General features: G+C 44.3%; 2 protein-coding genes and 1 pseudogene across 6 annotated transcripts; all 3 read right to left on the reverse strand.

Moving 5' to 3' along the window:
* Positions 1–12,825: 12,825 nt before the first annotated feature.
* LOC116271691 lies at positions 12,826–13,831 on the reverse strand (annotated as a pseudogene).
* A 134-nt stretch (positions 13,832–13,965) lies between these two features.
* Positions 13,966–36,909, reverse strand: LOC101021960 (zinc finger protein 700). 5 transcript variants are annotated; one of them, XM_031659867.1, is made up of 5 exons: positions 36,681–36,892; positions 31,849–32,039; positions 16,589–16,715; positions 16,323–16,383; positions 13,966–15,329 (listed from the first exon to the last, which is right to left on the reverse strand). In XM_031659867.1, exons 2-5 carry the CDS (start codon positions 31,972–31,974, stop codon positions 14,057–14,059), a joined length of 1,587 nt encoding a protein of 528 aa, XP_031515727.1. In that variant the 5' UTR covers positions 31,975–32,039; positions 36,681–36,892; the 3' UTR covers positions 13,966–14,056. The 5 variants fall into 5 exon arrangements, with proteins under 5 accessions (XP_031515727.1, XP_017807708.2, XP_009191826.2 ...); XM_017952219.3 differs by having other exon boundaries at positions 16,589–16,724; XM_009193562.2 differs by lacking the exon at positions 31,849–32,039 and having other exon boundaries at positions 36,681–36,909.
* A 26,017-nt stretch (positions 36,910–62,926) lies between these two features.
* LOC101020324 (zinc finger protein 69) lies at positions 62,927–66,473 on the reverse strand. Its single transcript, XM_031659871.1, has 3 exons — positions 66,352–66,473; positions 66,085–66,145; positions 62,927–65,389 (listed from the first exon to the last, which is right to left on the reverse strand). Exons 1-3 carry the CDS (start codon positions 66,383–66,385, stop codon positions 63,940–63,942), a joined length of 1,545 nt encoding a protein of 514 aa, XP_031515731.1. The 5' UTR covers positions 66,386–66,473; the 3' UTR covers positions 62,927–63,939.
* Between the last annotated feature and the right edge of the window lie 5,050 nt (positions 66,474–71,523).

Genomic DNA, 71,523 nt, shown 5'->3' on the forward strand with positions numbered 1-71,523 from the left:
CAACTTCGAAAACAGGACACTAGGCCAGGCATGGTGGTTCCTGCCTGTAATCCCAGCACTTTGGAAGGCCGAGGCAGGCGGATCACCTGAGGTCAGGAGTTCGAGACCAGCCTGACCAATATGGAGAAACCCCAACTCCACTAAAAATGCAAAATTAGCCAGGTGTGGTGGCGCATGCCTGTAATCCCAGCTACACCGGAGGCTGAGGCAGGAGAATTGCTTGAACCTGGGAGGTGGAGGTTGTGGTGAGCCGAGATCGTGCCATTGCACCCCAGCCTGGGCAACAGGAGTGAAACTCCGTCTCAAAAAAAAAGAAAACAGGATATTAAAACGAAGAGGGATGCTTCTATCCCTCATGTCAGTTAAATCTGGCTCTTTTTACACTAAATTCTTGAACCTAGTAAGAAATCAACCTTTTACTGCAGCAGAACATTTCACTGGAAATAAATTTGATCCACAAAAAGGAAAGCGGGTATGGTGGAAGGATGCAAAAACTGACAAATGGGAATTAGGCACCATGGTAACATGGGGGAGGGGTTTCGCTTATGTTTCCCCAGAAGAAGGACAACAACCTGTGTGGGTTCCCTCCCAGCAACTGAAATTACATTATAACTCCAAAGATGAAAAGCTCTCAGAAACAAAAGGCGAACAACCGTCAGAAATCGAAGGGCAAGGTTTGCCGCCTGACACATAAACTTCATGACCTCAACATTAGGACAAAATCTTGCCATGTGACCCACAATACCATTCTACTCCACCAACATGGGGTCAGATAAAGGTCTTATCACATCAAACAGAAAAATTACTACAAGAAAAAGGAATTCCAAAAATGACGGGTAATATAATTCTGCCTGCCTTTATGGTAGTCAGCGCGGTGGTGAGCACACCAGGGGTTGGGGCAACTGAAAATTATACCTACTGGGCATATGTTCCTTTTCTCCCTTTAATTCTGTCTCCTGGATGGACTCCTCAGTGAAAGCTTACACTAATAATAATGCATTCATGCCAGTCGCTAATGATGACAGGTTTCCAGCTCAATCAGAAGAAGGTATGCACTTTCTTTCTTTTTTTTTTTTTTGAGATGGAGTCAGGCTCTGTGGCCCAGGCTAGAGTGCAGTGGAGCGATCTTGGCTCACTGCAAGCTCCACCTCCTGGGTTCATGTCATTCTCCTGACTTAGCCTCCCAAGTTGCTGGGACTACAGGTGCCCACCACCACGTCTGGCTAATTTCTCTATTTTTAGTAGAGACGGGGTTTCACCGTGTTAGCCAGGATGATCTTGATCTCCTGACCTTGTGATCCGCCCACCTCGGACTTCCGAAGTGCTGGGATTACAGGCATGAGCCACCGTGCCTGGCCAAGGTATGCACTTTCATTTGTCAGTCGGCTACAAATATCCACCACTGTGCATTGGAACGTCGCCTGGCTGCTTAGCTTATTCTTATCAGAATTGGATGTGGACTGTACTGTCCTCTAGTAATGATTCTTATCAAGTACCTAATGTGTTCAGTAGCAATTATTTTCAACTTATGACTGTTAAAACCTAATCCACATGAGGAATGGAGGGTTCCTGTTACCACAAATAATAAAACAATAGGACTGCTAGACTGCTCCAAGGAACCTACAAAGGGACCTTTTTTAGTAAATTCAATTGCATGGAATGATTGTAATGCTTCAAAGTCCATAGTGTTCCAAAGTCTAGCTACAGGTGTTATTGACTGGGCTCCAAGAGGAATACAGTATTGTTGAATTGCTCTGTGAAATACGAGAAATACTAGATTGTTTAGTTTTTGTTAGATTTTGTAGAGGACAGATGCTTGAGTCCCTGCAGGTTGAGGGAATAGGTGTCTCCTTACCCATTTAAGTGGATAGACACAGGCACAGTTTTTCCGAGATCAAAAATGATACACCCAATGGTTAACCCAGAACATCCTGAATCATGGAAATTAGCTGTAGCCATGACAGGAATAAGGCTATGGAACGCTATCTATCAACTGTCTCCTACTAATACCAAGCCACCCATATTCAACATCGCCTTGATGTCAGAACAGGTGATACCTATCAAGAGCTGTGTCCACCCCCCCTTATATGCTGTTATGGAAATGTAATTATCACTCCCAGTACACGAACTATAGAATGTGATAACTGTAAGCTGTTCATGTGTATCAATGCTACTTTTAATCCCAGAACAAGTATTCTCTTGGTAAGGGCTAGGGAGGGGCTATGGATACCAGTTTCTTTACATCGCCCATGGGAGTCTTCCTCCTCTATACACATAGTCAATGAAGTTCTTAGTATCCTCAAAAGAACCAACAGATTCATTTTTACTCTTACTGCAGTCATTGCAGGACTAACTGTGGTTACTGCAACAGCAGCGACCGCTGGAGTTGCTATCCGTAACTCTGTTCAAACCACTCAGTATGTTGAATCATGGCAGAAAAACCACCAGACTCTGGGATTCTCAGGCTCAAGTTGATCAAAAATTGGCTAATCAAATCTCCACCAGAGTGTAATCTGGCTGGGAGATAGAGTTAGGAATTTGGAACGTTGTATGAAATTACAGTGTGATTGGAATACTTCTGATTATTGTACAATGCCTTACGCTTATAATAAAGATCAACATAGCTGGGAAAAAGTCTCAAAATGTTTAAAAGCCTGGGATGATACTTTAACCTTAGATATTTCAAAACTTGAACAAATGTTTGAGGCCTCACAGGTTCATTTAACTACTGTTCGTGGCTCAGACATTTTTGAAGGAATAACTAAAGGATTATCTGATCTTAATCCCTTTAAATGGATCAAACCCCTTGAAGGATCATTGTTGTCACTGGCATTGTTAATATTGGTATGTTTATGTTGTCTGCTTCTAGTCTGCAGATATCTCCAAGGAGTCGGAGGACAAGTCCAAAGTCAATGACAAGCAATGATGGCGATGACGATTCTAGTCAATAAAAATGGGGGAGATGTGGGCGGCAAACTACTCAGATGTTGAGGCAAGAGACCAAGGGAACAAGCTGTTCCAGTATAATAAAGAAAATATATAGAATAAGAATAATTATACTAGAAATAGATGATAGATATGATTATATATGAATATCATTAATCATTAGTTTGTAGCATTACTCTTTATTCTAATATTATAATAAGCTTTGTTCTACAACTATAACCTAGGAAAAACTAGTCCATAAACAGAGATAGGAGCTGAAGGGACACGGTGAGAATTGACCAGAAGTGTGAGCCCTCTGTTATCCCAGGACAGGGCCACTAGAGGGCTCCCTGGTCTAGCAGTAACACCAGCACCCAGGGAGGCACCGTTACTTAGGGGACCTTGGTCTAGCGGTAGCATCAGTGCCTGGGGCAGGTACCCCTTACTTAGCAGACCAGGAAAGGGAGTCTCCCTTTCCTGGGGGGAGTTAGAGAAGGTTCTGTCCACCACCTCTTGTGGAAGGCCTGACAGCCAGGCCCACGCGCAGCCATCAGGAGGCCGGATCTCTCCCTGTGATGCTGTGCTTCAGTGGTCACACTCCTGGTCTGCTTTCATGTTCCACCCTGTACACCCGGCTCTGCCTTCTACATAGCAGTAGCAGAATTAGTGAAAATACTAAAGTCTTTGAAATGCATAGAAGAAATAACGACATAAGGTGTCCTCTCTCTCTCTCCCCGCCTCTGCTACCAAAGAGGGGAGGGCCCCCTGTCCGGTGGACACGTGACTCGTGTGACCTTACCTATCATTGGAGATGGCTCACACTCCTTACCCTGCCCCCTTGTCCTATATCCAATAAATAACAGCACAACCAATAAATAACAGCGCAGCCAGGCACTCAGGGCCACTACCGACCGGTCTCCGCATCTAGGTGGTAGTGGTCCCCTGGGCCCAGCTGTCTTTTCTTCTTTCTCTTGGTCTTGTGTCTTTATTTCTACGAGATCGTCTCCGCATACGAGGCGAAAAACCCACAGGCCCAGCAGGGCTGGACCCTACACAGGGTTTCACCATGTTGGCCAGGCTGGTCTCGAACTCTCGACCTCAGGTGACCCACCCACCTCGGCCTCCCAAAGTGCTAGGATTACAGGAGTGAGCCACCACGCCCAGCCAAAATAAAACTTCTTTAAGTTATTTTACAGTTTGGCTTTTTTCCGTTAACAAGTCATGACCCGGTGTTTCTCCTTCATGATTAGCTGTTTGCCCCAAATACTCTTCACTTGTTAACAGTGTCTCAGTTTGATTTTTAACAGAAGTGTGACTGGGAACCCCACACAAGAGGCGGGATTCCCCCCATGACTTCCGCACAATTTGGGGAGACGTGAGGCTGCGGGCGCAGAGCTGCCCAGAGAGAGCTTCGGGGCAAGGGCCCCAGTCGCCGCGCAGGGACGGAACAGGACGCCCGGGATCCCGGTCCCGACAGCCGGCCTAGACCCATACTGAGGCCAAAGGGACCGAGGTCTGAGCTGCGCCAGGGGTATTTGGGCCTCACACCCCCCGAGTCGCAACCGGGAGGTCCGCGTTCCCCGGATTCCGCGATTCTGACCAGACCGTCCCCTAACCCTCAAACCCCACTTCGGGGCTTCCGGCTCTGCGTACTCACCATTTTTCAGCTTCCAGATATTCCAGCGTCTCCTGCAGGACTCCCGTGAGCAGTCCAGGACACGGCGCAGGCAACAGAAAGACAAAAGCTACGGAGGAGGGACCTGGTCTGTCTCAGAGCAGGAAAGAAAGAATCCTGACCTCAGGTCGCCGTTAGCAGCCAAAGAACGACGAAAGCCGCAACTTGGTGCCCGCCTTCCGGCGGATAACAGCGGGCAGGGCCCCGCCCCAGCACCCCGATTGGATAGAGCATCCTGCCCCGCCCCCTCAGCCCTGAGTGACAGCAGAAGCCCTGGGTAACAGGGCCCTGCAAAGAAGGTGGGTCCTCTTCCAGTCGCAGGTTCTCTAAAATGAGCTCAGTTTCAGCTCCCTGCCCTTCGGATATTGGCATTTCAGCCAAACTTGCTCCTAATTTCTACAAGGGACACTGTTGTCTTTTTCCCTCAATGGGCTCCTTCGCCCTGCAAAGGGTCACAAATGTGTGTAGGGAATTCCAGCCTCAAGAGTCCAATAGAGGTGAAGGAAATTAAATTTTTTTTACCCCAAAATATATTTCTTTGACTTTTTTTTTTCTTTTTTTGAGACTGGGTCTCACTTTGTCATCCACGCTGGAGTGCCGTGGCGCTGTCCTGGCTCACGGCAATCTCCATCTCCTGGGTTCAAGCGATTTTACTGTCTCAATCTCCCTAGTAGCTGGGACTACAGGCGTGCTCCACCAACCCTGCTAATTTTTGTATTTTTAGTAGAGATGGGGTTTCAGCCAGGCTGGTCTCGAACTCATGAGCTCAAGCGATCCGCCCCGGCCTCCCATAGTGCTAGGATTACAGGCGTGAGCCACCGCGCCCGGTCACTCCTTTGACATATTTTGAAATCGTGGCCGCTTGGCCAACAGAGTGGTCTTGCAAAGGTGCTTCTGGGAGGAAAATGTGCATCTGCGAGAATATCCGTTAACGAAGCCATGGCCCCCTTCCTGCTTATTTCCCTTCACCGGAACTAGTAGAGATGCAGGGTCTGATATCTTTAAAACCTGAACACAGGCAGGAAGCCGTGACTCACGGCTCCAATCCCAGCAATTTCGGAGGCCGAGGTTGGAGGATCTCTTAAAGCAAGCTTGTCCAACCTATGGCATGCGGGCCAAGGACGGCTTTGAATAGAGCCCAACACAAATTAGTAAACTTTCTTAAAATATTAGATTTCTTTTTGCGATTTTCTGCCATGCACCTTGGCTCACTCCTGTAATCTCAGCACTTTGGGAGGCCGAGGCGGGCAGATTACAAGGTCAGGAGTTCGAGACCAGCCTGGCCAATATGGTGAAACCCCGTCTCTACTAAAAATACAAAAATTAGCCAGGTGTGGTGGCAGGCGTCTGCAGTTCCAGGTACTCAGGAAGCTGAGACAGGAGAATCGCTGGGACCCGGAAGCAGAGGCTGCAGTGAGCCAAGATCACACCACTGCACTCCAGCATGGGCGACAGTGAGATACCGGATTTAAAAAAAAAAAAGATTTTTTTGCGATTTTTTTCTTTTCTTTTCTTTTCTTTTTTTTTTTTTTTGCTCATCAGCTGTCATTAGTGTTAGTGTGTTTTATGTGTGGCCCAAGACAATTCTTCTTCCAATGTGGCCCAGGGAAGGCAAAAGATTGGACAACCCTGCCTTAAAGCAAGGAGTTGAAGGCCTGGTCAACACAGGGAGACGCCCATCTTTATTATTTAAGTACCCAAATAAAAAGAAAAATGTTAAAAAGTTGGAAAAGAAGCATTTCTCTTTTCTTTGTGAGAGGCTTCATTTATACAACAGTCCATCTTTGCTAGTCAAGCCCCTTTCTTTCCCTCTGTCAGAAGATATCTTGCCACTAAATCCGATTTGCCAACATAACCTGGGATTTTTGGGCCATGCTGAGTCCGCATTCTTTGCTGTCCTCAGGATGGTATATAAGCTTTTCCGTGTTATTGTTGGGGGGGTTTCATTCTGAAGGTTCCTGCATGTACACTCTAAATAAATTTGTATGCCTTTTCAGAGTTAATCCAACTGCCTCATGTCAATGAGTTTTCAGCAAACCTTTAGGGCAGAAACCAGGAGCTTACTGCCCCCATAAAGCCACCCCTTTTGGCTCAGAGCAGGAGGGGAACCCAGACCAGGCCGAGAATGACTGCACCAGGAGGGAGAAGCAGATGTCCTCCAGGGAGCCAGAAATGGAGATGAGGCAAGGCCAAGGCTTCCTCATCTTCGCTCTCCCCGCTGCCCACCCCCACCCCCTCACAGTATAGAAATGCCCTCTCCTTCCAGATCTTCATTTTCCTCAGCAGGAAACTCTCACCTGGTGACAATTTAATCTTCTGACCTACATAAACTGTCAACTTCATAGGCCCTTTGTTATAAGACAAACCAAACAAGTCTCACTGAGGTTGACCTTCACAGATTTTCTTCATATGTAACAATGACAGTCTGACCCCAGCCACTCTATGCATGTCAAAACCAAAACACTTCCCAGGAAACGGCCCCAGGCTTCAGAGGGGCAACCTCAGAAAGGATGGAACCCCCAAGCACACCTGCATGTAGGTCTCCTGCTTTCCAGGGCCCTGCAGCTTCTCAGAATCCACTCTCTGCAGCTGTTCTGGGCAGCTGGAGGCCACCTGCAGGGGAAGGCAGGGTGCCCCGGAAACCCCAAGGAGCTTCCTTTCCCTTCCTTTGCAGGCTCCACACTGGCCTCGGGCTCTGCTGCCCCCTGCAGGTTATTCAGCTGCTTCCCACTCCATTGATTAGTTTCATGAGACAAACACCCTCAATCCCACTATGTGAATAATACACCAATAGAGTCCCTGCTCTCCTCATGATTGTGTGTATAAAATGGGGAAGACACATTCTAAGATATTTAAATGCATTAAAAGACTTCTAAATCGCGACGTTGGTGGTGGCAGCTGAGGGCCCTGCAGCAGCAGCTGCTCTAAAGCTCAAGCCAGGCGGTGGGATTGGGGTCCTGGGATATGGTGCCCGAGGTGGAGAGAGGCAGCAGCACCCACAGAGCTCGGGCATGGAGGATCTGATGCCCGCCAAAATGGTGGTACCCAAAGTAGAAAGTTCACGTTTTTGGCCAGACGCGGTGGCTCACGTCTGTAATCCCAGCACTCTGGGAGGCCTAGGTAGGTGGATAACCTGAGGTCAGGAGTTCCAGACCATCCTGGCCAACATGGCGAAACCCTATCTCTACCAAAAGTACAAAAATTAGCCAGGCATGGTGGCATGCGCCTGTAGTCCCAGCTACTCAGGAGGCTGAGGCAGGAGAATTGCTTGAACGTGGGAGGCAGAAGTTGCAGTGAGCCAAGATTGCGCCACTGCCTTCCAGCCTGGGCAACAAGAGCAAAACTTTATCTCAAAAAAAGAAAAAAATAAGAATTTTGAAACTAACGCTATGTAAGACAAAAGATTTTTTCCTGAAATCTGTCTTTATCTGGGCTTTTCTGTGCAAAATTTTCTTATCTTTCCAATTGTAATGAAAACACAATTTACAATTCATTTAAAAAATCTGAAGCTGCAATAGATGAACACTTTTTTTTGTTTTTTAACAAAGGCTCTCACTCAATTGTTCAGGCAGGAGTACAGTGGCGCAATCACAGCTCACTGCAGCATCAACCTCCCAGGCTTCGGTTATCCTTCTGCCTCAGCCTCCTGGATAGCTGGGAGTACAGGTACGTGCCACCATAACCAGCTAATTTTTTGTATTTTGTGTATAGAGAGGGAATCGTCATGTTGCTGCGGCTGGTCTTGAGCTCCTGGGCTCAAGTGATCCTCCTGCCTTGGCCTCCCAAATTGTTGAGATTACGGATGTGAGCCACTGTGCTCAGCAATGAATAATTCTTTATAAGGGGACAAACCCTGTCTGAGCATGATGGCTCATGCCTGGAATCCCAGCACTTTGGGAGAATTGCTTCAGACAAAGAATTAGAGAGCAGCTGGGGCAACATAGCATAATCCTGTGTCTATTACTTAAAATTCTAAATGAAAGTCTGAAAAGCAGAATTTCCCACCTATTCTCTCTCGAGGGAGCCTTCATCTACACAACAAGGTCTGCTTTGCTAGCCAAGCTTTCTTCTTTTCCTCTTGCAGAATCTGTCTTGCTATTAAATCTGACTTACCCATCAAACCTGGGATTTTTTTGGCCATGCCACATCTGCATTCGTTCCTATCCTGGAATGGTATACAAGTTTTTGTCTTATTGATGGGTGGGTCTTCATTCTGAAGGCTCCCATATATACATGTTAAATTTGTATAACTTTTCTCCTATTAATCTGCTTAACTTCCTTGATCTGAAATTTTTTTCCTGTTTTTCCACCTTGTTTTATTAAAAAAAGCACAAAAGTAAAACATGCATATCTAAAAACGAGCATTTTCGTATCTCATGAATCAAGGTATTTTCCATATATAACCAGAAAATGTTGTTCATATTTAATAATTCCTTAACATCAACACAGAGTAATATTAAAACCTTATTAATTGTATAATGTGGAATTCTGAAAGCTTAGTTTGAATTCGTTTCATTTTCTCTGTTATACATTGAAGAGAGTGTGGTGTTATGGTATGTATTTGTTCTCATCCAGGGTAATGTTGGGTGTGTTAGGCCTCTGGGGAAGGCCCCTGACCTTCTGCTGCCCTCTTTCCACTCTAATGTTTCCCCACTTTTTTGATTGTGGTCTTAAAACCCTCCCATGAGAGGCTCCCACTGACTTCACGAAGAGTTTTAGTCTTGGAAATACTCATGATATTCCCTATCTGTAGCTGTGTGTCTCAAGTTAGTTCAGAATAAATGACGTGTGTGGACTGCTAAAATAACTTATTTCTAAATGCTGAAAGTCAAAAATTGCAGATTTCCTTGTCTAACCAGATGCAGAAAAGCATATGTTATGAAGGATCAGGACTCCAACAGGCACTAACATCACTGCCTTCCAAAATCAGTGGCCTTCCTGGCATATGAACACCCTTTGGGACTGTGCTCCCATGTCTCTCTGGGTTGCTACTTGGCTCTTTGTGAAAGATCAAGACACTCCCATAGTCTAGACCAATGTCAGGCTCTCCAGTGTGTCCTGTTCATCACCCTCACCCTGCACTTCTATTGTTACTGTCATTGGCCATTCCAACACTGTGCTTGCATCCTGTGGAAAGTCACATTTGGGGTCAAGTGGATGGTGGTGTTTCTACTCTTCGGTGAAAAGTATCAGGGTGCATTTGGCCTTCAAGGCAGAAGGATGAGACGGGGGTTAGATCCAGGTGCACCCACCTGTTTTTTTGTTGTTGTTGTTGTTTTTTTTTTTTTTTTTTTTGAGACGGAGTCTCGCTCTGTCACCCAGGCTGGAGTGCAGTGGCGCCATCTCAGCTCACTGCAAGCTCCGCCTCCTGGGTTCACGCCATTCTCCTGCCTCAGCCTCCCGAGTAGCTGGGACTACAGGCGCCCGCCACCTCGCCTGGCTAGTTTTTTGTATTTTTCAGTAGAGACGGGGTCTCACCGTGTTAGCCAGGATGGTCTTGATCTCCTGACCTCGTGATCCGCCCGTCTCGGCCTCCCAAAGTGCTGGGATTACAGGCTTGAGCCACCGCGCCCGGCCACCCACCTGTTTTTTAAATTTATTTTTATTTTTTTGTGATGGAGTCTCACTCTGCTCATCAGGCTGGAGAGTGCAATGGCCTATTCTCCGTTCAGTGTAACATCCCGCCTCCCAGGCTCAAACAATTCTCCTGTCTCAACCTCCTGAGTAGCTGGAATTACAGGCACACACCATGATGCCCATCTAATTTCTGTATTTTTAGTAGAGATGGGGTTTCACCATGTTGGCCAGGCTGGTCTTGAACTCCTGATCTCAAGTGATCCACCCGCCGCAGCCTCCCAAAGTGCTGGGATTACAGGTGTGAGCCACTGCACCTGGTCAGGTGCCACCATCTCTGCCACTGCCCTGTCTTCCCTGCTGTGAGTCACTTTGTGTGATCTGACAATCAATGATTCCACCCTTCACTGATGTGGATACATTATCTGGGACTGGGTATGTCATCTCCAAACACAAATAGGGTTTGGTCAGCGATTGATGCTGAACCCTTTGGTGCCTGATTTTGACCTTAGGGTTTTTTTAAAATAAGGGTTTCTGAAGAGAAGCTTCATTGGTACCTTAAGAGAAGTGATTGAATTGTTCTACACCATTGAATAATATATAAAAGTCACTTTTCCATGTTGCTGTTAACTTTACACTGCTGAGATAAGCAGGCTGTTGACAAGTTAGCATCAACAGCACATTATCAGAGAAAGAAAGGCTTGTATTTAGAATATTTACACAAATTTATTACCCTCCTATGTCTCAGTAAAGCAATTTGAAAAAATATAGCTTTATAAGGCATAAATGAACGTGTACGTTTTAACTAAGGTACTTTCTAGTAAACAATGCCAATACATTTCAGGAAATATTTTAGTCTTTAGAGAATAAGTAAGGCAAAAACAGGACCAGGAGTCTAGAGCTGACCTCCCCTCACCACAAGGCCAAGTCTTTTTTCTTGAGACGGAGTTCCACTCTTTTTACCCACGCAGTAGTGCAATGGTGCCATCTTGGCCCACTGCAACCTCTGCCCTCCCCCTGGATTCAAGTGATTCTCCTGTCTCAGCCTCCTGACTAGCTAGGATTACAGAAGCATGCCACCACGCCCGGCTAATTTTTGTATTTTTAGTAGAGATGGGGTTTCATCACATTGGTCAGGCTGGTCTCAAACCACTGACCTCAGGTGATCCACCTGCCTCAGCCTCCCAGTGTGCTGGGATTACAGGCGTGAGCCACTGTGTCCAGCCAAGGCCAAGTCTTTTACCACTGGAGAGACAGAAGTCACACACCGGGCATATGAGACAACGCTCCTCAGTGACCATGATGGATCAGGACAAAAAAAGAGAACATTTTCTAACTACATTTCTAAATGTGATAAAAGAAAACATATTTCAAATTATAACCATGACCAAAATTTTTCTCTTCTTACTAATGTGACTTGTAATTCTCATACATCCCACAGTCATTTATGACTTGTGGTCATATTTACCACTACGCTATATTACACCCTTGCTGACAGCAGGTATGGCATTGGTGGTTTTGGGGAAGAAGGCACTCAGAGGTATATGAGATAACTTTTGGTATTATGAGTGAATGAAAAATTAGGGTTGAGGCTGGGCCCAGTGGTTCATGTCTGGAATCCTAGCACTTTAGGAAGCCAAGGTGGGCGGATCACGAGGTCTGGAGTTTGAGACTAGCCTGGCTAATATGGTAAAATTCCATCTCTACTAAAAAATACAAATATTAGCTGGTGGGGCACGCCTGTAGTCCCAGCTACTCACGGGGGTGAAGCAGGAGAATCGCTTGAACCTAGGAGGTGGAGGTGGCAGTAAGCTGTGATGCACCACTGCACTCTATCCTGGGCGACAGAATGCGACTGTTTAAAACACACACACACACACACACACACACTCAGCAAAATTAGGGTCGAAATAAAAAATAAGTACATAAGCATGAAAAATAAAATTTCTTATTTTTTTTTGAGACGGAGTCTCGCTCTGTCACCCAGGCTAGAGTGCAGTGGCGCGATCTCAGCTCACTGCAAGCTCCACCTCCCAGGTTCACACCATTCTCCTGCCTCAGCCTCCCGAGTAGCTGGGACTACAGGCGTCAGCCACCACGCCTGGCTAATTTTTTTTTTTTTTGTATATTTAGTAGAGATGGGGTTTCACTGTGTTAGCCAGGATGGTCTCTATCTCCTGATCTCGTGATCTGCCCTCCTCAGTCTCCCAAAGTGCTGGGATTACACGCGTGAGAGACTGCGCCTGGCAGTTTTCTTTTGAGATGGAGTCTTGCTCTGTTGCTAGGCTGGAATGCAGTGGTGTGATCTCTGCTCACTGCAACTGCCGCCTCCCAGGTTCAAGTGATTCTCCTGCCTCAGCCTCCCGAGTAGCTGGGACTACAGGTGTGTGCCACCACACCCAGCTAATTTTGTATTTTTAGTAGAGACAGGGTTTCACCATGTTGGTCAGAATGGTCTCGATCTCTTGACCTCATGATCTGCCTGCCTCGGCCTCCCAAAGTGCTGGGATTACAGGCATGAGCCACTGGCCACTGTGCCTGGTGCAAAAAGTACAATTTCCATGAGGAAAAAGATGTCTGACATTTTATCCACATGGTAATACTGACTCACAATGTCCAAGTAATAACAATGTAACATTATAAGCTTGATCTAATACATAAAACCAACAGGGTATTTTATTATAGCTTAATTATTTAAAAATAACATGTTAGTATACAGTTATGATAAAGTTAATTGTTTACATTCATTATCTGTATTCAAAGAATCTTGGCAGATCTGAAGGCTTTCCCACACTGCTTACATTCATAGGGTTTCTCCCAAGTGTGAATGCTTCCATGCCATTGAAGGTGCGAGGCTGATCTGAAGGCTTTCCCACACTGCTTACATTCATAGGGCTTCACTCCAGTGTAAGTCATTTCATGATATTGAAGGGAACTAGAAGAAATGCTTTTCCACATCGCATACACTCATAGGGTTTCTCTCCCATGTGAGTCCTTTCATGACGTTGAAAAGAAGTAAAAGAAATGAAGGCTTTCCCACACTGCTTACATTGATAGGGTTTCTCCCCAGTGTGAGTCATTTCATGGTATTGAAAAGAACTGGAACATGTGAAAGCTTTGCCACATTGCTTGCATTCATAGTGTTTCCTTCCAGTGTGAGTCTATTCATGTCCATAAAAGGAACCAGGCTAGCTGAATGCTTTCCCACAACCCTTACATTCATATGGCTTCTCTCCCATATGAGTCCTTGCATGTATATGCAAGGAAGAAAAATAATTGAATGCTTTTCCACATTCCTTACATTCATAGTGTTTCTCTCCAATGTGTGTTCTTGCATGTACTTGAAGGATCTTGGCAGATGTGAATCCATTCCCACAATGCTTACATTCATAGGGCTTTTCTCCTCTGTGCTTCCTTTCATGTTTTTGAAAAGAAGAGAATTTACAGAATGCTTTTTCACATTCCTTACATTCATAGGGTTTCTCTCCAGTGTGAGTTCTTTCATGCATCTGAAGGTTTGAGGCAGATCTGAAGGCTTTCCCACATTGCTTACACTCATAGGGTTTCTCTCCAGTGTGAGTCCTACTATGCTTTCGAAGGTTTGAGGCACAACTGAAGGCTTTCCCACATTGCTTACACTCATAGGGTTTCTACCAGTGTGAGATTACCATGCATTAGAGAGGTGTGAGGCAGATCTGAAGGCTTTTACTGCTTACATTCATGGGGTTTTCTCGGTATGAGTCCTTTCATGATGTCGAAGGGAATTGCAACATCAGAGAGGCTTTACCACATTGCTTGCATTGTAGGGTTTCTCTCCATGTGAGTTTTTCATGTGTTTGAAATGACTTGGCAGAATAAAAGCTTTTCTCACATATCTTACATTTATAAGGTCTTTTCTCCAGAGGGCATTCTTATGTGTTTTTCTGTCCTTTCATGAATTTGAAGGTACTTCACATATCTGAAGGCTTTCCCACATTCCTTACATTCATAGGGTTTCTCTCCAGTATGAGTCCTACCATGCACTCGAAGGTGTGAGGTAGATCTGAAGGCTTTCCCACATTCCTTACATTCATAGGGTTTCTCTCCAGTGTGAGTCCCACCGTGCACTCGAAGCTGTGAGGCAGATCTGAAGGCTTTCCCACACTCCTTACACTCATAGGGTTTCTCTCCAGTGTGAATCCTTTCATGATATCGAAAGGAACTGGAAAGATTGAAAGCTTTACCACATTGGTTGCATTTATAGCGTTTCTCTCCAGTGTGAGTTTTTTCATGTCTTTGAAATGACTTGGCAGAATAAAAGCCTTTCTCACATATCTTACATTTATAAGGTCTTTCTCCAGAGTTCATTCTGTGTGTTTGAAAACTTGTAAGATAGGATAAGGCTTCCCCATATTGCTTACATTCATACGTCTTTTTCCCAGAGTGGGTCTTTTCATGTCTACGAACAGAACTGGTATACGCGAATGCTTTTCCACATTCTTTGCATTGATAAGGCTTCTCCCCTATGTGACTCCTTTCATGTCTATGATAGGAACTGGAACTATGAAATGCTTTATCACATTTGCTACATTCATAGGGCTTCTCCCCAGTGTGAGTTCTTTCATGTATTTGAAGGGTAGCAGAATAACTAAAGGATTTACCACATTGTTTACATTCATATGGTTTCTCTCCAGCATGTGTTCTTTCATGGATAAGACATAAACTGAAACAATGGAAGGCTTTCCCACAAAATTTACATTTATAAGGTCCATCCCCTTTGTGCATTACCATGTGTCTTCGAATGCTTGAATGGAAAATAAAGGTTTTTCCACATTCTTTACAAGCATAGGGTTTCTCTCCAGTGCGATCCCTTTCTTGTGTTCTAATGTAGGGTCGATACCTGAAGGTTTTCTTATTCTTAGGTTGTTGACACTTATATGGCTTTGGTCCATATTCCTGATACTCATATGCCTTGTGTCCAATGTCACCTCTGATGTTCATATTAAAAGATGAGTTACCTATGCCAACTTCACCACACACAAAGCTGTCACATGATTTTACTTCAGGAGAAGTTTGTTTCTCCTGGAAGTTCAGCCTGTCATCTGGAACCTGGGTAAAAGTTTCTCCACAATGACTGTCTTCTTTAATTTCATTGACTTTCTCTTCTATGAGACTCCTGTAAAACATGAGAAGCACATTATGAAGGGTTTGTTTATAAGCAATTTTATATTCATCGACAAGTATTGCACTTGCATTTTTAACACTGTCCATCAAAGTGTAGGCTTTCGGCCCTGGCTGAATTATTTGAAGATGACTGGACATGTTCTACAAGATGACCCAGCCATACCTATTGTTTAAAAAAATGTTCGCCGGGCGCGGTGGCTCAAGCCTGTAATCCCAGCACTTTGGGAGGCCGAGATGGGTGGATCATGAGGTCAGGAGATCGAGACCATCCTGGCTAACATGGTGAAACCCCGTCTCTACTAAAAAAATAACAAAAAACTAGCCGGGTGATGTGGCAGACGCCTGTAGTCCCAGCTACTCGGGAGGCTGAGGCAGGAGAATGGCGTGAACCCGGGAGGCGGAGCTTGCAGTGAGCTGAGATCCGGCCACTGCACTCCAGCCTGGGCGACAGAGCAAGACTCCGTCTCAAAAAAAAAAAAAAAAAATGTTCATAAGGGGCTTAATACTATTCCCATGTAAACTATTTTACAATTACTAAATACTCTATATCATTTTTCTTTTGAGTCTGGTACTTGTCCTGTTGCCCATGCTGGAGTGCTATGATATCATCATAGCTTACTGTAGCCTTTACTGGCTCAAGTGATCCTCCTGCCTCAGCCTCCTGAGTAGCTGGGACTACTGATGAATACCACAATGCCCAGCTAATTTTTGGCCGTTGTTGATATGTGGTCTCGCTATATTGCACAGGCTGTTCTTGAACTGCTGGCCTCAAGCTATCTTCCTATCTCCACTTCTCAAAGGACTGGGATTACAGGAGTGAGCCCTCAGCCTCAGTCACATTTAAATATATGTGTTTTGAGAAAATATTCTAAGAAGAAATGAATTTGATGCTGGATTTAGTTCTTTGTTTCACTTCTCTTCAACATATTCTCATATTCTAAGATTGTGTAGAGAGACAGTGCTTTCTCTTGTAAGTGCAAATTACCTGAAGCTTCTTCTGGGGATTTTGTACTCATATTCAATGTTCTGGTCTTTCCACTTTTTTCCTAAAATACAGACATAGAAAAATAGTCCTGAAGCGTATAAAATTGTGAAAAAATTATTAGATTCTATGCCCATGATTTACTGCAGCCATACCTTATTTATTCATCAAAGTATTTCCTGTCTGTGTTCAAAATCACTCAGCAACATTGATGAGCTAGAAACACTGGTTCACTAATGCACTGAGGAAAGGAAAACTGTCATCCTTACCTATAGAGGTCAGGTTCCTGAAAGTTTCCAGCATCACTTCCCTGAAGAGATTCTTCTGGGAAATATCCAGCAAAGTCCACTCTTCCTGGGTGAAGTTCACAGCCACATCCTCAAAGGCCACTGGGTCCTGAAACATCTCACATGTGTAGAGGAGGATGGGTAAGTGTGACAGCACTGGGGGCCTAGACTCTATTCCCAAGAAGTTCTCAGGATGCCGTGGACTCCAAATACTTATTCCCTGCTTTGGTCATCAGATCCCTTTCTCTCCTTCTATACTTACTTTCTTCCATAAAGCAACTTTTATTTTTTTATTTTTTTGAGACAGAGTTTCGCTCTTGTTGCCCAGGCTGGAGTGCAATGGCGTGATATTGGCTCACAACCGGGGTTCAAGTGATTCTCCTGCCTCAGCCTTCCGAGTAGCTGGGATTATAGGCATGAGCCACCACGCCCAGCTAATTTTGTATTTTTAGTAGAGATGGGGTTTCTCCATGTTGGTCAGGCTGGTTTCAAACTCCCAACCTCAGGTGATACACCTGCCTCGACCTCCCAAAGTGCTGGGATTACAGGCGTGAGCCACTGTGTCCAGCCAGCAATTTTTTTTTTTTTTTTCTTAACAGAGTCTCTCTCTGTTGCCCAGGCTGGAGTTGAATGGCACAATCTTGGTTCACTACGACCTCTGCCACCTGGGTTCACGTGATTCTCATGCCTCAGTCTCCTTGGTAGTTGAAACCACAGGCATGTGCCACCGTGCCCAGCTAGTTCATAAAGCAATTGTGATGTTAGAACTGAACAAGTGGTAGGCAACAGCAGGATACGAAAATGTGTGTTTTCACTGAAACTAAGGAAGGAGACCACCTCTCTTATTGTCTCATATTTAAGAAAACGAAAGAGGAAGCAAAAGTTAGAGGAAGGCAGAAACGAGATCAATAGTCAGACAGTCTGGTGCCACACCCCAGGCCTGGTAGTTAAAAATCAACTCCTGACCTAACCACTTGTATTAGCTATAGATGCCAGATATTGTATGAGAAAGCATTCTGAAACTCTGTGTTCTGTTCTGCTCTGTCCTGTTAATGATGCATGCAGCCCCAGTTATGCACCCCATGCTGGCTCAATCAATCACGATCCTTTCACGTGGACTCCCGTAGAGTTGTAAGTCTTTAAAAGGGGCAGGAATTTCTCTCTCTCAGGGAGCTTGGTTTTTAAGATGCAAGTCTGCCAACACTCCCAGCCAAATAAAGCCACTTCCTTCTCTAACCCAGTGTCTGAGAGGTTTTGTCTGTGGCTCGTCCTGCTACATTTCTTGGTTCCCTGACCGGGAAGCAAGGTGACTAGCAGATGGCCGAGGCAACCCCTTAGGCGGCTTAAGCCTGCCCTGTGGAGCATCCCTGCAGGGGACACTGGCCAGCTTGAGTGATGCGGATCCTGAGAGTGCTCCCGGGTAGGCAATTGCACCAGTGGAACGCCTCACCAGAGCAGTGCATGGCAGGCCCTCATGGAGAATCAATACAGTGGCTGAACACTAGGAAGGAATTGGAACTTGGAGTCTGGACATCTGGAACACGGTAAGACCAGTCTTGGGAACTTGCCCACTCCATCTGAATGGAAGTGTGGCCTGATCACCCACGGTGTGCCTTTATCGGCACTTTGTCTTTGGTTTTGATTTTGACTTTGCTTGAAGTGCTTGACGAACAGGCGTGCCCTTATTGGCACTTCGGCTTTGGTTCTGATTTTGATTTAGTGTGAATTAGACGAGTGAGTGACCTTTACCCTTTCTGTCTTATAGTGTGAGTGTTGTCTTGTCTCAAGAGAAAAATGGGTCAGACACAAGGTAAGCCCACCCCACTAGGAACTATGTTAAAAAAATTTTCAAAAAGGGATTTAAGGGAGACTATGGAGTTACTGTAACACCAGGAAAACTTAGAACTTTGTGTGAGACAGACTGGCCAGCATTAGAGGTGGATTGGCCATCAGAAGGAAGCCTTGATAGGTCCCTTATTTCAAAGGTATGGCACAAGATTACCTGTAAGCCAGGGCATCTAGACCAGTTCCTGTACATAGACACTTGGTTACAGCTGGTTTTACACTGCCCCGCCAGTGGTTGAGAGGACAGGCAGCAGCACTGTTAGTGGCAAAGGGACAGATAGCCCACGAGGGATCTTGCTCCACCCGCCGAGGGAAGTCAGCTCCTAAAGTTCTATCTGACCCAATGTCAGAGGACTCATGGCAGGAAATGGCACCAGCAATGCCCCCCGCCCTTACCTGGAAGAGAGACTCCCCACTCCTGAGCCCACAGCACCTGTGCCTCCACCAGACACATACACCTCTAGACCAACCAGAGCAGACAAGAAAGAATGTGAAGCTGCAGGAGAAACCCCTCCCTTGGCAGCTCGTTTACAACCCAAGATTGGAAAGACAAGTGCCCCCAGTTAAAGAAGAAACAAAATGGCTCCAAGCCAGAGGTCTCAGGCAAGGACGAAAGGGCCTTGTTTAATCTGGCAGAAGGGTTACTGGACTAAGGGGGACCGGGCTCAGGTGCCCCCAATGAGCCCATGGTCAGGATGACAGTTGGGGACAAGGACATTGAGTTTCTTGTCAATACTAGTGCTGAACATTCAGTAGTAACCAGCCCGGTCGCCCCCTTATCCAAAAAGACTATTGATACAATCGAAGCCACAGGAGTCTCGGCAAAACAAGCTTTCTGCTTGCCCTGGACTTGTACTGTAGGGGGACACGAAGTAATTCACCAGTTCTTGTACATTCCCAACTGCTCCTTGCCCTTGCTGGGAAGGGACTTGCTTAGCAAGCTGAGCGCCACCATCTCTTTTTACAAAGCACAGCTCTTTTACAGCTAAAGTTACCTGGAAAGGGAGTCATCATGGCCCTTACGGTCCCCCGGGAGGAGGAATGAAGACTTTTCTTAACCAAGCCAGGCTAAGAGATAAGACCAGCTCTGGCTGAGTGGTGGTCAAAGGTGTGGGCGGAAGATAACCCTCCAGGGCTGGCAGTCAACCAAACCCCTGTACTTACAGAAGTTAAGCCTGGGGCCCAGCTGGTCAGGCAAAAACAGTACCCGGTACCCCAGAGAAGCTCTTGAAGGTATCCAGGTCCATCTCAAGCACCTGAGAGCCTTTGGAATTATAGTACCTTGTCAGTCTCCATGGAACACTCCCCTCCTGCCTTTTCCCAAGCCGGGGACCAAGGACCACAGGCCAGTACAGGACTTGCGCTTGGTCAATCAAGCTCAGAAAGAAAGCGGGTCATCTGCAGCCTACTGTAGCCTAAAACCAGAAGGCAGGTGAGAGAATTCTTAGGGTTCTGCAGACTGTGGATCCCAAACTTTGCAGTACTGGCCAAACCTCTATATGGGGTCACAAAGGCGGGTGCCGGGAACCTTTTGAACGGGAATCCCAACAACAGTGAGCCTTTCATGAGTTAAAAGAAAAACTTACGTCAGTCTCAGCCCTGGGGCTACCAGATCTGACAAAGCCTTTTACACCGTATGTGTCAGAAAAAGAAAAAAATGGCAGTTGGAGTTCTAACCCAGACTGTGGGGCCCTGGCCAAGGCCAGTGGCCTACCTTTTACCTACTTATTCTAAAGAAGAAAAGGACTTTCTCCAGGCAGAGGGAGGACAGGTGATGGAAGAAGGATGGATCCGGTTACTGGATGGGAGAGTAGCTGTGCCACAGCTGCTGGGAACTGCAGTCATACTGGCTGTGCATAAAACCACCCATCTAGGCCAGGAGTCACTTGAAAAGTTGTTAGGCCAGTACTTCTACATCTCATTTACCAGACCTTGCCAAAACAGTGGCACAGCGATGTATTATCTGCCAACACCACGATGCAAGGCAGGATCCAACCATCCCGCCCGGCATACAAGCTTATGGAGCAGCTTCCGCTGAAGATCTGTAAGTAGACTTCACAGAAGTGCCAAAATGTGAAGATAGCAAGTATTTATTAGTTCTTGTGGGTGGGTGGAGGCTTATCCAACGCGAACTGAGAAAGCTGTTGAAGTAACCCGTGTGCTTCTTCGAGATCTTATTCCTAGGTTTGAACTGCCCTTACGAATTGGCTCAAATAACGGGCTGGTGTTTGTGGCTGACTTGGTACAGAAAACAGCACGGGTATTGGGGATCACATGGATACTGCATGCTGCCTACCGACCTCAGAGTTCCGGAAAGGTGGAGCAGATGAGTCAGACTATCAAAAATAGTTTAGGGAAAGCATGTCAAGAAACAGGATTAAAATGGGTACAAGCTCTCCCTGTGGTATTATTTAAGATTAAATTTACCCCTTCTAGAAAAACAGGATATTCCTCTTATGAAATATTATATCATAGACCTCCTCCCAAACTATGGGGACTTCCAGGCACTCCCTGAGAGTTAGGTGAAATTAAGTTACAGCGACAGCTACAGGCCTTAGGAAAAATTACACAAACAATCTCAGCCTGGGTAAATGAGAAATGCCCCATTAGCTTATTCTCCCCAGTTCACCCTTTCTCCCCATGTGATCGAGTGTGGATCAAGGACTGGAACGTAGCCCCCTTGTGCCCATGGTGGAAGGGACACCAGACCACTCCCACTGCCATGAAGGTAGAGGGAATCCCAGCCTGGATCCACCATGGTTATGTAAAACCTTCAGTACCTAAGACCGGGGAGGCGAGACCAGGCCCAGATAACTCATGCAAAGTGACTCTGAAAAAGACGACGAGCCCTGCTCCGGTCACACCTGGAAGTTGACTGGTCTATGTGAGGCCGAAGCATGAGAAAACGTGTCATGGGACTCATTCTCCTTAAAATTTGGACTTCAACAATAAGGACTTCAACTGATTTTCCCCCCACGGAAGATTGTTCCCCGTGTATTCATCAGGTTACTGAGGTAGGGCTACAAGTTAAAACAATCTTCCTGTTTTATAGTTATTATGAATGCCTAGAAATTTTAAAAGGAACTTGCCTGTATAACACGACTCAGTACAAAGTGTGTAACCCAGGAAATGCCCGACCTGATGTGTACTATAACCCATCTGAGTCTCCCATGATCATAGTCTTTGAAATAAGATTTAAAAACTAGTTCTTTTCTAGGCAATAGAAGTAAAAAAAATAGCTAAAACAGAAAAAAAAGAAAGCCCCATTTACATGTTCAACCGGATCATACGGTTACAAGCTATCTTAGAAATAACCACTAATAAAATTGGCAGAGCTTTAACTGTTTTAGCTCGGTAAGAAACCCAGATGAAAAATGCTATCTATCAAAATAGATGGGCACTAGACTACTTGCTAGCAACTAAAGGAGGGGCTATGGAAAATTTAACCTAACCAATTGCTGTCTGCATATAAATAATCAAGGGCAAGTAGTCAAAAATACAGTTAAGGACATAACAAAGTTGGCACATGTGCCTGTACAGGTTTGGCATGGGTTTAATCCTAAATCTGTATTTGGAAAATGGTTTCTAGCACTAGGAGGATTTAAAATGCTTATAAAGGTCGGGCGCGGTGGCTCACGCCTGTAATCCCAGCACTTTGGGAGGCTGAGGCAGGCGGATCACAAGGTCAGGAGATTGAGACCATCCTGGCGAACACGGTGAAACCCTGTCTCTACTGAAAATACAAAAAAATTAGCCGAGCGTGGTGGCAGGCACCTGTAGTCCCAGCTTCTAGGGAGGCTGAGGCAGGAGAATGGCGTTAACCTGGGAGGCGGCAGAGCTTGCAATGAGCGGAGATCGTGCCACCGCACTCCAGCCTGGGCGACAGAGCGAGACTCCATCTCAAAAAAAAAGAAAATGCTTATAAAGAAATCATAATAATAATAGAAACCTGCTTGTTGCTCCCCTGCTTGCTACCTCATACCTTAGAAAAAGAAAGAGGAAGCAAAAGTTAAAGGAAAGCAGAAATGAGATCAATAGACAGCCCAGTGCCACACCCTAGGCCTGGTAGTTAAAAATCAACTCCTGGCCAGGTGCAGTGGCTCACGCCTTTAATCCCAGCACTTTGGAAGGCAGCGGCGGGCAGATCACGAGGTCAGGAGATCAAGACCATCCTGGCTAACACAGTGAAACCCCGTCTCTACTAAAAATACAAAAAATTAGCCAGGCGTGGTGGCAGGCACCTGTAGTTCTGTAGTCCCAGCTACTCGGGAGGCTGAGGCAGGAGGATGGTGTGAACCCGGGAGGCAGAGCTTGCAGTGAGCCGAGATCGAGCTACTGCATTCCAGCCTGGGTGACAGAGTGAGACTTTGTCTCAAAAAAAAAAAAAAATCACCTCCTGACCTAACCACTTGTATATCTATAGATTCCAGACATTGTATGAGAAAGCACTGTGAAACTCTGTTCTATTCTGCTCTGTCCTGTCACCGATGCATGCAGATCCAGTTACGAACCCTATCCTTGCTTAATCGATCATGATCCTTTCACGTGGACCCCCTTAGAGTTGTAAGCCTTTAAAAGGGGCAGGAATTTCTCTCTCTCGGGGAGCTCGGTTTTTAAGACGCAAGTCTGCCAATGCTCCCGGCCAAATAAAGCCACTTCCTTCTCTAACCTGGTGTCTGAGATGTTATATCTGTGGCCTGTCCTGCTACAATCCAGGAAGAAAAGTGAGCTGCCTGGGCTGTCCCTAATGTCTCTTTGGACTGTGGGTCTGTAGCACCTGTCATAACACAGTCCTATGAATTAATATGCAGAAAAAAGTTAACGTTAGCAGTCCTGAGGCTCTGTTTCCTTGAAAATGTCTGTTCCCAAAGTCTAATCTTTGATGACATTGTTAGAGAAGGCAGATAACTAGTCAAGAGCAGGAGGGGAAGTCCAGGGGAAAGCCCACACCCCCAGGGACCACCCCAAACAGGCATGCTAGATATAAGCAGAGAGGAGGAGAAATACCTAAGTAGAAAGAAACATCCATTATGACGCCCAGGATTCACTCACTTCACAGTTATCCTGTCAGAATGTAGCTAGATAGATGGTAAGAAGGGCAAAGGGGACATTCCTAAGAAAAGTCTGGCACTCTAAGCACACAAGAGGGCAAACAAGAAACTCCTAAAAGATACCCAGGTGTAAAAAGCATAGATTCAATCACTATACGACCCTCCTGGCATGGCAGGAATGAGCAATGCAGCCACCCACATATCCACTGATGGCTGAATGGATAAACAAAATGTCCTAAGTATATACATACAATGGGATATTATTTATACTTAGAAAGTAACATCTTGGCCAGGCGCTGTGGCTCACGCCTGTAAGCCCAGCACTTTTGGAGGCCGAGGTGGGTCAATTACCTGAGGTTGGAGTTGGAGACCAGTCTGACCAACGTGGAGAAATTTTGTCTCTACTAAAAATACAAAATTAGCCAGGTGTGGTGGCGCATGCGTGTAATCCCAGCTACTCAGGAGGCTGAGGTAGGAGAATTGCTTGAACCTGAAAGGCAGAGATTGCCGTGAGCCAAGATTGCGCCATTGAACTCCAGCCTGCCGTCTCAAAAAAAAAAAAAAAAAAAAAAAAGAAAATAACATCTTGCTCCATACTGCAATATGCATGCAACCTCACCTCAGGATAATTGCAATAAGCAAAATACAATAGAATTCATCTTACAGAACTTATGTAGATCTGTCAAACTATCTCAACTATACATGTAAAATTCCTTAAGCTGATAAGTTTTAAGTTTTGTTTTACAATAAGTAATGATAATAAATTATGGTAGCAGCCAGGTGTGGTGACTCATGCCTACAATTCCAGTACTTTGGGAGGCCAAGGCAGGTGTAATTATGGAGGTTAGCAGTTTGAGATCTGCCTGGCCAAAATGATGGAACTCCATCTCTACAAAAAATGCAAAAATCAGCCAGGCCCAACAGCATGGTACTGGTACCAAAACAGAGATATAGACCAATGGAATAGAACAGAGCCCTCAGAAATAATACCACACATCTACAACCATCTGATCTTTGACAAACCTGACAAAAACAAGGAATGGGGAAAGGATTCCCTATTTAATAAATGGGGCTGGGAAAACTGGCTAGCCATCTGTAGAAAGCTGAAACTGGATCCCTTCCTTACACCTTATACAAAAATTAATTCCAGATGGATTAAAGACTTAAATGTTAGACCTAAAACCCTAAAAACCCTAGAAGAAAACCTAGGCAATACCATTCAGGACATAGGCATGGGCAAGGACTTCATGACTAAAACACCAAAGCAATGGCAACAAAAGCCAAAATTGACAAATGGGATCTAATTAAACTAGAGAGCTTCTGCACAGCAAAAGAAACTACCATCAGAGTGAACAGGCAATCTACAGAATGGGAGAAAGTTTTTGCAATATACCCATCTGACAAAGGGCTAATATTCAGAATCTACAAAGAACTCAAACAAATTTACAAGAAAAAATGAAACAACCCCATTAAAAAGTAGGCAAAGGATATGAACAGACACTTCTCAAAAGAAGACATTTATGCAGCCAACAGACACATGAAAAAATGCTCATCATCACTGGTCATCAGAGAAATGCAAATCAAAACCACAATGAGATACCATCTCATACCAGTTAGAAAGGTGATAATTGAAAAGTCAGGAAACAATAGGTGCTGGAGAGGATGTGGAGAAATAGGAACACTTTTACACTGTTGGTGGGACCGTAAACTAGTTCAACCATTGTGGAAGACAGTGTAGCGATTCCTCAAGGATCTAGAACTAGAAATACCATTTGACCTAGCCATCACATTACTGGGTATATACCCAAAGGATTACAAATCATGCTACTATAAAGACACATGCACACATATGTTTATTGTGGCACTATTCACAATAGCAAAGACTTGGAACCAACCCAAATGTCCATCAATGATAGACTGGATAAAGAAAATGTGACACATACACACCATGGAATACTATGCAGCCATAAAAAAGGATGATTTCGTGTCCTTTGCAGGGACATGGATGCAGCTGGAAACCATCATTCTCAGCAAACTATCACAAGAACAGAAAACCAAACACCACATGTTTTCACTCATAGGTGGGAACTGAACAATGAGACCCCTTGGACACAGGGCAGGGAATATCACACACTGGGGCCTGTCAGAGGGTGGAGGGCTAGGGGAGGGATAGCATTAGGAGAAATACTTAATGTAAATGACGAGGTGATGGGTGCAACAAACCAACATGGCACATGTTATACCTATGTATCAAACCTGCACATTGTGCACATGTACCCTAGAACTTAAAAGTATAATTAAAAAACAAAACAAACAAAAAGAAAAAAACAAAGTAAAAGTGTTTGTTTTGGAAATGACTTTGTTAACAGAATAAAAAGACAAGTGACAGACTGGAACAAAATCTTTGCAGAACACCTATCTGATGAAGGACTGGTATCCAAAAGGTAATGAAGAACTCCTAAAATTCTACAAGAAAAAAACCCAACCAATCAAAAAAGAAGCAAAAAGCCAGGCACAGTGGCTCATGCCTGTAATCCCAGCACTTTGGGAGGCTGAGGCGGGTGGATCACTGAGGTCAGGAGTTTGAGACCAGCCTAACATGGTGAAACCCAGTCTCAACTCAAAATACAAAAATTAGCTAGGCCTGGTGGCGGGAGCCTGTAATCCCACCTACTCAAGAGGCTAAGGCAGAAGAATCGCTTGAACCCAGGAGGCAGATGTTGTAGTGAGCCGAGATTACACCACTGCACTCTAGCCTGGGCGACAGAGCCAGATTCCATCTCCAAAAAAAAAAAAAAAAAAAAAAAAAAGCAAGATCTTTCCAAGTATACCTCCCCCCAAAAACTGTAATTATGGCAAACAAACATATGACAGGATGCTTTACATTACATGTCATTTAAGAGCAAAATGAAAACAGGCCAGGCGCAGTGGCTCACGCCTGTAATACAACACATTGGGAAGCCAAGGCGGGTGGATAACCTGAGGTCAGGAGTTTGAGACCCGCCTGGCCAACATGGTAAAACCTCATCTCTACTAATAATACAAAAATTGGCCAGGTGAGGCAGCGCACACCTGTTAATCCCAGATACTCTAGAGGCTGAGTCAGGAGAATCACTTGAACCCAGGAGGTAGAGGCTGCAGTGAGCTGAGATTACTCCATTGCATTCCAGCCTGGGCAACAAGAGTGAAACTGCGTCTCCAAAAAAAAAAAAAGAAAGAAAAGAAAAAAAGAAAACAACGAGGCAGCAGCAAATACCTGGTGGAGTAGCTAAAATCCAAAACACTGACACTTGCTAATGCCAATGACAGTGAACTCTCATTCACTACCGATGTGAATGGAAACTTCTACAGCCAATTTGGAAGACAGTCTGCGGAGCTCTGAAAAAAATAAGCATGGTGTCCTACTGATTCAGTAGTCTCATTCCTACAATATTGACCCAAATGAACTGAAAACTGATGTCCACACAAAAGTCCTCCCACAAACATTTTTAGCAGCCTTACTCATGACTGCCAAAAACTAGACTCAAACAAGGTGAGTCTTTAAAAAAAAAAAAAAAATAGAAGAGGTCTCACACTGTATCTACCAGGCTGGTCTCTAACTCCTGGCCTCAAGCAATCTTCTCACCTCAGTCTCCTGCATGCTGGGAACTCAGGGATGAGGCATCACACCAGGCTCAAGATGAGCCTTTCAACAGGTGAATAAAGAAACAAACTATGGGCCGGGCACGGTGGCTCAAGCCTGTAATCCCAGCACTTTGGGAGGCCGAGACGGGCGGATCACGAGGTTAGGAGATCGAGACCATCCTGGCTAACACGGTGAAACCCTGTCTCTACTAAAAAAAAAAATACAAAAAACTAGCCAGGTGAGGTGGCGGGCGCCTGTAGTCCCAGCTACTCGGGAGGCTGAGGCAGGAGAATGGCGTAAACCTGGGAGGCGGAGCTTGCAGTGAGCTGAGATCCCGCTACTGCACTCCAGCCTGGGCGACAGAGAGAGACTCTGCCTCAAAAAAAAAAAAAAAAAGAAACAAACTATGGTAACACCCATCCAGTGTTAATGCTACTCAGTGGTGAAAGAAATGAGTGGCCGGACATGGTGGCTCACAAGTGGAATCCCAGCACTTTGGGAAGCTGAGGTGGGAGGATCACCTGAGCTGGGGTGTTTGAGACCCTGTCTCTAACAAAACAAAAACAAAAACAAAAACAAAATTTTTTTTTTATCGAGACAGAGTCTTGCTGTGTCGCCCAGGCTAGAGTGCAGTGGAGCAATCTCGGCTCACTGCAAGCTCTGCCTCCTGGGTTCACGCCATTCAAAAACAAAAATTTTTTTAGATAAATAAACAAAAATAAAAAATACACGAGTTGTCAAGCAACAAAGCTTTCGAGAGACCTTCAACGCATATTTTTACATGAAGGAAGCAAGTCTGAAATGGCCCCTTACAGCATCATTCCAAATATGTGATATTCTGGAAAATGCAAAACTCTAGAGGCAGGAACATCATCATTTGTTGCCAGGTATAAACAGGGATGGCAAAAGAGTGAGGGGAAACCCATGATTAGGAGGAGCACAGGGGATTTTGAGGTCTGTGAAATGCTTCTGTATAAGACTGTGATGGTGGATACATGACATATGCAGTTGTCTTAAACCACAGAACAAAAGAGTGAAGTTTAATGTAAAAGATGAACTTTAGGTAATAATAGCATTGGCTTCTTCAATTTTCGTCATGTTCACATGTAATATATTCTTGCAACAACTGTAGGATACACCACACACAGTCAATATGGTTTCTTTCGTTTAAAACTTTTTTTTTTTTTGGAAACAGGGTCTTGCTATGTTGCCGAGGCTGGCCTCCAACTCCTGAGTCCAAGCCATCCTCCCGTTTCAGCCTCTCTAAGTGGTAGGATTACAGGCATAAGGCACAGCACCTGGCCAGTTAAGATGTTTAAAATAGGGGGAACTATGAGCTTGGAAGAAAAATGCGGGAACTCTGTGGATTATCTGCTCAATGTTTTGGGTAAACAACCACTGTTCTCAATCATAAAATCAACTAAATAAGAAAGTGAATTAACTATCATTCCATGTAAGGTTCACAACTGAGTTTAAATAAAACCCAATATAAAATACGACATATTGGCCGGGTGCAGTGGCTCATGCCTGTAATTCCAGCACTTTGGGAGGCCGAGGCAGGCGAATCACGAGGTCAGGAGATCGAGACCATCCTGGCTAACACGGTGAAACCCCGTCTCTACTAAAAATACAAAATATTAGCCGGGCGAGATGGCGGGCGCCTGTAGTCCCAGCCTCTTGGGAGGCTGAGGCAGGAGAATGGCGTGAACCCGGGAGGTGGAGCTTGCAGTGAGCCAAGATCTCGCCACTGTACTCCAGCCTGGGCGACAAAGCGAGACTCCGTCTCAAAAAAAAGAAAAAAAAAAATCACATATTGGCATATTGGTTACCATTTACATAAAAAAACGTACAAAAATAAAATATACTGATATGGATGGGTACCCAGGTTGGGGAAGCATAAAGAAAAGTAGGGCAGTTGTCTTATCATTCACAGTACTGGCTCCATCAATATTTGGATTAATTGTGCAATTTTTTTTTTTTTTTTTTTTTGAGACGGAGGCTCGCTCTGTCGCCCAGGCGGGAGTGCAGTGGCCGGATCTCAGCTCACTGCAAGCTCCGCCTCCCGGGTTTATGCCATTCTCCTGCCTCAGCCTCCCGAGTAGCTGGGACTACAGGCGCCCGCCACCTTGCCCGGCTAGTTTTTTGTAGTTTTTAGTAGAGACGGGGTTTCACCATGTTAGCCAGGATGGTCTCGATCTCCTGACCTCGTGATCCGCCCGTCTCGGCCTCCCAAAGTGCTGGGATTACAGGCTTGAGCCACCGCGCCCGGCCTAATTGTGCAATTTTTTAATGTATTTTGTGCGTATGTAATACTTTTAGTTTCTGGAATGCATACCCTATACAGAAATAAATCTCAGTGAATTCTAATTATCTGCAACAACAGCATAACATATTGAAACTAATTTTTTTGTTTGTTTTCTTTTCTTTTTTCTCGAAACAGGGTCTCATTCTGTTACCCAGGCTGGAGTGTAGTGGTGCAATCATAGCTCACTGCAGCCTCGAACTCCTAGGCTCAACAGTTCTTTCCACCTCAGTGTCCTGAGTAGCTGGGACTACAGGCACACATCACCATGACCAGGTAAGTTTTTGTATAGACAAGGTTTGCCATGTTGCCCAGGCTGGACTAATTTCTTCCTTTCTTTCTTTTTTTTTGAGACAAAGTTTCACTCTTGTTGCTGGAGTGCAATGGCACGATCTTGGGATCTTGGCTCACCGCAACCTCTGCCTCCCAGGTTCAAGCGATTCTCCTGCCTCAGCCTCCCGAATACCTGGGATTACAGGCCTGTGCCACCACGCCTGGCTAATTTTGTGTTTTTAGTAGAGATGGGGTTCCTCCATGTTCATCAGGGTGATCTCGAACTCCTGAATTAGGCTATCTGCATGCATTGGCCTCCCAAAGTGTTGGGATTACAGGCATGAGCCACCACGCCGGACCACTAATTTCTATTAAAACTAATTTTCTTGAAGTCCAAAAAAGTCTCAAGAAGGATAAAAAATGATTATTATCAGTTTACACTGAAAAACATCAATATAAAAGGCAATAATGGAAAAAATGCCACGTGTCCTTAAAAGGAGATTAAGTATCACTATGATGTAACCTCTCTGAAATATGCCTACAGTTATATTTTATTTTATGAAATGTACAAGGCAGTTTGTTTCTTTCACTAAAATTAAGAAAAAAGTACTTCTAAAAACTGAAATAGAAGACAATGACTAAAAATAGCCAAGATCCTCTATAGAATATGGTTGGGGGGTGTTATGGTGTGAATATTTGCACCACTCCAAAAAAATCATACATTAATAACCTACCCCCAATATAGTATTAGAAGTTGACATCTCTGGGAAGTAATTAGGATTAGATGAGAACATAGGAGTAAATCCTTTCTGAATGAGATTAGTACTCTTATAAGAAGACACAGGAGAGCCGGCTCCCTCTCTTTTCTGTCAGGTGAAGAAACCACAAGATGACCATTTGCAAACCAAGAAGCAGGCCCTTACCAGATACTAGATCTGCCAGCTCCCTGAACGTGGACTTCACAACCTCAAGAACTGCCAGAAATAAATGTCTATTCTTTAAGTCACCCAGTCTATGGTAATTTGATACAGCAGCCCAACATGACTAAGACAGAGAGGCACTATCCCTACTACACACCGCAGCTTTGAACTCTAAACTAATTAACAGAAAATGGTATTATCAGAGATGGAAAGATAGGCCAAGGCCGGGCGCGGTGGCTCAAGCCTGTAATCCCAGCACTTTGGGAGGCCGAGATGGGCGGATCACGAGGTCAGGAGATCGAGACCATCCTGGCGAACACGGTGAAACCCCATCTCTACTAAAAAGTACAAAAAAAAAACTAGCCGGGCGAGGTGGCGGGCGCCTATAGTCCCAGCTACTCGGGAGGCTGAGGCAGGAGAATGGCGTAAACCCGGGAGGCGGAGCTTGCAGTGAGCTGAGATCCGGCCACTGCACTCCCGCCTGGGCGACAGAGTGAGACTCTGTCTCAAAAAAAAAAAAAAAAAAAAAAGAAAGATAGGCCAATGGAGAACAGCAAATTGTGAAAGTAGGGCACCTATGTTTTTTTGGGTTTTTTTTTGAGACAGAGTTTTGCTCTTGTTGCCCTGGCTAGAGAGCAATGGTGCAATCTCGGCAATCTCGGCTCACTGCAACCTCCACCTCCCAGGTTCAAGTGATTCTCCTGCCTCAGCCTCCCGAGTAGCTGGGATTACAGCCATGCACCACCATGCTTGGCTAATTTTGAATTTTAATAGTGATGGAGTTTCACCATATTGGTCAGGCTTGTCTCAGACTCCTGACCTCAGGTGATCTGCCAATCTCAGCCTCCCAAAGTGCTGGTATTACAGGCATAAGCCACCGCACCCAGTCTGGGCATCTATTTAAGGTAATGTGAAACTATGACAAACCAGGTATTGCCAGCCAATGATATAAGTGGTGAACACTTAACAGAAAAAGCAGGGACACATGGTTCTCTACCGGAGGATAATCAATCTACTACTCATCATCTCCATATACAGTAATTTAATTCATTCTAGAGCTGCCGGTTATAGTGAGTTCTTATAATCATATGTTACCTTAGCATGCATTTTCTTTATGGATTTCACATTCTCATAACAGAAGAAACCTTTACTCAAACTCAACAGAGTTTCCAGTTCTCCACCTCCTCCCAGTTCCTCCATGTGGTCAACTCACATGTAAGACTTACACAGCTGCATTCTGGTGACCACCTCCCTGTGGGACAGCTAGATACAACCTTGTTGGGGTGGCCTTTCCTTGTCTTTTGGGATATTTCTGTCTTCACAGTTGAGACAATCCAGAGGACAGGAATCATTTCTGCTTTTCCTCAATAGCAACATCCGATTAGCTGACCTGCCATGCGTCTCCAATTAATGGAAACTGAAGTTGGGAGAGAGAAGCAGAGCACCCATGAATTGGGTATCTAGATGAAAAGTATACCAGGCATCTCCTCCACCATTACTCATTCAGCTGCTCCCTTGGGAGGCCCCACTCCCCTAGGCACTGATACCCACTAGACCCTCCAAGAGACACGGCAACTGTGGGGGTCTTGGGTCAGCTACAGGCAGTTCTAAAACTCAAAACCTGGAAAAGATAGAAGGGTGTACTGAAGACACACCACCCTGTAAAGTTTCCAGAAAGGAACCTCATCCCAAAGATATCCTGATAAGGCGTCTGTGTCTCAGAAAGAAAACAGGAGGAGAGGCAGGAAGGATTTTTCAGGAAAATGTCTAGTGGTGATTCTCTGCTTTCCTCTCATGTGAAATGTTCAGACATTGATTTTACTGTAAGCCCTTGAAGAGTTAGGCTGTGGTATGAGAGTGGAGGACCTGCATCGCATATATTTGGAAAATGTGAGGTGAAACCAGTCGCCCTGGAAAGTGTGAAAAAATTTAAAGAAGAAGCAATGAGACTGAACTGTGTGTAGTACCCTAGGGTCCTACCTAAGGGCCCTGAAATCAAATTTAAATACAATTCTTGGAAATTACTAATTTATAGGGAAATAAAATTTATGCTTAATCAGGCACAATTTACCAATTACCTTGTAACTACATACGTAGAAATTTTCTACCTATATAGGCTGTGTGAACAAGTAAATCAGGCGGGGTGCAGTGGTTCACACCCGTAATCCCAACACTTTGGGAGGCCAAGGTGGGCGGACCACTTGAGGACGGGAGTTTGAGACTAGCCTGGCCAACGTGGTAAAACCCCATCTTTACTAAAAATACAAAAATTAGCTGAGTGTGGTGGCACATGCATGTAATCGCAGTTACTTGGGAGGCTGAGGCAGGAGAATTACTTGAACCCAGGAGGTGGAGGCTGTAGTGAGTGAGCTATAGCGCCACTGCACTCCAGCCTGGCCGACAGAGTGAGGCCTTGTCTCAAAACAAACAAACAACAAAAACAACAAAGTAATTCCAAAATTTAAGCTGACAGATCTCTCAATTATCTTGAAGCAATGTGATAATGGGGTTGAGTCACATGACACACAACTTTCACATAGACAGCTGGAACTCTCCTTTTCCTGATTACAGATTCACCTTCTTTCTTACCTATAGTGTTTTGTAAAATGTTGTAAATGACTGAAGGGAAACAGGAAAGACCCTTTCCCTCTTCACTTTTTTTTTTAAATTTAATATGATTTTTCACAATTGAGATAGGGTCTCGCTATGTTGCCCAGGCTGCTCTTGAACTCCTGAGATCAAGCCATCCACTTGCCTTGGCCGCCCAAAGTGCTGGGGTTCTGGGTGTGAGCCATCCCGCCAGGCCCCTCTTCACTACTGATCTCTAGAGTAAACTAACTTCCCTCTTTACTTCCTCACACAAAGACTTCATGTCTATCACATTGTCTTCAGCTGGAATGTTAAATTCACTCTTTTAAATTGAAAAGGAAATAAAAACCAGCCAGAAAGAAAAGAATACAAGCTCTGGGGGGAAAAAAAGCAAACCCTAACGAATTAAGATGTTAGCCAGGTGCAGTGGCTGACATCTGTAATCCCAGCACACTCCTGGAGGCCAAGGAAGGAGAACTGTTTGAGGCCAGGAGCCAGAGACCAGCCTGGGCAACATAACGAGACCTAACCTCTGCAAAAAATAAAAAATTAGCCAGGTGTGGTGGTGGGCAACTGTAGCCTCAGCTACTTGGGAGGCTGAGATGCTTGAGCCAGTGAGGTCAAGCCTGCAGTAAGCCATGATTGCACCATCGCTCCAGCCTGGGTCACAGAGCAAGGCATTGTCTCCAGAAAAAACTGTTGTATCTCATACATCAGCCTTCTATGGAAAATGTAATCATGTTATATTTATTTGTCTTTTGCCTATGTAAGTGTTAGGGAAACAGGTGCCTAGGGGAGCCAGAGTAACACCAATTCAAGTTCAGCTCCACCTTGAGACTAACAAGAAACACTCCTTGCCAGTCACAACCCATGATCATCAAATGTTTCCCATGAAGAAAACAGCCTACAGATGCCTGCAAGTATCCTTACACTCCCACAACAACAGAACGTCCTGATGTCCCAATACCCGTAACAACATATGCTTTCAAGATAATTACAGTTGTTTTAATGCACTTGTATGCTAAAATGTAAAGGATAGTTTTCTTTAACTCAACAGAGTAATAAATTGTGTGACGCTGTCAGCCCACATGCAGGTAGGCACAGGTAGTTTATTCTTTACATAGACAAGATCGCTACATAAGAAAAACTTAAAGACAGTACGTTCCTCCACTTGCTGTATGAGGATGCCTTACTCTGAAACAGAGAAGCTTTTTCTTTCTTTTTCCTTTTCTCTCTCTTTTTTTTTTTTTTTTTTTAAATACAGACAGGGTCTTGCTGTGTTAGCCAGGTTGGTCTTGAACTCTTTTTTGTTTGTTTTGTTTTTGCTTTTTGAGATGGGGTCTCACTCTGTTACCCATACTGGAGTGCAGTGGCGCATCCTCGGCTGGGCTGCAACCTTTGCTTCCGGGGTTCAAGTAATTCTCTCACCTCAGCCTCCCGAGTACCTGGGCAGTACAGGTGCAAGTCACCACATCCAGTTAATTTTTGTTAGTTTTGGAAGAGATGGGGTTTATTGGGGCTATATTGCCCAGGCTGGTCTCGAACTCCTGAACTCAAGTGATCCTCCCACCTTGGCCTCCCAAAGTGCTTGGATTACAGGCCTAAGTCATCATGCTGGCCCAGAGTAGCTTTCAATAAACTCTCTTCTCACTACACTGTGTGACTCGTCTTGAATTCCTTCCTGTGTAAGATTCGAGAACTCTCCTGGGGTCTGATCAGGACCTCATTTTCTGGTAATACAAGCAAGAACTTAACTTCCAATTTTGGAGTACTGAGTCCATTTCTCTGGAGTCTTTTTCCCAAATGGGCCATTGCTATCTTTTTGCTTGAATAAACTCTTCCAATTGAAATCTGAAGCTTTCGATTATTTTGGAGTGACAAGTCCAAATAAGGCAACTGCATCTCTGCAACCAATCAAGCATTTATCTGGTTTGTCTCCTCATGTAACTTATAACGGCCTACCCCTAAACTGGTAAACTAAAAATAAAAACATACCTTCTGGCCTGGCAAGATGGCTCACATCTTTAATCCCAGCACTTTGGGAGGCCAAGGTGGGTGGATCACTTCAGGTCAGGAGTTCGAGAACAGCCTGGCCAACACGGTGAAACCCCATCTCTACTAAAAATACAAAAATTAGGAGGGTGTAGCGGTGCATGCCTGTAATACCAGCTACTCGGGAGGCTGAGGCAGCAGAATCGCTTGAATCCGGAAGGCGGAGGTTGCAGTGAGCCGAGATAGAGCCATTGCATTCCAGTCTGGGTGACAGGAGGCTCTGTCTCAAACCAAAACCAAAACAAAAACAAAGTACCTTCCCAGCTAAGTGAAGTGACCGGCTCTTGGCCAAAGGGACCCCCGAAAAACCCTGAAAATTGAGTTCTTCTGTATGACAAGATGGGAAGTGAGACGGTCTCCTTATACCCTCTCCCTTTAGGAGTTTAGAAATGCAGCAGCTTAATGCACATTCATGTAAAAATAGGTATCATCAGAATGGAAAAACGAACTCCATGGGGCAATAAGATACCACATTACAAACAAGATCTAAGGCCACGTAAGGCAAAGGTAAAGTCACGCCTTAGAATTCATAAAATCTAGAGAAACAGGTCTGTTTTTTGGCTGGGATAGAATCAAGTGGCAGATAACAGATCCTCTTCCTTCAGCATTCCTTCCTACCTCCTCCAAACTTTAGACAAAGCTTCACACTCTCAGCCAGCTGCCACCTACAGAATCCCTCAACCACCTGTGCCTTCTAACCCCCCTTCCACAGGTTCCACCCTTTCTACCAAAGGAATTTACATCTTTCAGGCACTGATTCATTATTTTCCCTACAATTCCTGTCTCTCTGAAATGAATAAAACCAAACTGTCTTGAGCCGCCTCGGGACCACTTACTCCAGGCTTCTCGGGGTTGTGTTTCCCTCGGCCAAGGTCTCTCCTATTCGGCTCCAAATAAACTTCTTTATTTTACATAGTCTGGTTTTTTCCGCTGACAAACCACAAGCCAGGACTGGGTGTTTCTCATTCGTGAATCGCTGTTTGCTCAAATGAACTCTTTAATTGTTAACTTACCTCAGTTTAATTTTTAACAGGAGAAAGTGGGGGCTGGGGCCCCACAGACCGCTGCTCCTCCCACGCACGAACCCTACACCCGAGTCAGGATTCCACCCATAACCCTCACGTTGCTTCCGCTCAATCTGGGGAGACGTCGGGCTGCGAGCGCGGAACTGCCCAGAGAAGGCTCCGGGGCCGTGGTCGCAGTTTCCGCGCAGGGACGGGACAGGACGCCCGGGGTCCCAGCTGCCGGCCCAGCCCCGTCCAGCGGCCGAGGGGACCGAGGGCCAAACTGCTCAAGGAGGACTCGGTCCCAGACCCTGGAGTCGCCCACAGGGAGGCCCGGGTCCCGCCACAGCCTGTTCTCGCCTGTTCCAGGCAGCCCCTCCCCCGTCTCACGACACCCGGCCCCGCACACACACCATTTCCTGGCTTTCAGATGTCCCGGGGTCCTCTCGACAGCTCCTGTGACTACAGCAGGGAATAGCACAGGTGACTGAGCGACAGAAACCTGGGTACAGGCACCAGGTCCCTCTCCGGCTGGACAGACCGGACGGATCCCAACCGCCGCCCGCGCAGCGACAAAGGTGTGGGGAGGAACACAACCCCCTACATTTCCGGATGAACTGTGCACAGGGCCACGCCCCCGCGCCTCTGATTGGATGAAATGCTAGGCCCCGCCCCCATATCTGAGTGACAGCTGAAGCCCTGGGTATCAGACCCCCCAGAGCCAGACTGACGGATTCTCTAAGGCTTCTCTAAGGGCCAGCTGCTTTCTGCACTCTGGTTATTGGATATTTGCATTTCAGCCAAACTTGGTATTGATAGAAGAGAATACTAGCGTCATCTTCACTCAAGGGGCTGTCCCTGCTCCTTCGTTCTGCATGGGGTCACAGGAGTGTGCAGGGAATTTCAGACTCAGTGTCCACGGGAGCCGTCTACTGGCCTTAGAGCAGCAGTGGAACCGAGACCAGGCGGGGCACGACTGCACCAGGAGGCGAGGCATAAGTCCGCGAGCGGGCCGGAATTGGGAATGAGGCGTGGCCAAGCCTTGGTCCCACACCCCATCCCCTCCTCACAGTGTGAAAATGTTTCCTCCTTCCAGATCTTCATTTTCACCAGCAGGAAACTGTCACCAGGTTTTAAGTTTCTGACCTGAGTAAACTGTCAACTTCATGAACGCTTTATCCAGGTGACGCCACCAAACAATTCTGCCTCTAGCTCTAGCCTGATCTTCACACTTTTTTTTTTTTTTTGAGACGGAGGCTGTCTTGCTCTGTAGCTCAGGCCGGAGTGCAGTGGCGCGATCTCAACTCATTACAAGCTCCGCCTCCCCAGTTCACGCCATTCTCCTGCCTCAGCCTCCCGAGTAGCTGGGACTAAAGGCGCCCGCCACCACGCCTGGCTAATATTTTGTATTTTTAGTAGAGACGGGGTTTTACCATCCTGGTTTTAGCCAGGATGGTCTCGATCTCCTGACCTCGTGATCCGCCCACCTCGGCCTCCCAAAGTGCTGGGATTACAGGCGTCAGTCACCGCGCGCGGCCACACTTTTTTTTTTAATCTATACAAATAACTTCTGACCCCAGCAACCCCATGCATGTCAAACACCAAATCCTGCCCAGAAAACAGCTCCAGGCTCCAGCTGCACAACACCACAAAGGACAGACGCCACAAATGCTTCTGCACCTGGGTCTTCTGGTCTCCAGGGCTCTGCAGCTTCTCGGGATCCCCACTCCTTCTGGAGCTGCTCTGAGCAGCTGGAGGCCACCTGTAGAAGGGGGTGGGCTGCCCGGGAAGCCACCAGGGAAGCTCTCTTTCTCTCCCTTTGCAGGCTCCAGACTGTCCTCAACGTGGAGTCACTGGCTCTGCTTCCTTCTGCAGGTTATTCAGCTACTTCTCACCCCATCCGTTAGTTCTGTGAGACAAACACCCTCAATCCCATTGTGTGAATAAGACACCAGCAGAGTCCCTGCTCTCCTTCTATGCTTATGTATAAAGTGGGGGAGGAAAAATCTAAGACAACTTAAGTGCATTTGAAAGATTTCCAGGTCGCGGTGGAGGTGGCAGCTGAGGGACCCGCAGTCAATGACACTGCAGCACCTTCAGGCCAGGCTGATGGGAGAGAGGGTGGAGAGCTGCAGCTGGATGTGGATAGGTGGAGGGAGCAGCCCTGGCAACTGGGCTCTGCTGCAGCGCGGCTCTAGGGCCTGGAGCCCGGGAGAGCAGAGATGGGGACTCCCAGGACAGGAAACTCGGGGAGGAGAAAGTCGGGTGGCTTCCATGGTACGGGGGTGCTGTGGCAGGTGGTGTAGGCCTGTGGCTATCACAACTAAGCCCAAATGGGACTTGAAAACTTGGATTCCGTGGGAATTTATGAAGAGGAAGGCTCTGATGACAAAGAAGTCATCAGTGAGGAGGGGGATGAGGGTCACTGGCAAGCTCACTTCCTTATGGAAAGAAAAGTGAATGCTCAACTACTGCTGCAAAATGTGGTCAAAGGATGAGACTCTCGCTGTCAGGGAATAGACTGCTGCAGAACTCAGAGATTGCAAAGACCTTTCGACAACAGCCTGGGAGAGCGGGTGCCATGGCTCCTGCCTGTAATCTCAACATTTTAGGAGGCAGGATCACTTGAAGCCCGAAGTTGAAGACCAGTGAAGTGAGACACTCGGATCTACATAAATTTATTTTTTAATTAGCCAGGAGAAGTGGTGTGTACCTATAGTCTCAGCTACTCAGGAGGCTGAGGCAGGAGGATCACTCGAGCCCCAAAGTTTGGGGCTTCTGTGAGCTATGATCAGGCTACTGCACTTCAGCAAGACACTGTCTCAAAAAAAAATAAAAATCAAAACCAAACAAACAAAAAATCATAAAAAGCCCACCAAACTCCCTGGGGAAACCCTGACCTCCTTGGATGGTCTAATTGTAAAACAGCAGGTGGTGATATTTCCTTATGGACTAGATCATTCTAGCCACGTAAGAGGCTTGGACTACTGAGGATTTACCAGGTGGGATGACCTCCTTGCAATCAATGGAAAAGGCCCTGGTGAAACCATCCCTTTAAACTTTTATCAAATTCATCAGGGAGGAAGGGAGGAGAAAAATTTAAACCAAGCTTGTAGCACCTACAGCATTAAGCATTAGGTCAGCTTGTTCTCTGACCTTCCTCATATTTGTTTCATACCTAGTGTCCTAGAATCCCATTGTTGCGGTAAACTGAGGAACGGAAAGACCAATATGGAGTACAGGAGGATTTGTTTATATTTTAGGTACGCACCGGCCCAGACGATTCCTATCCAAAAAGCTGAGAATTGAACGAAGACACAGCGGGGTTTTTATAAGCTGCCTTACAGATGCAAAACAAAAGCAGTTAATCATACAGTGACAGGCCATGTAGTCTATAGCATAATTTAAGGCCTTGCATAGCCAGTGTCCTTATACCTGCATTGAAAGAAAAACAAGCATTGGCTAAATACAGACATTTGTAAAACATAGTAATGCTTAAGAAGCCTTGGAAAAGAGTAACAGTGAAAGTATCTGTCTTTCTTTCTCTTTTTTTTTTTCCCTCAACCTTGCTCTGAACGGGAGGGGTGTCTGGAGCCCATTCCTTTGGCCTTGGCTATTTGGACAGTGTTATCTTCTGTCCTTGAAGTAAGCTGCTAGGCAGAGGAAAACTTGTGCTTTTCAACCCTTGCCTTGCCACACTCTGGGCCTTAGCTTTTACTTTTTTTGGAGTAACTAAATTCAGTACTTATTATTATTTTTAAATTTCTTCCTCATGATAGACCCTAAATGATAGTTCCTGTTAGCTGCTCTATAGATAACAACTTGAACGTTAGATGTTTTCCCTTTGAAATATTTTAGCTTCGATGCGGTGGCTCAAGCCTGTAATCCCAGCACTTTGGGAGGCGGGAGCGGGCAGATCCGCGAGGTCAGGAGACCGAGACCATCCTGGCTGCTGCAGTGAAACCCCGTCTCTACTACAAAATACAAAAAAACTAGCCCGAGCGAGGTGGTGAGAGCCTGTAGTCCCAGCTACTCGGGGAGGCCAGGGCAGAGGAAGAATGGCGTGAACCGGGGAGGCGGAGCTTTGGTGAGGTGAGATCCGGCCACTGCACTCAGCCTGGGCGACAGAGTGAACTCCATCTCAAAAAAAAAAAAAAAAAAGAAATATTTCTATTTCAGGGTTGGGTGCATTTGTTCATGACTGTAATATCAGCACTTTGGGAGGCTGAGGTAGGGGATCACTTGAGCCTGGGAGTTCAAGAACAGCCTGGGCAATATAGTGAAACTCCATCTGTACAAAAAATTTAAAAACAGCCAGGCATGGTGGCATGTGCCTTTATTCCAGCTACCTGGGAGGCTGAGGCAGGAGAATCCCTTGGGACTAGGAGTTTCTGCAGTGAGCTATGATCCCACCATTGCACTCCAGCCTGGGAAACAGAGTCATACTATGTCTCTTAAAGAAAAAAAAGGAAAAAAGAAATCCAGACATTTGTTAGTCTTTGGATTATCGGAGAGCATTTATCTGACACTTAGTCCAATGTTTGAGACCAATATATAGATTTATAGAAAGGGGCACTTTGGGTTTGGGACACAGCTCTGCAGGAAGCTTTGGACACACTGACATGTTAGTATGGCAGGCACAAGCCTCAGGCACACCTTTAGAGGGTAGAGCTGTAAGTTGGGATGTTACAGCTGCTGCTGAGGGTAAAAATCGGGCCTTATGGCAACCACAGTGTGGTAAATCAGTCCCTTCAGGATTTTGGTTGTAATGATGACAAGGAGATGAAACCAGACACTCTTGAATTGAACAAGTTCTGGTAGTAAATAATGCTTTCCAGCAGGTGGAATCCTTAAGAAAGAACCTTTCTGTGACTGTGAGAATGGGACTACCATGCCTGGCGAATTTTTTGTATTTTTGGTAAAGACGCGGTTTCACCATCTTGTCCAGGCTGGTCTGGAACTCCTGAGTTCAGGTGATCCACCCCCTCAGCCTCGCAAAGTGCTGGGATTACAGGTGTGAGCCACCGTGCCCAGCTTCCCACTAAGTCTCTTTCATTTGGCCTGGCACAGTTTCCCATTCCTTAATCCCAGCACGTTGAGTGAATGAGGTGGGTAGATTGCTTGAGCCTGAAAGTTTGGCCTATGACCACCTTGGGCAACATAGTGAGACCTAGTCTGTATTTTAATAAAGAGAAATATATATATATACACACACACATACACACACATTTATATACATAAAACATGGTGAGTGTGGTGGCTCACGCCTGTAATCCAAGAACTTTGGGAGGCCAGTGAGTGGATCACCTGCTGTCAAGAGTTCAAGACCAGCCTGGCCAACATGGTGAAACCTTGTCTCTAACTAACAATACAAAAATTATCCGGACATGGTGGCGCATACCTGTAATCCTGATTATTCTGGAAGCTGAGGCAGTAGAATCACTTGAATCCAGGAGGCAGAAGTTGCAGTGAGCCGAGATCACGTCATTGCGCTCCAGCCTGGGCAACAGAGCACAAACTCCATCTCAGGAAGGGAAAAAAAAAAAAAGGTGAAAGTTCCCTTTTTGTCCCTAGTTATTATGGGCTATCACTACTATCACCAGTAGTTGCCTATGAAGCACACCTATTCTCACAATAGGTCCAAGAGGAAAAGTAGATTTGGAGACTGTGGGGAAAAGAAAGAAAGATCAGACTGTTACTGTGTCTATATAGAAAGAAGTAGACATAAGAGACTCCATTTTGTTCTGTATTTGAGATGCTGTTAATCTGTGACCCTACCCCCAACCTTGTCCTTGCAAGAGACATGTGCTGTGGTGACTCAAGGTTTAATGGATTTTGGGCTGTGCAGGATGTGCCTTTGTTAAACAAGTGCCTGAAGGCAGCTTGCTGGTTAAAAGTCATCACCATTCTCTTAATCTCAAGTACCCAGGGACACGTACACTGCCAAAGGTCGCAGGGACCTCTGCCTAGGAAAGCTAGGTATTGTCCAAGGTTTCTCCCCATGTGATAGTCTGAAATATGGCCTTGTGGGAAGGGAAAGACCTGATCGTCCCTCAGCCTGACACCCGTGAAAGGGTCTGTGCTGAGGAGGACTAGTACTAGAGGAAAGAAGGCCTTTTGGCGGTTGTTGACAGTTGAGATAGAGAAAAGCATCTGTCTCCTGCCCGTCCCTGGGCAATGGAACACCTCAGTGTAAAACCTGATTGTATGCTCTGTTTACTGAGAAAGGAGAAAACCGCCTTATGGCAAAAAGTGGGACTTGCTGGCGCAATGCTGCTAAAAGGTTTATGGAGATGTTTGCATATGCATATCAAGGCACAGCATTTTCCTTTAAACTTATTCATGTAACAGAGATTTTTATTCATATGTCTTACTGCTGATTTTCTCCCTACAATGATCCTATTATCCTGCCTCTCCCTTATCTTTAAGATGGTAAAGATAATTATCAATAAATACTAGGGAACTCAGAGACCGGTGCCGGCGTAGGTCCTCTGTATGCTGAGCCCCGGTCCCCTGGGCCCACTTTTTCTTTCTCTATACTTTGTCTCTGTGTCTCATTTCTTTTCTCAAGTCTCTCGAAATGCTCACAGGTGTGGAGGGGTAGGCCACCCCTTCATCTGGTGCCCAACGTCGGAGCTTTTCTCTAAGGTGAAGGTACGCTGGAGCGTGGTCATTGAGGACAAGTCGACGAGCGACTCCCGAGTACGTCTACAGTCAGCCTTGCGGTAAGCTTGTGCGCTCCGAAGAAACTAGGGTAACAATGGGGCAAACTAAAAGTAAATATGCCTCTTATTGCAGCTTTATTAAAATTCTCTTAAAAAGAGGGGGAGTTAAAGTGTCTACCAAAAATCTAATTACGCTATTTCAAACAATAGAACAGTTTTGTCCATGGTTTCCGGAACAGGAAACTTTAGATCTAAAAGACTGGGAAAAAATTGGCAAAGAATCAAAACAAGCAAGTAGGGAAGGTAAAATCATTCCGCTCACAGTATGGAATGATTGGGTCATTATTTATTTATTTTTTTTTTGAGACGGAGTCTCGCTCTGTCGCCCAGGCTGGAGTGCAGTGGCCAGATCTCGGCTCACTGCAAGCTCCGCCTCCCCGGTTTACGCCATTCTCCTGCCTCAGCCTCCCGAGTAGCTGGGACTACAGGTGCCCGCCACCACGCCCGGCTAGGTTTTGTATTTTTTAGTAGAGATGGGGTTTCACCGGGTTAGCCAGGATGGTCTCGATCTCCTGACCTCATGATCTGCCCCTCTCGGCCTCCCAAAGTGCTGGGATTACAGGCTTGAGCCACCGCGCCCGGCCCTGGGTCATTATTAAAGTAGCTTTAGAACGGTTTCAAACAGGAGAAGATAGCATTTCAGTTTCTGATGTCCCTAAAAGCTGTGCAGTAGATTGTGAAAAAGAGGCAGGGATAGAATCCCGGAAAGGAAAGGAAAGTTCACACTGTAAATGTGTAGCAGAGCCGGTAATGGCTCGGTCAACGCAAAATGTTGATGATAATCAACTACAGGAGGTGATATATCCTGAAACGTTAAAATTAGAGGAAAAAGGTCCAGAATTAGCAGTCATCAGAGTCTAAACCACGATGGCCAACTCCTCTTACAGCACCTCAGATGCCTGTAACTTTACAACCTCAAATGTAGGTTAAACAAGTACAAACTCCAAAAGAAGATCAAATAGAAAAAGATAGAGTCTCTGGCATGGCAATGCCAATCCAAATACAGTGTCCACAATATCAGCCGGTAGAAAATAAGACCCAGCCGCCAGTAGCCTATCAATACTGGCCGCCAGCCGAACTGCAGTATTGGCAGCCCCCAGAAAATCGGTATGGACAGCCAGGAACATTTCCAGCACCACAGGGCAGGGCACCATATCCTCAGCCGCCTACCGTAAGACTTAATCCTACAGCGCCGCCTAGTACACAGGGTAGTGCATTACATAAAATTATTGATGAGGCAAGAAAACAAGGAGATATTGAGGCGTGACAATTCCCAGTAATATTAGAAGCAAGACCACCTGGAGAAGGGGCCCAAGAGGGAGAGCCTCCTGTAGCTGAAGCCAGATATAAGTCTTTTTCTATAAACATGCTAAAAGAAATGAAAGAGGGAGTAAAACAGTATGGACCCAACTCTCCTTACATGAGAACATTATTAGACTCCATTGCTCATGGACATAGACTCGTTCCTTATGATTGGGAGATTCTGGCAAAATCCTCACTCTCACCCTCTCAACTTTTACAATTTAAGACTTGGTGGATTGATGGGGCACAAGTACAGGTCCGAAGAAATAGGACTGCCAATCCTCCTATTAACATAGATGCAGATCAACTATTGGGAATAGGTCAGAATTGGAGCACTGTTAACCAATGAGTAATAATGCCAAATGAGGCCACTGAGCAAATTAGGGCTATCTGCCTTAGGGCCTGGGAGAAAATCCAAGACCCAGGAACCGCCTGCCCCTCCTTTAATACAGTAAGACAAGGCTCTAAAGAGTCCTACCCTGATTTTGTAGCAAGACTTCAAGATGCTGCTCAAAAGTCAATTACCAATGAAAATGCCCGTCAGGTCATAGTGGAGTTGATGGCATATGAAAACGCCAATCCTGATTGCCAATCAGCCATTAAGCCATTAAAAGGAAGGGTTCCCGCAGGATCAGATGTAATCCCAGAGTACATTAAAGCCTGCGATGGAATTGGAGGAGCTATGCATAAAGCTATGCTTATGGCTCAAGCAATCACAGGAGTTGCTTTAGGAGGACAAATTAGAACATTTGGGGGAAAATGTTATAATTGTGAAGCCGGGCGCGGTGGCCAGCCTGTAATCCCAGCACTTTGGGAGGCGAGGCCCGAGGCGGATCCCGAGTCAGGAGATCGAGACCATCCTAGCTATGGTGAAACCCCGTCTCTACTAAAAATGCAAAATTAGCCCGGGTGGCTGGCCGAGGCAGCCCTATGATCCCAGCTACTGGGAGGCTGGGAGGCAGGAGAATGGCATGAACCGAGGCCGGGCTTGCAGTGAGCGAGATCAGCCACTGCACTCCAGCCTGAAGCGACTAAGCGAGACTCATCTCAAAAAAAAAAAAATGTTATAATTGTGGTCAAATTGTTCATCTAAAAAGAAATTGCCCTATTACTCAAATAAACAAAATATAACTTCTCAAGCTACTACAACAACAGATAAAGAGCCACCTGGCCTATGTCAAGATGTAAAAAAGGGGAAAACATTAGGGTTAATCAGTAATGGATTTAAATTTGATAAAAATGGGCAACCACTGTGGAAGCGAGAGGAGGGGCTAGCCTCAGGCCGCAGCAAACTGGGGCATTCAAATCAGCCTTTGTTCATAGGGTTTTCAGGAACAACAACCCCTGTCACAAAGTGTCTCCAGGGAATGAGCCAGTTATCACAATACAGCAGTTATCCCCCGCCACAAGCGGCAGTGCAGCAGTAGATTTATGCACCATACAAGCAGTCTCTCTGCTTCCAGGGGAGCCTCCACGAAAAATCTCCACAGGGGTATATGGCCCATTGCCTGAGGGGACTGTAGGACTAATCTTAGGAAGATCAAGTTTAAATCTAAAAGGAGTTCAAATTCATACTGGTGTGGTTGATTCAGACTGTAAAGGCGAAATTCAATTGGTTATTAGTTCCTCAATTCCTTGGAGTGCCAGTCCAGGAGACAGGATTGCCCAATTATTACTCCTACCTTATATTAAAGTTGGAAGCAGTGAGATAAAAAGAACAGGAGAGTTCGGAAGCACTGATCCGGCAGGAAAGGCTGCATATTGGGTAAGTCAGGTCTCTGAGAGCAAACCTGTGTGTAAGGCCATTATTCAAGGAAAACAGTTTGAAGTGTTGGTAGACACTGGAGCTGATATCTCTGTCATTGCTTTAAACCAGTGGCCAAAAAATTGGCCTAAACAAAAGGCTGTTACAAGACTTGTCGGCATAGGCACAGCTTCAGAAGTGTACGAAAGTACAATGATTTTACATTGTTTAGGGCCAGATAATCAAGAAAGTACTGTTCAGCCAATGATTACTTCAGTTCCTGTTAATCTATGGGGTCGAGATTTATTACAACAATGGGGTGCGGAAATCATTATGCCCGCTCCATTATACAGCCCCACGAGTCAAAAAATCATGACTAAGATGGGATATATACCAGGAAAGGGACTAGGAAGAAATGAAAATGGCATTAAAGTCCCAATTGAGACTGAGAAAAATCAAGAAAGAAAAGGAATAGTGTATCCTTTTTAGGGGCGGCCATTGTAGAGCCTCCTAAACCCATTCTATTAACTTGGAAAACAGAAAAACTGGTATGGGTAAATCAGTGGCTGCTACTGAAACAAAAACTGGAGGCTTTATATTTATTAGCAAAGGAACAATTAGAAAAGGGACACATTGAGCCTTCATTCTCACCCTGGAATTCTCCTGTATTTGTAATTCAGAAAAAATCAGGCAAATGGCATATGTTAATGGACTTAAGAGTCCCTAAATGCAGTAATTCAACCCATGGGGCCTCTTCAACCTGGACTGCCCTCTCCAGCCATGATCCCAAAAGACTGGCCTTTAATTATAATTGATCTAAAGGACTGCTTTTTTACCATTCCTCTGGCAGAGCAAGATTGTGAAAAATTTGCCTTTACTATATTAGCCATAAATAATAAAGAACCAGCCACCAGGTTTCAGTGGAAAGTGCTACCTCAGGGAGTGCTTAATAGTCCAACTATTGGCTGGGCGTGGTGGCTCAAGCCTGTAATCCCAGCACTTTGGGAAGCCGAGACGGGTGGATCACGAGGTCAGGAGATCGAGACCATCCTGGCTAACACGGTGAAACCCCGTCTCTGCTAAAAAAATACAAAAAACTAGCCAGGCGAGGTGGCGGGCGCCTGTAGTCCCAGCTACTCGGGAGGCTGAGGCAGGAGAATGACGTAAACCCGGGAGGCGAGCTTGCAGTGAGCTGAGATCCAGCCACTGCACTCCAGCCTGGGTGACAGAGCAAGACTCCGTCTCAAAAAAAAAAAAAAAAAAAAAGTCCAACTATTTGTCAAACTTTCATAGGTCAAGTCCTTCAACCAGTTAGAGACAAATTTTCCGATTGTTATATCATTCACTATATTGATGATATTTTATGTGCTGCAGAAACAAGAGACAAATGAATTGACTGTTACACATTTCTGCAAGCAGAGGTTGCCAACGCAGGACTAACAATAGCATCTGATAAGATCCAAACCTCTGCTCCTTTTCATTATTTAGGGATGCAGATAGAAAATAGAAAAATTAAGCCACAAAAAATAGAAATAAGAAAAGACACATTAAAAACATTAAATGACTTTCAGAGATTGTTAGGTGATATTAATTGGATTCGGCCAGCGCTAGGCATTCCTACTTACGCCATGTCAAATTTGTTCTCTATCCTAAGAGGAGATCCAGACTTAAATAGTAAAAGAATATTAACCCCAGAGGCAACAAAAGAAATTAAATTAGTAGAAGAAAAAATTCAGTCAGTGCAAATAAGTAGAATAGATCCCTTAGCCCCACTCCAACTTTTGATTTTTGCCACTGCACATTCTCCAACAGGCGTCATTATTCAAAATACTGATCTTGTGGAGTGGTCATTTCTTCCTCACAGTACAATTAAGACTTTTACATTGTACTTGGATCACAGAGCTACATTAATTGGTCAGACAAGATTATGAATAATAAAATTGTGTGGTAATGACCCAGACAAAATAGTTGTTCCTTTAACCAAGGAACAAGTTAGACAAGCCTTTATCAATTCTGGTGCATGGCAGATTGGTCCTGCTGATTTTGTGGGAATTATTCATAATCATTACCCAAAAACAAAAATCTTCCAGTTTTTAAAATTGACTACTTGGATTTTGCCTAAAATTACCAGACATGAACCTTTAGAAAATGCTCTGACAGTATTTACTGATGGTTCCAGCAATGGAAAAGCGGCTTACACAGGGCCAAAAGAGCGAGTAATCAAAACTCAATATCAATTGGCTCAAAGGGCAGAGTTGGTTGCAGTCATTACAGTGTTACAAGATTTTAATCAACCTGTTAATATTATATCAGCTTCTGCATATGTAGTACAGGCTACAAGGGATGTTGAAACAGCTCTAATTAAATATAGCATGGACGATCAGTTAAACCAGCTGTTCAATTTATTACAACAAATTGTAAGAAAAAGGAATTTTCCATTTTATATTACTCATATTCGAGCACACACTAATTTACCAGGACCTTTAACTAAAGCAAATGAACAAGCTGACTTACTGGTATCCTCTGCATTCATAAAAGCACGAGAACTTCATGCTTTCACTCATGTAAATGCAGCAGGGTTAAAAAACAAATTTAATGTCACATGGAAATAGGCAAAAGATATTGTAAAACATTGCACCCAGTGTCAAGTCCTACACCTGCCTGCTCAAGAGGCAGGAGTTAATCCCAGAGGTCTGTGTCCTAATGCATTATGGCAAATGGATGTTACCCATGTACCTTCATTTGGAAAATTATCATATGTTCATGTAACAGTTGATACTTATTCACATTTCATATGGGCAACTTGCCAGACAGGAGAAAGTACTTCCCATGTTAAAAAACATTAATTATCTTGTTTTGCTGTAATGGGAGTTCCAGAAAAAATTAAAACTCACAATGGACCAGGTTATTGTAGTAAAGCTTTCCAAAAATTCTTAAATCAGTGGAAAATTACACATACAACAGGAATTCCTTATAATTCCCAAGGACAGGCCATAGTTGAAAGAACTAATAGAACACTCAAAACTCAGTTAGTTAAACAAAAAAAAGGGGGAGACAGTAAGGAGTGTACCACTCCTCAGATGCAGCTTAATCTAGCACTCTATACTTTAAATTTTTTAAACATTTATAGAAATCAGACTACTACTTCTGCAGAACAACATCTTACTGGTAAAAAGAACAGTCCACATGAAGGAAAACTGATTTGGTGGAAAGACAACAAAAATAAGACATGGGAAATAGGGAAGGTGATAACCTGGGGAAGAGGTTTTGCTTGTGTTTCACCAGGAGAAAATCAGCTTCCTGTTTGGATACCCACTAGACATTTGAAGTTCTACAATGAACCCATCGGAGATGCAAAGAAAAGCGCCTCCACGGAGACAGAAACACCGCAATCGAGCACCATTGACTCGCATGATGAACCAAGTGATGATATCAGAAGAACAGATGAAGTCACCACGCACCGAGAAGGCGGAGCTGCCGACCTGGGCACAGTTAAAGAAGCTGACACCATTAGCTGAAAAAAGCCTAGCTAGCACAAAGGTGACACAAACCCCAGAAAAAATGCTGCTTACAGCTTTAATGATTGTATCAACGGTGGTAAGTCTCCCCATGCCTGCAGGAGCGGCTGCAGCTAATTATACCTACTGGGCCTATGTGCCTTTCCCACCCTTAATTCGGGCAGTTACATGGATGGATAATCCTATTGAAGTATATGTTAATAATAGTGTGTGGGTACCTGGTCCCACAGATGATCGTTGCCCTGCCAAACCGGAGGAAGAAGGAATGATGATAAATATTTCCATTGGGTATCATTATCCTCCTATTTGCCTAGGGAGAGCACCAGGATGTTTAATGCCTACTATTCAAAACTGGTTGGTAGAAGTACCTACTGTCAGTCCCACCAGTAGATTTACTTATCACATGGTAAGCGGGATGTCACTCAAACCACAGGTAAACTATTTACAAGACTTTTCTTATCAAAGATCATTAAAATTTAGGCCAAAAGGGAAACTTTGCCCCAAAGAGATTTCCAGAGAATCAAAAGATTTAGTTTGGGAAGAATGTGTGGCCGATAGTGCAGTGATATTAAAAAACAATACATTCGGAACTGTTATAGATTGGGCACCTAGAGGTCAATTCTACCACAATTGCACAGGACAAACTCAATTCTGTCCCAGTGCACTAGTGAGTTCAACTGTTGATAGTGACTTAACGGAAAATTTAGACGAACATAAGCACAAAAAATTACAGTCTTTCTACCCTTGGATATGGGGAGAAAAGGGAATCTCTACTCCAAGACCAAAAATAATAAGTCCTGCTTTTGGTCCTGAACATCCAGAATTATGGAGCCTTACTGTAGCTTCATACCGCCTTAGAATTTGGTCTGGAAATCAAATTATAGAAACAAGAGATTGTAAGCCATTTTACTCTATCAACCTAAATTCCAGTCTAACAGTTCCTTCACAAAGTTGTGTAAAGCCCCCTTATATGTTAGTCATAGGAAATATAGTTATTAAACCAGACTCCCAAACTATAACTTGTGAAAATTGCAGATTGTTTACAAAACAAGACAAAACCAAGAAGAGCATCGTCAATAAGATCAAAAGATAGGCTGGGCATAGTAGCTCATGCCTGTAATCTCAGCACTTTGGGAGGCTGAGGCAGGTGGATCACCTGAGGTCAGGAGTTCGAGACCAGCCTGGACAACATGGTGAAACTGTCTCTACTAAAGCCACAAAATTAAGTGGGTGTGGTTTGGGCCTGTAATCCCAGCTACTCAGGAGGCTGAGGAGTAGAGGCCAGCGAGCCCAGTAGACAAAGGTTGCAGTAGCCAAGATCCATCCGCTGCCTCAGCCTGGGCAACAGAGCAGACTCCATCTTAAAAAAAAAACAAAAATGGAGGCTTGAACCAACTCAAGTGCCATTAAAGTAGTGGAATGGCCGAGTCAATTATGTGACCCACAACTTCACAGAGCAGCATGTTTGCAACAGGCTCAAGCAAAAACCAAATACCCTCTCAGCATAATATTAATGGCATATTAATGGTAATAGTATGTTACTAAAATTCAAAAGTGGCAAATTCTGCTTTGGCGGCAGAGATGACAAAGCTACAAAGAACAATAAAAGAATCAAAACTTTGATCACCTTTAGTATCAAAAATAAGTGAAACCAGCGAGCACGGTGGCTCACGCCTATAATCCCCGCACTTTGGGAAGCCAAGGCGGGCGGATCACGAGGTCAGGAGATCGAGACCATCCTGGTTAACACGGTGAAACCCCGTCTCTACTAAAAACTTCAAAAAATTAGCTGGGAGCGGTGGGGGGCACCTGTAGTCCCAGATACTCAGGAAGCTGAGGCAGGAGAATGGCGTGAACTCGGGAGGCGGAGCTTGCAGTGAGCTGAGATCCGGCCACTGCACTCCAGGCTGGGCGACAGAGCGAGACTCCGTCTCAAAAAATAAATAAATAAATAAATAAATAAGTGAAACCAAGGAAACACACCAGAACTGCCCAAGGCCTATTTATTTTTTGGGGTGGTATGTCTCTGAGTATTCACATTGTTATTATTTTGACTCCGCATAATACAGCTTATTTGAAGAACTCGATTTCCTTCTTCAAACATTATCAAACCGTTCACTAAGGTTCCAACCAGCTAATTAAAATCCTAACACCCAAATCACAGAATAAAATTCTTATATGTGGCCAGGTGCAGTGGCTCACGCCTGTAATCCCAGAACTTTGGGAGGCTGAGGCAGGTGGATTACTTGAGGTCAGTACTTTGAGACCAGTCTGGTCAACATGGTGGAAACTTGTCGTAACTAAAAATACAAAAAAAAAAAAAAAAAAAAAAAAAAAAAAAAGCAGGGTGTGGTGACATGTGCCAGTAGTCCCGGCTACCCAAGAGGCTGAGCCAGGAGAATCTCTTAAACCTGGGAGGCAGAGGTTGCAGTGAGCCAAGATCGCGCCACTGATCCAGCCTTGGCCATAGAGTGAGATTCTGTCTGAAAAATACACAGACAAACAAATAAATTCTCAAATGCATGGGAAAAGAGCAATTCCATGGCAGCAAGATTCTATAAAAAACCAAAAAGGAGGCAACTCAGGTAGGCAGCCTGCCTCACCCACAGCTCATAAGGAAACCCACACTCCAATAGTTACACATTTTCAAGTTTAGGAACCACTTGGACCGTGGAGACAGAGGCCAGGCTGGCCCACTCCTAGGTAGTGTGTGAGGGAAATGTGAGCAGCCAGAAAATTACTTCTGGGACTTCCACACACACCCTGCTGTCCCCTCCCCACAGTGTGGACACACAGTCCTTCCACCAGGGTCTCAATGCCCACCAAAGACCACACACTTACTGAGTCAGTGGAAGGTTCTGACCTATGTTGTCTTTTTGTCTGACACCAAATGTGTGGTGCTTGCTGAACACCAACCAATTCTCCAGCACGAAGCAGTTATGTAACCATTCAATTTAGAAACCACCCAGAGTTAGCAGAGACTCCACGAGGTCCTGGCTCACCCAACACAGCCCCACTCGGCAGAGGCAAGTGAAAGCCCCAGTGGCCACCTGTACTTCTCAGCAACTGCATCTAGACCTGGGTCCTGTACAACACCTTCCTAAAGTTCCATAATTTGATAGAACTACCTACAGTTCTCTTACATTTACCCACTTACTATGAAGGATACAACTCAGGACCAGTCCAATCAAAGACATGGATAGAAAAAGAGTAAGGGGTGTGGAAAGGATATGGGGTGGGTGGGTCATCCTGAAAATGGCTGTGATTCATGAAATCCCCCATCCTTTGTGTTGTGCAAGAGCACCTTACTCCAATGAAACACCCTTCCCATTATGACTTAGATGATGTCACGTTTGTTACCTATGACAAACCAGACACAGACTAGAAATTCCAGTATTTACCTCACAAACCATTAGTTGAATAGTTTTCTCTTTAGTGATCAGTCAAAATGAAATATCTATTAACCAAAGCATGCTTCAGTTTCTCTCCTTCCTCCAGGTCCCTGAGCTTTTTTCTTTTTTTGAGACAGTCTTGTTCTGTAGCCCAGGCTGGAGTGCAGTACCATGATCTTGGCTCACTGCAACTTCTGCCTCCCTGGTTCAAGTGATTCTCAAGCCTCAGTCTCTGGAGTAGTTGGTGTTACAGGTGTGTGCCACCATGCCCAGTTAATTTTTATATTTTTCATAGAGATGGTGATTCACCATGCTGGCCAGGGTGGTCTTGAACTCCTGACCTCAAGTGATCTGCCCACCTCAGCCTCCCAAAAGTGCTGGGATTACAGATACGAGCCATCATGCCCAGTGGCCCCTGAATTTTTGACTGACCTCTTCTAAGCCTATATACAAGCACATTTTATGTATTTATTTAATATTTTTATTTTTACTTACAAGTTCAGTACCTAGACTTTTCTGTTATGACCTATTTTAATGACAAGCTGACTTCAACATCTAGAATTAAGTTATTTCTTTTTTTTTTTTTTTTTTTTGAGACGGAGTCTCGCTCTGTCACCCAGGCTGGAGTACAGTGGCCGGATCTCAGCTCACTGCAAGCTCTGTCTCCCAGGTTTATGCCATTCTCCTGCCTCAGCCTCCCGAGTAGCTGGGACTACAGGCGCCCGCCACCTCGCCCGGCTAGTTTTTTTGTATTTTTAGTAGAGAGGGGGTTTCACCGTGTTAGCCAGGATGGTCTCGATCTCCTGACCTCGTGATCCGCCCGTCTCGGCCTCCCAAAGTGCTGGGATTACAGGCTTGAGCCACCGCGCCCGGCCTGAATTAAGTTATTTCTTACCTAAACCTACATTTGTTTCACTAGAAATGTCTAGGAAAAGCCCCATGACAAAACTGTCACTTGTGGAGGGCATCACTGACTACTGCATCTGCCTGTGGATCCCTCGCTTTCCAGGGCTCTGAGGTTCTCTCAGTATAAAGGGTTTCTCCCATGGTCAACATGAGTAGCTGGTACACCTGCAGTGGGGGCACCATGGGAAGAACCAAGTGAGCTTTTTTTCTTTTTTGGAGACAGAGCCTTGCTCTGTCACCCAGGCTGAAGTGCAACGTCATGATCTCAGCACACTGCAACCTCCGCCTTGCAAGTTTAAGCTATTCTTGTGCCTCAGTCTCCCAAATGGCTGGGATTACAGGCATGAGCCACTATACCTGGTTACTTTTTGTATTTTTAGTAGAGATGGAGTTTTGCCATGTTGGCCTGGTTCATCTCGAACTCCCAACCTCAGATGATGCACCCACCTCGGCCTCCCAAAGTGCTGGGATTACAGGTGTGAGTCACCCCGCTTGGTGTGAGCTTTCAATGATCACTCTGTGTAGGATCATGACTCAAACAGGCACCAATGTCGCTGACTTCCAAAATTAGTGGCCTTCCTAGCATATGAAGATCCTTTGGGACTGTGCTCCAGTGTCCTCTTTGGGGTGCTCCTTGGGCTCTTTGTGAAACATCAAGACACCCCTATATCTAGGCCAATGTCAGGCTCTCCAGTGTGTCCTGTTCATCACCCTCACCCTGCACTCTCATTGTCACTGTCATTGGCCATTCCAACACTGTGCTTGCATCCTGTGGAAAGTCACATTTGGGATCAAATGAATTGTGTTGTTTCTACTCTTTGGTGAAAAGTATCAGGGTGTATTTGGCCTTCAAGGGAGAAGGATGAGGCAGGGGTTGGATTCAGGTGCACCCAACTCTTTTTTTTTTTTCTTTCTATCGACTAGGCTGGAGACTGCAATGGTGTGATCTCAGTTCACTGTTATCTTTGTCTCCAGGTTCAAGCCATTCTCCTGCCTCAACATCCTTATTAGCTGGGATGACAGGCACACACCACGATGCCCAGCTAATTTTTGTATTTTTAGTAGAGACAGGGTTTCACCATGTTGGCCAGGCTTGTCTTGAACTCCTGACCTCAAGTGATCCACCTGCTTTGGACTAGCAAAGTGCTGGGATTACAGGTGTGAGCCACCATTCCTGGTCAGGTTTCACTGCCTTGTCTTCCCTGCTCTGAGTTACTTTGTGTGATCTGACAATCAATGATTCCACCCTTCACTGATGTGGATACATTATCTGGGACTGGGTATGTCACCTCCACACACAGACAGGGTTTGGTCAGTGATTGATGCTGCATCCTGTGGTGCCTGGATTTTGAACTTAGGGAGTTTTAAATAAGCGTTTCTGAAGAGCAGCTTCATTGGCACCTTAAAGGAAGTGACTGAATCGGTCTATGCCATTGCATAATATATAAAAGAAACTTTTCCATGTTGCTGTTAACTTTACACTGCTGACACAAGCAGGCTGTTGACAAGTTAGCATCAACAGCACATTACCAGAGAAAGACAGGCTTGTATTTAGACAATTTATACAAATTTATTAGCCTCCTATGACTCAGTAAAGCAATTGGAAAAAACATAGCTTTATAAGGCATAAATGAATTCATGTTTTAACTAAGGTACTTTCTGATAAACAGTGCCCATACATTTTAGGAAATATTTTAGTCTTTAGAGCATAAGTAAGGCAAAAACAGGTCCAGGAGTCTACAGGTGACCTCCCCTCACCACAAGGCCAAGTCTTTTTTTTTTGTTTTTTTGAGACACAGTTTTGCTCTTGTTGCCCAGCCTGGAGTGCAACAGTGTGACCTCAGTTCACTGCAACCTCTGCCTCCTGTATGCATGTGGTTCTCCTGTGTCAGCCTCCTGAAGAGCTAGGATTACAGGAGCATGCCACCACGCCTTGCTAATTTTTGTATTTTTAGTAGAGATGGGGTTGGATCATATTGGTCAGAATGGTCTTGAACTCCTGACCTCAGCCTCCCAAAGTGCTGGGATTACAGGCGTGAGCCACCATGCCCAGCCAAGGCTAAGTCTTTTACTATTGGAGAGACATGATGCTCCTCAGTGACCATGATGAATCAGGACAAAAACAAGGGCATTTTGAAACTATATTTCTAAGGAAATAATATATTTAATTAATATTTATTTTTACTTACAAGTTCAATACCTAGACCTTTTTGTTATGACCTATTTTAATGACAAGCTGACTTCAAGGTTTAGAATTAAAAGTTATTTCTTACCTAAACCCACATTTGTACATAAAAATATATAGAGGAAAACATATTTCAAATCATAAGCATGGCCAAAAGTTTTCTCTTCTTACTAATGTGACTTGTAATTCTCATGCATCTCACAGTCATTTATGGCTTTTGGTCATCTTTATCACTATGGTATATTACACCTTTGCTGACAGCAGGTACGGCACTGTTGGTTTTGGGGAAGAAGGCACTCAGAGGTACATGAGATAACTATTGGTATTATGACTGAATGAAAAATAGGGTTGCAGCTGGGCACGATGGCTCATGTCTGTAATCCCAGCATTTTGGGAGGCCAAGGCAGGTGAATCATGAGTTCTGGAGTTCAAGACCAGCCTGGCCCATATGGTGAAATCCTGTCTTTACTAAAAAATACAAAAAATTAGCCTGGCGTGGTGGCACACGCCTGTAGTCCCAGCTACTCAGAAGGCTGAGGCAGGAGAATTGCTTGAACCCTGGAGGCAGAGGTTGCAGCTACCTGAGATCATGCTACTGCACTCTAGCCTGGGTGACAGAGTGAGATTTTTTTCTGAAAAAAAAGAAAGAAAAGAAAAGAAAGGAAAAGAAAAATTAGGGTTGAGATAAAAATTTAAGTACATAAGCATCAAAAGTAAAATTTCTGAGGAAAAAGATACCTGGCATTTTATCCACATGGTTATACTGACTCACAATGTCCAAATAACAACAATTTAACAGTATAAGGTTGACCTAATACACGACACCAATGGGATATTTTATTATAGCTTTTTTTTTGTTTTTGAAACGGAGTCTCACTCTGTCGCCCAGGCTGGAGTGCAATGACTCACTGCAAGCTCTGCCTCCTGGGTTCATGCCATTCTCCTGCCTCAGCCTCCTGAGTAGCTGGGCACCCGCCACCATGCCCAGCTAATTTTTTGTATTTTTAGTTGAGATGGGGTTTCACCCTGTCAGCCAGGATGGTCTCGATCTCCTGACCTCGTGATCCACCCACCTTGGCCTCGCAAAGTGCTAGGATTACAGGCGTGAGCTGCAGTGCCCAGCCTTACTATTATAGCTTAATTATTTAAAAATAACATTTGTTAGTACACAGTTATTATAAACAGTTAATTGTTTACATTCATTATCTGTATTCAAAGAATCTTTGTCAGGTCTGAATGCTTTCTCACACTGCTTACATTCATTGGGTTTCTCTTGAGTGTGAGTCCTTCTATGCATTTAAAGGTGAGGCTGATCTGAAGGCTTTCCACATTGCTTACATTCACAGGGCTTCTCTCCAGTGTGAGTCCTTTCCTGATATTGAAGGGAACTAGAAGAAATGAAGGCTTTTCTACACTGCATACTCATAGGGTTTCTCTCCCATGTGAGTCCTTTCATGATATCGAAAAGAAGTGGAAGAAATAAAGGCTTTCGCACATTGCTTACATTGATAGGGTTTTCTCCCTAGAGTGAGTTCATGATATTGAAAAGAACTGGAAGTGAAAGCTTTGCCACATTGCTTGCCTTCATAGGATTTCCTTCCAGTGTGAGACTTTTCACGTCTATGAAAGGAAACAGGCAAGCTGAATGCTTTCCTGTATTCTTTACATTCATAGGGTTTCTCTCCAGTGTGTGTTTTGCATGTATTCAAAGGATCTTGGCAGATGTGAATGCTTTCCCACAATGCTTACATTCATAGGGCTTCTCTCTGTGCATCCTTTCATGTATTTGCAAAGAAGAGAAATTATGGAACACTTTTCCACATTCCTTACATTCATAGGGTTTCTCTCCAGTGTGTCCTTTTATGAATTCAAAGATTTTTGACAGACCTGAAGCCTTTCTCAGATTGCTAATATTCACAGGGTTTCTATCCAGTGTGAGTCCTACAATGATTTCGAAGGTGTGAGGTAAATCTGAAGGCTTTCCCACATTGCTTACACTCATAGGGGTTCTCTCCAGTGTGAGTCCTTTCATGATATCAAAAGGAAGTGAAAGAAACAAAGGCTTTACCACATTTCTTACACTCATAGCGTTTCTCTCCAGTGTAAGATTTTTCATGTATTTGAAATGACTTGGCAGAATAAAAGCCTTTCCTGCATATCTTACATTTATAAGGTGTTTCTACAGAGTGCATTTTTTTTTTATACATTACGTTCTAGGGTACATGTGCACAACCTGCAGGTTTGTTCCATATGTATACATGTGACATGTTGGTGTGCTGCACCCATTAACTCATCATTTACATTAGGTATATCTCCTAATGCTATCCCTCCCCCTTCCCCCCATGACAGGCCCCATTGTGTGATGTTCCCCACCCTGTGTCCGAGTGTACTCATTGTTCAATTCCCACCTATGAGTGAGAACATGTGGAGTTTGGTTTTTGGTCCTTGTGATAGTTTGCTCAGAATGATGGTTTCCAGCTTCATCCATGTCCCTACAAAGGACATGAACTCATCCTTTTTTATGGCTGCATAGTATTCCATAGTGTATATGTGCCACATTTTCTTTATTCAGTCTATCATTGATGGACATTTGGGTAGGTTCCAAGTCTTTGCTATGGCGAACAGTGCCACAATAAACATACATGTGCATGTGTCTTTATAGCAGTATGATTTATAATCCTTTGGGTATATACCCAGTACTAGGATGGCTGGGTCAAATGGTATTTCTAGTTCTAGATCCTTGAGGAATTGCCACACTGTCTTCCACAATGGTTGAACTAGTTTACAGTCCTACCAGCAGTGTAAAAGTGTTCCTATTTCTCCACATCCTCTCCAGCACCTGTTGTTTACTGACTTTTTAATGATTGCCTTTCTAACTGGTGTGAGACGGTATCTCATTGTGGTTTTGATTTGCATTTCTCTGATGGCCAGTGATGATGAGCATTTTTTCATGTGTCTGTTGGCTGCATAAATGTTTTCTTTTGAGAAGTGTCTGTTCATATCTTTTGCCCACTTTTTGATGGGGTTGATTTTTTCTTGTAGATTTGTTTCTTTGTAGATTCTGGATATTAGCCCTTTGTCAGATGGGTAGATTGTGAAATTTTTCCCCCATTCTGTAGGTTGCCTGTTCACTGTGATGGTAGTTTCTTTTGCTGTGCAGAAGCTCTCTAGTTTAATTAGATCCCATTTGTCAATTTTGGCTTTTGTTGCCATTGCTTTTGGTGTTTTAGTCATGAAGTCCTTGCCCATGCCTATGTCCTGAATGGTATTGCCTAGGTTTTCTTCTAGAGTTTTTAGGGTTTCAGGTCTAACATTTAAGTCTTTAATCTATCTGGAATTAATTTTTGTATAAGGTGTAAGGAAGGGATCCAGTTTCAGCTTTTTATATATGGCTAGCCAGTTTTCCCAGCACCATTTATGAAATAGGGAATCCTTTTCCTATTTATTGTTTTTGTCAGGTTTGTCAAAGATCAGATGGTTGTAGATGTGTGGTATTATTTCTGAGGGCTCTGTTCTGTTCCATTGGTCTATATCTCTGTTTTGTTACCAGTACCATGCTGTTTTGGTTACTGTAGCCTTGCAGTATAGTTTGAAGTCAGGTAGCCTGATGCCTCCAACTTTGTTCTTTTGGTTATGGTCTTGGCAATGCAGGCTCTTTTTGGTTCCCTATGAATTTTAAAGTAGTTTTTTCCAATTCTGTGAAGAAAGTCATCAGTAGCTTGATGGGGATGGCATTGAATCTATAAATTACCTTGGGCAGTATGGCCATTTTCACGATACTGATTCTTCCTATCCATGAGCATGGAATGTTCTTCCATTTGTTTGTGTCCTCTTTGATTTCATTGAGCAGTGGTTTGTAGTTCTCCTTGAAGAGTTCCTTCACATCCCTTGTAAGTTTGATTCCTAGGTATTTTATTCTCTTTGAAGCAATTGTGAATGGGAGTTCACTCATGATTTGGCTCTCTGTTTGTCTGTTATTGGTGTATAGGAATGCTTGTGATTTTTGCACATTGATTTTGTATCCTGAGACTTTGCTGAAGTTGCTTATCAGTTTAAGCAGATTTTGGGCTGAGACGATGGGGTTTTCTAAATATAAAATCATGTCATCTACAAACCAGGACAATTTGACTTTCTCTTTTCCTACTTGAACACCCTTCATTTATTTCTCCTGCCTGATTGCCCTGGCCAGAATTTCCAACACTGTGTTGAATAGGAGTGGTGAGACAGGGCATCCCTGTCTTGTGCCAGTTTTCAAAGGGAATGCTTCCAGTTTTTGCTCATTCAGTTTCATATTGGCTGTGGGTCTGTCATAAATAGATCTTATTATTTTGAGATAAATCACATCAATACCTAGTTTGTTGATGGTTTTTAGCATAAAGGGCTGTTGATTTTTGTTGAAGGCCTTTTCTGCATCTATTGAGATAATCATGTGGTTTTTGTCTTTGGTTCTGTTTAAATGATGGATTATGTATATTGATTTGCATATGTTGAACCAGCCTTGCATCCCAGGGATGAAATCAACTTGATTGTGGTGGAAAGCTTTTTGATGTGCTGCTGGAGTCAGTTTGCCAGTATTTTATTGAGGATTTTTGCATTGATGTTCATCATGGATATTGGTCTAAAATTCTCTTTTTTTTGTTGTGTCTCTGCCAGGTTTTGGTATCAGGATGATGCTGGCTTCATAAAATGAGTTAGGGAGGATTCCCTCTTTTTCTATTGATTGGAATAGTTTCAGAAGGAATGGTACCAGCTCCTCTTTGTACCTCTGGTAGAATTCAGCTGTGAATCCATCTGGTCCTGGACTTTTTTTGGTTGGTAGGCTATTAATTATTGCCTCAATTTCAGACCCTGTTATTGGTCTATTCAGGGATTCAACTTCCTCCTGGTTTAGTCTTGGGAGGGTGTATGTGTCCTGGAATTTATCCATTTCTTCTAGATTTTCTAGTTTATTTGCACAGAGGTATTTATAGTATTCTCTGATGATAGTTTGTATTTCTAGGGGATTGGTGGTGATATCCCTTTTATCATTTTTTATTGTCTCTATTTGATTCTCCTCTCTTTTCTTATTTATTAGTCTTGCTAGCAGTCTATCAATTTTGTCGATCTTTTCAAAACACCACCTCCTGGATTCACTGATTTTTTGAAGGGTTTTTTGTGTCTCTATGTCCTTCAGTTCTGCTCTGATCTTAGTTATTTCTTGCCTTCTCCTAGCTTTTGAACGTTGGCTCTTGCTTCTCCAGTTTTTTAATTGTGATGTTAGGATGTCAATTTTAGATCTTTCCTGCTTTCTCTTGTGGGCATTTAGTGCTATAAATTTCCCTCTACACACTGCTTTAAATGTGTTCCAGAGATTCTGGTATGTTGTATCTTTGTTCTCATTGGTTTCAAAGAACATCTTTATTTCTGCCTTCATTTTGTTATGTTCCCAGTAGTCATTCAGGAGCAGGTTGTTCAGTTTCCATGTAGTTGAGTGGTTTAGAGTGAGTTTCTTAATCCTGAGTTCTAGTTTGATTGCTCTGTGGTCTGAGAGACAGTTTGTTATAATTTCTGTTCTTTTGCATTTGCTGAGGAGTGCTTTACTTCCAACTATGTGGTCAATTTTGGAATAAGTGTGATGTGGGTGCTGAGAAGAATGTATATTCTGTTGATTTGGGGTGGAGAGTTCTGTTGTCTATTATGTCTGCTTAGTGCAGAGCTGAGTTCAATTCCTGGATATCCTTGTTAACTTTCTGTCTCGTTCATCTGTCTAATGTTGACAGTGGGGTGTTAAAATCTCCCATTATTATTGTGTTGGAGTCTAAGTCTCTTTGTAGGTCTCTAAGGACTTGCTTTATGAATCTGGGTGCTCCTGTATTTGGTGCATAAATATTTAGGATAGTTAGCTCTTCTTGTTGAATTGATCCCTTTACCATTATGTAATGACCTTGTCTCTTTTGATCCTTGTTGGTTTAAAGTCTGTTTTATCAGAGACTAGGATCGCAACCCCTGCTTTTTCATTGTTGCTGTTGTTTTCCATTTGCTTGGTAGATATTCCTCCATCCCTTTATTTCGAGCCTATGTATATCTCTGCATGTGAGATGGGTCTCCTGAATGCAGCACACTGATGGATCTTGATTCTTTATCCAATTTGCATGTCTATGTGTTTTAATTGGAGCATTTAGCCCATTTACATTGAAGGCTAATATTGTTATGTGTGAATTTGATCCTGTCATTATGATGTTAGCTGGTTATTTTGCTTGTTAGTTGATGCAGTTTCTTCCTAGCATTGATGGCCTTTATGATTAGGCATGTTTTTGCAGTGGCTGGTACCAGTTGTTCCTTTCCATGTTTAGTGCTTCCTTCAGGAGCTCTTGTAAGGCAGGCCTGGTGGTGACAAAATCTCTCAGCATTTGCTTGTCTGTAAAGGATTTTATTTCTCCTTCACTTATGAAGCTTAGTTTGGCTGGATATGAAATTCTGGGTTGAAAATTCTTTGCTTTAAGAATGTTGAATATTGGCCCCCACTCTCTTCTGGCTTGCAGAGTTTCTGCTGAGAGATCCGCTGTTAGTCTGATGGGCTTCCCTTTGTGGGTAACCCGACCTTTCTCTCTGGCTGCCCTTAACATTTTTTCCTCCATTTCAACTTTGGTGAATCTGACAATTATGTGTCTTGGAGTTGCTCTTCTTGAGAAGTATCTTTGTGGCATTCTCTGTATTTCCTGAATTTGAATGTTGACCCGCCTTGCTAGGTTGGGGAAGTTCTCCTGGATAATATCCTGAAGAGTGTTTTCCAACTTGGTTCCATCCCCATCACTTTCAGGTACACCAATCAGATGTAGATTTGGTCTTTTAACATAGTCCCATATTTCTTGGAGGCTTTGTTCTTTTTACTTTTTTTCTCTAAACTTCTCTTCTCACTTCATTTCATTCATTTGATCTTCACTGATACCCTTTCTTCCACTTGATCGAATTGGCTACTGAAGCTTGTGCATGTATCACGTAGTTCTCGTGCCATGGTTTTCAGCTCCATCAGGTCATTTAAAGTCCTCTCTATGCTGTTTATTCTAGTTAGCCATTCATCTATTCTTTTTTCAAGATTTTTAGCTTCTTTGCAATGGGTTCGAACATCCTCCTTTAGCTTGGAGAAGTTTGTTATTACCGATCGTCTGAAGCCTTCTTCTCTCAACTCGTCAAAGTTATTCTCCATCCAGCTTTGTTCCATTGCTGGTGAGGAGCTGCGTTCCTTTGGAGAAGAAGAGGTGCTCTGATGTTTAGAATTTTCAGCTTTTCTACTCTGGTTTCTCCCCATCTTTGTGGTTTTATCTACCTTTGGTCTTTGACAATGGTGATGTACAGATGGGTTTTGGTGTGGATGTCCTTTCTGTTAGTTTTCCTTTTAACAGTAAGGACCCTCAGCTGAGGTCTGTTGGAGTTTGCTGGAGGTCCACTCCAGACCCTGTTTGCCTGGGTATCACCAGCAGAGGTTGCAGAACAGCAAATATTGCAGAACAGCGAATGTTGCTCCCTGATCCTTCCTCTGGAAGCTTTGTCACAAGGGGGCACCCAGCCGTATGAGGTGTCAGTCAGCCCCTACTGGGAGGTGCTTCCCAGTTAGGCTACTCAGGGCTCTGGGACCCACTGGAGGAAGCAGACTGTCTGTTCTCAGATCTCAAACTCTGCTGGGAGGACCACTACTCTCTTCAAAGCTGTCAGACAGGGATGTTTAAGTCTGCAGAAGTTTCTGCTGCCTTTTGTTCAGCTATCCAGTATGCATTCTTATGTATGCTTGTGTCCTTTCAGGAATTCGAAGGTTCTTGGCAGATCTGAAGGGTATCCCACATTCCTTACATTCATAGGGTTTCTCTCCATTGTGTCTCCTACCACACACTCAAAAGTGTGAGGCAGATCTGAAGGCTTTCCCTCATTGGTTACACTCATAGGATTTATCTTCAGGATGAGTCCTACCATGCATTCGAAGGACTGAGGCAGCTCTGAAGGCTTTCCCACATTGCTTGCATTTGTAGGGTTTCTCTCCAGTGTGAGTCCTTTCATGATATCGAAAGGAACTAGAACTACTGAAGGCTTCACCACATTGCTTGCATTCATAGAGTTTCTCTCCAGTGTGAGTCTTTTCATGTCTTTGAAATGATTTGGGACAATAAAAGCCTTTCCCACATATCTTACATTTATAAGGTCTTTCTCCAGAGTGTATTCTTATGTGTGTTTGTGTCCTTTCATGACTTTGAAGGTTCTTCATAGATCTGAAGGCTTTCCCACATTCCTTACATTCATAGGGTTTCTCTCCAGTGTGAGTCCTACCATGCAATCGAAGGTGTGAGGCAGATCTGAAGGATTTCCCACATTGCTTACATTCATAGGGTTTCTCTCCAGTGTGAGTCCTTTCATGATATCGAAGGGAACTGGAATGAATGAAGGCTTTACCGCATTGCCTGCATTTATAGGGTTTATCTCCACTGTGAGTTTTTTCATGTCTTTGAAATGAATTTGCAGAACAAAAGCCTTTCCCACATATCTTACATTCATAAGGTCTTTCTCCAGAGTGCATTCTTACATGTGTTTGAAAACTTGTAAGAGAGGATAATGCTTTCCCACACTGCTTACATTCATAGGGTTTTTTCCCAGAGTGGGTCCTTTCATGTCTACGAACATAATGGGGACACGTGAATGCTTTCCCACATTCCTTACATTGATAAGACTTCTCTCCCATGTGAATCATTTCATGTCTACGACAGCATCTGGGACTATGAAATGCTTTCCCACATTCCTGACATTCATAAGGCTTTTCTCCAGTGTGAGTTCTTTTATGTATTTGAAGTGCAGCAGAATAACTGAAGGATTTACCACATTGTTTACATTCATATGGTTTCTCTCCAGTGTGAGTTCTTTCATGGATAAGATATAAACTGAGACAATGGAAGGCTTTCCCACAAAATTTACATTTATAAGGTCCATCTCCACTGTGCATTATCATGTGTCTTTGAATGCTTGAATGGGAAATAAAGGTTTTTCCACATTCTTTACAAGCATAGGGTTTCTCTCCAGTGTGATCCCTTTCTTGTGCTCTAAAGGAGGGGTGATATCTGAAGGCTTTTTTAAGTTGTTGACACTTACATGGCTTTGGTCCATATTCCTGATACTCATATGCCTTGTGTCCAATGTCACCTCTGATGTTCATATTAAAAGATGAGTTACCTATGCCAACTTCACCACACACAAAGCTGTCACATGATTTTACTTCAGGAGAAGTTTGCTTCTCCTGGAAGTTCAGCCTGTCATCTGGAACCTGGGTAAAAGTTTCTCCACAATGACTATCTTCTTTAATTTCATTGACTTTCTCTTCTATGAGACTCCTGTAAAACATAAGATGCACATTATGAAGGGTTTGTTTATAAGTAATTTTATATTCATCATCAAGTATTGCACTTGCATTTTTAACACTGTCCATCAAAGTGTAGGCTTTCGGCCCTGGCTGAATTGTTTGAAGGTGACTGGACAACGTGTTCTACAAGGTGTCCCAGCCATAACTATTATTTTAAAAAATGTTTATATGGGGCTTCTTAATACTCTTCCCAAGTAAACTATTTTACAAATACTAAATACTCTGTGTCATTTTTCTTTTGTTTCAGGGTCTAGTCCTGTTATCCACGCTGGAGTGCAGTGAAACCATCATAGCTTACGGCAGGCTTTACTGGCTCAAGTGATCCTCCTGCCTCAGTCTCCTGAGTAGCTGGGACACAGATGCATACCACAATGCCCGGCTAATTTTTTGCTGTTGTTGATATATGGTCTCATTATGTTGCCCAGGCTGTTTTGAACTGCTGGCTTCAAGCTATCCTCCTATCTCTACTTCCTCAAAGTTGGGATTACAGGAGTGAGCCCACAGCCTATGTCACATTCACATTTTTTTTTTTTTTTTTTGTCAAATATTCTAAAAATAAATGAATTTGATCCTGGACTTAGTTCTTTGTTTTACTTATTTTCAATATATTGTCATATTCTAAGATTGTCTAGAGAGACACTGCTTTGTCTTGTAAGTACAAATTACCTGAAGTTTCTCCTGGGGTTTTGGTACTCATATTCAATGTTCTGGTCTTTCCAACTTTTTCCTAAAATACAGACACACAAAAATAGTCCTGAGGCATTAAAAAATTGTGAAAAAATTATTAGATTCTATGCCCATGATTTACTGCAGCCATACCTCATTTATTCATCAAAGTATTTCCTGTCTATGTTCTAAATCACTCAACAGCATTGATGAGCTAGAAACACTGGTTCACTAATGGACTGAGGGAAGGAATATTGTCATTCTTACCTATAGAGGTCAGGTTCCTGAAAGTTTCCAGCATCACTTCCCTGTAAATTCTTCAGAAAATATCAACCAAGCCCACTCCTCTGGGTGAAGTTCACAGCCACATCCTCAAAGGCCACGAGGTCCTGAAACATCTCACATGTGTAGGAGGGGCGGGTGGGAAGTGACAGCACTGGGGGGCCTAGACTCCCTGTCCCAGATGTTCTCAGGATGCCGTGGACTCCAAACACTTATTCCCCGCTTTGCTCATCAGATCCCTTTCCCTCTGTATATACAGGGAGAAACTTTCTTCCATAATGCAATTTTTTTTTGTTTGTTTGGTTTTGAGACGGAGTCTCGCTCTGTCACCCAGGCTGGTGTGCAGTGGCCCGATCTTGGCTCACTGCAAGCTCTGCCTCCCCAGGTCAAGTCATTCTCCTGCCTCAGCCTCCCAAGTAGCTGGGACTACAGGTGACTGCCACCACGCCTGGCTAACTTTTTTGTATTTTTAGTAGAGGCGGGGTTTCACTGTGTTAGCCAGGATGGTCTCGATCTCCTAACCTCGTGATCTGCCCACCTTGACCTCCCAAAGTGCTGGGATTACAGGCGTGAGCCACGTACCTGACTTTTTTTTTTTCTTTGAGACAGATTTTCACTCTTGTCGCCCAGGCTGCACCGCTGGGGTCTAGCACTTCTACTTCCTGAGCCTCCTGAGTAGCTAAGATTACAGGCATGTGCCACCATACCCAGCTAAGTTTGTATTTTTACTAGAGACAGAGTTTCTCCATGTTGGTCAGGCTGCCGACCGCAGGTGATCTGCCTGCCTCAGCCTCCCAAAGTGCTGGGATTACAGGCATGAGCTACCATGCCCTGCCAGCAGTTGTTTGTTTTTGGTTTTTTTAAAGACAGTATCTTGCACTGTTACCCAGACTGGAGTGTAGTGGCACCATCTTGGCTCACTACAACGTCTTACTCCTGGGTTCATGTGATTGTCAGGCCTCAGCCTCCTGAGTAGTTGAGACCACAGGCATGTGCCACAACACCTGGCTACTTCATAAAGCAACTGTGATGCTAGAACTGAACAAGGGGTAAAGTCAAAGTCACAGCAGGATAGGAAAATGTGTGTATTCACTGAACCCAGAGAGAAAAGTGAACTGCCTGGGCTGTCCCTAATGTCTCTTTGGACTGTGGGTCTGCAGCACCTGTCATAATAGACACCTATGAATTCATATGCAGAACAAAGTTAACATTAGCAGACCTGAGGCTGTGCATCCTTGAAAATGCCTGTTCCCAAAGTGTAATCTTTGCTGATATTGTCAGATGAAGCAGATAGCTAGCAAAGAGCATGAGGGGGAGCCCCTGGGAAATCCCACACCCCCAGGGACTACCCAAAACAGGTATGCTAGATATAATCAGAGAGTAGGGGAATCACCTGGATAGAAAGAAACTTCCATTATGATGTCCAGGAATCATTCACTTTGCAGTTATCCTGTCAGAATGTAGCTAGATGCTGACAGGGCAAAGGGGACATTCCTAAAAAAAACCTGGCACTGTATGTACACAAGAGGGCAAACAAGAAACTCCTAAGAGATACCCAGGTGTAATAAGCACAGATTTAACCACAATACAACCTTCCTGAGGTGGCAGTAATGAGCAATGCAGCCAATAACCTATCCATTGACGGCTGAATGGAAAAACAAAATGTGGTAAGCATATACATAAAATGTGATATTATTTACTATTAGAAAATGACATCTCAGCCGGGCATGGTGGCTCATGCCTGTAATCCCAGCACTTTGGAAGGCCGAGGCGGGCGGATCACCTGAAGGTCTGAGGTTAAGATCTGCCTGACCAGCATGGAGAAACCCCATCTCTACAAAAAATACAAAATTACCCAGGCGTGTTGGCATGTGCCTGTAATCCCAGCTACTCGGGAGGCTGAGGCAGGAGAATTGCTTGAACCCAGGAGGCAGGTGAGCCAACATTGTGCCACTGCACTCCAGCCTGGGCAACAAGAGTGAAACTCCGACTCAAAAACAAAAAAGAAAAGAAAATGAAATCTTGGCCCATACATACTACAACATGCATGAAACCTCCGGATAGTTGAAAAAAGCAAAATACAATAGAATTCATCTTAGAGAACTTAAGTAGATTTGTCAAACCATCGCAACTGTACATGTAAAATTTCTTCAGCTGATAAGTTTTACATTCTTTTAAGATAAGTAATGATAATAAATCATGGTAGCAGCCAGGCATGGTGGCTCATGCCTGTAATCCCAGCACTTTGGAAGATTGAGGTGGGTGGATCACTTGAGGCCAGCAGTTTGAGACTAGCCTGACCAACGTGGTGGAACTCCATCTCTAAAAAATACAAAAATTAGCCAGGGGTGGTGGCATGTGTCTATAGTCCCAGTTCCTTGAGAGGCCAATGTGGGAGAATCATTTGAACCTAGGAGGCAGAGGTTGCAGTGAGCTGAAATCATACCACTGCACTCCAGCCGGGCGGCGACACAGTGAGACTTTGTCTTAAAACCAACAAACAAAACACCATAAGAATGTTCTAATAGAGGCAGAAAAGGCATCTGACAAGCCTTAACCAATTTATGCCTAGTGTCTTCCATTTTCAAACGCTATGATGTGGGAGTTATTTTATTTCAATGTTCGTCATGGCCAAACTCTGATTTTTCATGTCTAAATCGCGCGCAACCTCCAGCATGGCCAGGTTAATATCTCCTCATGATTAAAAATGCTCATGTCGGAGCGCCGTGGCTCAAGCCTGTAATCCCAGCGCATCTTGGGAGGCCGAGGACAGGCAGATCACGAGGTCAGGAGATCGAGACCATCCTGGTTAATACAGTGAAACCTCGCCTCTACTAAAAGTACAAAAACCAGCCGGGCGAGTGGTGGGCGCCTGCAGTCCCAGCTACTTGGGAGGCTGAGGCAGGGAGAATGGCATGAACTCCTGGGAGGCGGAGCTTGCAGTGAGCTGAGATCTGGCCACTGCACTCCAGCCCATGCATAGAGCTGCAGACTCCTGCCCCAAAAAAAAAAAAAAAAAAAAAGCTCAATAAATATACAAGAGAAGATTCCATAAGATGATAAGAGAGGCACTAGAAACATAGAAAAATCTACCATAAAGACATGTATTAAAAATGCAAACCCGGAGGCCCAGGCAGACAGATCAATTGAGCCCTGCAGTTCGAGACCAGCCTGGGCAACATAAGGAGACCCCGTCTCCATAACAAAGTAAAACACTAGGCATGGTGGCACAAAACAAACGGTACTGAAACACCTGAATTAGCAAATGCAAAGAAATGAATTAGACACAGAACTGCACCTTTTACAAAACTACTTCCTATTGAATCGTTTACTTAAATGGAAAATGCAAACCTCACAACTTCTAGAACATAACGCTTGTGAAAACCAAGACAACCTTGGATTTGCCAATAAGGTTTCACACACAACACAAAAAGCATGATATGTGAATGAGAAAATCGATAAATTGGACTTCATTCAAAACAAAAACGTTTTGGAAAAGACTCTGTTAACAGAATAAAAAGACAGGCGGCCGACTGGGACAAAATATTTGCAGAACACCTATCTGATCAAGAACTGGTATCCAAAAGGTATGAAGGACTCCTAAAATTCAATAAGAAAAAAACCAACCAATCAAAAAATAAGCAAAAGGTCAGGGGCAGTGGCTCACACCTGTAATCGCAGCACTTTAGGAGGCAGAGATGGATAGATCACCGAGGTCAGGAGTTTGAGACCAACCTGACTACCAACTTTACTAGAGACATGGTGAAACCCTGTCTCTAGTAAAAATACAAAAATTAGCTGGGGGCAGGGTGCAGTGGCCTATAATCCCAGCACTTAGGGAGGCCGAGATGGGTGGATCACAAGGTCAGGAGATCGAGACCGTCCTGGCTAACATAATGAAACCCCGTCTCTACTAAAAGTACAAAAAAAAATTAGCCGGGTATAGTGGCGGGCACCTGTAGTCCCAGCTACTCAGGAGGCTTAAGCAGGAGACTGGCATGAACTCGGGAGGCAGAGCTTGCAGTTAGCTGAGATCACACCACTGCCCTGTAGGCTGGGTGAGAGAGCCAGACTCTGTCTCAAAAAAAAAAAAAAAATTAGCTGGGCCTGGTGGTATGAGCCTGTAATCCCAGCTACTCAGGAGGCTAAGGCAGGAGAATCGCTGGGACCTGGGAGACAGAGGTTGTAGTGAGCTGAGATCGCGCCACTGTTCTCCAGACTGGGTGACAGAGCCAGACTCAGTCTCAAAAAAAAAAAAAAAAAAAAAAAAGCCCAATCTGTCCAAATATATCTCCCCCTAAAGAATGTAATTATGGCAAACAAACACATGACAGGATGCTCTACATTACACGTTATTAAAGAGCAAATGAAAACAGGCCAGGCGCAATGGCTCACGCCTATAATCCAGCCCTTTGGGGAGCTGAGGTGGCTGGATCACCTGAGGTCAAAAGTTTGAGACCAGCCTGGCCAACATGGTGAAACCGTCTCTACTAATAACACAAACAGCGGCCATGTGTGGTGGCGTACACCTGTAATCCCAGCTACTCAGGAGTCTGAGTCAGGAGAATCACTTAAACCCGGGAGGCAAAGGCTGCAGTGAGCTGATATTGCGCCATTGTACTCCGGTCTGGGCAACATGAATGAAACTCCGTCTCCAAAGGAATTAAAAAAAAAAAAAAAAAAAGAAAGGAAAAAAACAACGAAGCACCAACAAATACCTGGTGGAGTAGCTAAAATCCAAAACACTGACATTTCCTAATGCCAATGACAGTGAACTCTCCTTCACTATGGATGTGAATGGAAAGTTCTACAGCCCATTTGGAAGACAGTCTGCGGAGCTCTGAAGAAAATAATCGTGGTCTTACTGATTCAGTAGTCTCACTCCTACATATTGACCTAAATCAACTGAAAACTGATGTCCACACAAAAGTCCTCCCACAAACGCTTTTAGCAGCCTTACTCATAACTACCAAAAACTAGAATCAAACAAGGTGATTCTTAAAAAAAAAAAAAAAAAAATAGACAAGGTCTCACACTGTATCTACCAGGCTGGTCTCTAACTACCTGGCCTCAAGCAATCTTCTCACCTCAGTCTCCCACGTGCTGGGAACTCAGGGATGAGGCATCACACCAGGCTCAAGATCAGCCTTTCAATAG

The sequence above is a fragment of the Papio anubis genome, chromosome 20, assembly GCF_008728515.1.
Source record: "Papio anubis isolate 15944 chromosome 20, Panubis1.0, whole genome shotgun sequence".
Taxonomy (NCBI): Eukaryota; Metazoa; Chordata; class Mammalia; order Primates; family Cercopithecidae; genus Papio; species Papio anubis.

What these genes read in the sequence shown, in the direction of transcription:
- LOC101021960 (XM_017952219.3), bottom strand. Translation starts at nt 31,974, where the DNA reads ATGATTCCTGTCCTCTGGATTGTCTCAACTGTGAAGACAGAAATATCC. An exon ending in CAGGAACCTGACCTCTATAG is followed by an intron (nt 16,384 to 16,588) that starts GTAAGGATGACA and finishes TCTGTATTTTAG; the next exon opens with GAAAAAAGTGGAAAGACCAG. An exon ending in ATCCCCAGAAGAAGCTTCAG is followed by an intron (nt 15,330 to 16,322) that starts GTAATTTGCACT and finishes CATGTTTTACAG; the next exon opens with GAGTCTCATAGAAGAGAAAG.
- LOC101020324 (XM_031659871.1), bottom strand. Translation starts at nt 66,385, where the DNA reads ATGCTGGAAACTTTCAGGAACCTGACCTCTATAG. An exon ending in CAGGAACCTGACCTCTATAG is followed by an intron (nt 66,146 to 66,351) that starts GTAAGAATGACA and finishes TCTGTATTTTAG; the next exon opens with GAAAAAGTTGGAAAGACCAG. An exon ending in AACCCCAGGAGAAACTTCAG is followed by an intron (nt 65,390 to 66,084) that starts GTAATTTGTACT and finishes TATGTTTTACAG; the next exon opens with GAGTCTCATAGAAGAGAAAG.